Here is a 72089-nt window from a genome sequence, read left to right on the forward strand (position 1 = left end):
TAATCAAGAGAGCCTGAGAGTAAAGCCAGTATTTAGAGGTAAAAATTGAATCCTTAATTTCAGGAAAACTGAGTTCCTTCTGGCTTATACATTAGGCCTCGGAGGCAGCAAAGTCTTACAGAAATGGCAAAATCCTACTAAAGATAACTTAGAGTGGAACATTCCAGTTGAACAACAATGCATTGAAGTACATTTAAAAATTAGGGCTCTCAGTAAAGTCTTTTTTGTCTAAAAACAGGTTTGGCACTACGGGATGTCAACTGCTATTCTCTTTCGAATAATCTGCCTTGCATTCTTTGTTGATGGCTGTGGGTGACAGGATTAGGCATGTAAAGAATCATGATACATAGGGAGCTTTTTTCTTCCCCTTAAAAGAGGGGAAACTTGATAGCTGATGGGACTACTGGGAAAAAAGAAAAATACAGAAAAATAGCATTTATTCTGTTTTCATAATTCTCATCTTTATGGTTCTAGTGCCTTCCATGTTTTTTTCAATCTTGCATAAAAATAAAAACATGTCAATGGTACAAAAGAAAATTCTGAAATAAGAAGGAAATCACACATAATTTTGCCACCCAAAAACAACTTTCATGTTTACTTATTCCCTTAAAGACCTTGTCCACATGCATACATACTTTGGGTAGACATGGACAAGTTATATGTTTTGCTTTTTTACACATTATTTGTTATAATTGCTTTTCTATAGTCTTCCCAGTGACCACTGACTGTGTGCTACTGATATTTACTAACTGTCATTCACAAATTTATTATTTCTCTTCAGTGGACTTTAAACTTATTTCCCATATATAATGGAAAATTATTTTAGTTATGAAATGTAATTCTGACACATGATACAACATAGGCAAACCTCAAAAACATTATGCTAAGTGAAATAAGCCAGGCCTAAATGGACAAATATCATAGAATTCCATTTATATGAAGTACCTAGTATTGGCAAACTCCTAAAGACATAAAGTAAAATAAAAGTTATTTTGTGTATATATCCCTAGCCACGGGCTAGGGACAGAGGGAATGAGTAATTGTGGTTTAATAGATATAGTTTCTGTTTAGTATGACAAAAACATTCTGGAAATGGGTAGTGGTGATGCTTATACAGCATTGTGAATGATCACAAACCACTGCGTTGTACGCTTAAATATGGTTAAACAGTAAGTTTTGTGTTATGAGTAATTTACAACAATTTTTTAAAAGAGTATGAGGAGGGGTCTACCCAGGATTTTACCACCTAATTGATTCAGAAAAGAAATGTTGGGGGGCAGTTCCAAGATGGGCGAATAGGAACAGCTCCATTCTATAGCTCACAGCGTGAGTGACGCAGAAGATGGGTGATTTCTGAATTTTCTAACTGAGATACGGGCTTCATCTCACTGGGGCTTGTCAGACAGTGGGTGCAGGACAGTGGGTGCAGCCCACCGAGCATGAGCCAAAGCAGGGCGAGATATCACCTCACCCAGGAAGTGCAATGGGTCGGGGAATTCCCTTTCCTAGCCAAGGGAAGCTGTTAGAGACAGCACCTGGAAAATTGGGTCACTCCCACCCTAATACTGCACTTTTCCAATGGTCTTAGCAAATGGCACACCAGGAAATTATATCCTGTGCCTGGCTCAGAGGGACCCACACCCAGGGAGACTCACTCATTGCTAGCACAGCAGTCTGAGATTGCACTGCAAGGCAGCAGCGAGGCTGGGGGAAGGGCATCTGCCATTGCTGAGGCTTGAGTAGGTAAACAAAGCACCCTGGAGCCCACCACAGCTCAAGGAGGCCTGCCTGCCTCTGTAGACTCCACCTCTGGGGGCATGGCATAGCCAAGAAAAAGGCAGCAGAAACATCAGCAGACTGAAATGTCCCTGTCTGACAGCTTTGAAGAGAGTGGTGGTTCTCCCAGCACAGAGTATGAAATCTGAGAACGGACAGACTACCTCCTCAAGTGGGTCCCTGATCCCCAAGTAGCCTAACTGGGAGGAATCTCCCAGTAGGGGTAGACTGACACCCCACATGGCCAGGTACCCCTCTGAGACAAAGCTTCCAGAGGAACGATCAGGCAGCACATTTGCTGTTCAGCAATATTTGCTGTTCTGCAGCCTCCACTGCTAATACCCAGGCAAACAGGGTCTGGAGTGGACCTCCAGCAAACTCCAACAGACCTGCAGCTGAGAGTCTTGACTGTTAGAAAGAAAACTAACAAAGAGAAAGAACATCCACACCAAAACCCTATCTGTACGTCACCATTATCAAAGACCAAAGGTAGATAAAACCACAAAGATGGGGAAAAATCAGAGCAGAAAAGCTGAAAATTCTAAAAATCAGAGTGCCTCTCCCACTCCAAAGGAATGCAGCTCCTCAACAGCAACAGAAGAAAGCTGGACATAGAATGACTTTGCCTAGTTGAGAGAAGAAGGCTTCAGATGATCAAACTTATCCGAGCTAAAGGAGGAAGTTCCAACCCATGGCAAAGAAGCTAAAAACCCTGAAAGAAGATTAGATGAATGGCTAACTAGAATAACCAATGTAGAGAAGTCCTTAAATGACCTGATGGAGCAGAAAAACATGGCAAGAGAACTACGTGACGAATGCAAAAGCTTCAGTAGCTGATTCGATCAACTGGAAGAAAGGGTATCAGTGATTGAAGATCAAATGAATGAAATGAAGTGAGAAGAGAAGTTTAGAGAAAAAACAGTAAAAAGCAATGAACAAAGCCTCCAAGAAATATGGTACTAGGTGAAAAGACCAAATCTCCGTCTGATGGGTGTACCTGAAAGTGACAGGGAGAATGGAACCAAGTTGGAAAACACTCTGCAGGATATTATCCAGGAGAACTTCCCCAACCTAGCAAGGCAGGCCAACATTCAAATTCAGGAAATACAGAGAATGTCACAAAGATACTCCTCGAGAAGGGCAAGTCCAGGACACATAATTATCAGATTCACCAAAGTTGAAATGAAGGAAAAAATGTTAAGGGCAGCCAGAGAGAAAGGTCAGGTTCCCCACAAAGGGAAGCATATGAGACTAACAGTGGATATCTCAACAGAAACTCTATAAGCCATAAGAGAGTGGGGGCTAATATTGAACATTCTTAAAGAAAAGAATTTTCAACCCACAATTTCATATCCAGCCAAACTAAGCTTCATAAGTGAAAGAGAACTAAAATCCTTTATAGAAAGGCAAATGCTGAGATATTTTGTCACCACCAAGCCTGCCCTACAACAGCTCCTGAAGGAAGCACTAAACATGGAAAGGAACAACCAGTACCAGCTACTGCAAAAACATGGCAAATTGTAAAGACCATCGATGCTAGGAAGAAACGAATCAACTAATGAGCAAAATACCCAGCTAACATCATAATGACAGGATCAAATTCACACATAACAATCTTAGCCGTAAATGTAAATGGGCTAAATGCTCCAATTAAAAGACACAGACTGGCAAATTGGATAAAGAATCAAGATCCATCAGTGTCCTGTATTCAGGAGACCCATCTCACATAGACAGACACATATAGGCTCAAAATAACTCATTTTATGAGATCAGCATCATCCTGATACCAAAGCCTTCCAGAGGCACAACAAAAAAAGAGAATTTTAGACCAATATCCCTGATGAACATCGATGCAAATATCCTTAATAAACTACTGGCAAACTGAATCCAGCAGCACGTCAAAACACTAACTCATCACAATCAAGTGGGCTTCATCCCTGGGATGCAAGGCTGGTTCAACATACACAAATCAATAAACATAATCCAGCATATAAACAGAAACAAAGACAAAAACCACATGATTATCTCAATAGATGGAGAAAAGTCCTTCGACAAAATTCAACGCCCTTCAAGCTAAAAACTCTCAATAAATTAGGTATTGATGGGAAGTATCTCAAAATAATAAGAGCTATTTATGACAAACCCACAGCCAATATCATACTGAATGGGCAAAAACTGGAAGCATTCCCTTTGAAAACTGGCACAAGACAGGGATGCCCTCTCTCACCACTCCTATTCAACATAGTGTTGGAAGTTCTGGCCAGGGCAATCAGGCAGGAGAAGGAAATACAGGGTATTCAATTAGGAAAAGAGGAAGTCAAATTGTCCCTGTTTGCATATTACATGATTGTATATTTAGAAAACCCCATCGTCTCAGCCCCAAATCTCCTTAATCTGATAAGCAACTTCAGCAAAGTCTCAGGATAGAAAATCAATGTGCAAAAATCACAAGCATTCTTATGCACCAATAACAGACAAACGGAGAGCCAAATCATGAGTGAAATCACATTCACAATTGCTTCAAAGAGAATAAAATACCTAGGAATCCAACTTACAAGGGATGTGAAGGACCTCTTCAAGGAGAACTATGAACCACTGCTCAACAAAATAAAAGAGGACACCAACAAATGGAAGAACATTCTATGCTCATGGATAGGAAGAATTAATATCATGAAAATGCCCATACGGCCCATGGTAATTTATAGATTCAATGCCATCCCCATCAAGCTACCAATGATTTTCTTCACAGAATTGGAAAAAACTACTTTAAAGTTCATATGGAACAAAAAAAAAGCCCACATTGCCAAGTCAATCCTAAGCCAAAAGTACAAAGCTGGAGCCATCATGCTACCTGACTTCAAACTATACTACAAGGCTACAGTAACCAAACAGCATGGTACTGGTACCAAAACAGAGATATAGACCAATGGAACAGAACAGAGCCCTCAGAGATAATACCACACTTCTACAACCATTGGATCTTTGACAAACCTGACAAAAACAAGAAATGGGGAAAGGATTCCCTTTTTAATAAATGATGCTGGGAAAACTGGCTAATCATATGTAGAAAGCTGAAACTGTATCCCTTCCTTACACCTTATACAAAAATTAATTCAAGATGGATCAAACACTTAAATGTTAGACCTAAAACCATAAAAACCCTAGAAGAAAACCTAGCAATACCATTCAGGACACAGGCACGGGCAAGGACTTCATGTCTAAAACACCAAAAGCAATGGCAACAAAAGCCAAAATTGACAAATGGGATCTAATTAAACTAAAGAGCTTCTGCACAGCAGAAGAAACTATCATCAGAGTGAACAGACAACCTAGAGAATGGGAGAAAATTTTTGCAACCTATTCATCTGACAAAGGGCTACTATCCAGAATCTACAAAGAACTCAAACAAATTTACAAGAAAAAAACAAACAACCCCATCAAAATGTGGGCAAAGGATGTGAACAGACCTTTCTCAAAAGAAGACATTTATGCAGCCAACAGACACATGAAAAAATGCTCATCATCATGGGCCATCAGAGAAATGCAAATCAAAACCACAATGAGATACCATCTCACACCAGTTAGAATGGTGATCATTAAAAATTCAAGAAACATCAGGTGCTGGAGAGGATGTGGAGAAATAGGAACACTTTTACACCGTTGGTGGGACTGTAAACTAGTTGAACCATTGTGGAAGACAGTGTGGCGATTCCTTAAGGATCTAGAACTAGAAATACCATTTGATCCAGTCATCCCATTACTGGGTATATACCCAAAGGATTATAAATCATGCTGCTATAAAGACACATGCACACGTATGTTTATTGAGGCACTATTCACAATAGCAAAGACTTGGAACCAACCCAAATGTCCATCAATGATAGACTGGATTAAGAAAATGTGGCACATATACACCATGGTATACTATGTAGCCATAAAAAATGATGAGTTCATGTCCTTTGTAGGGACATGGATGAAGCTGGAAACCATCATTCTCAGCAAACTATCACAAGGACAAAAAACCAAACACCACATGTTCTCACTCATAGGTGGAAATTGAACAATGAGAACACTTGGACACAGGAAGGGGAACATCACACACCGGGGCCTGTCATGGGGTGGGGGTAGGGGAGAGGGATAGCATTAGGAGATATACCTAATGTAAATGACAAGTTAATAGGTGCAGCACACCAACATGGCACGTGTATACATATGTAACAAACCTGCACGTTGTGCACATGTACCCTAGAACTTAAAGTATAATAGTAATAAATGAAATGTTGATGGTAAGAATATGGGTAGAGAAAATTTTTATTTGGGTAGATGTTAGAAGCTGCGGCCTGGGTGCGGTTATAAAAGCAATATTAAGTATGAGGAGAAGGAGGCCCTGAACTAAGGTCATTGCAAGTGAATGGAGTAGGGAATAGATAGGAGAGGTATTTTGGACAAAGATGTGGCAGCTGATAGGCGTGGGAGTTGTTCTCATGTATCAGCCCAGTCTACAAAGTTCTCAGGGCAAATGGAACACAAGCTTTTTCTGCAGGAAGTGATACAGCATGGTAGATCTTGAATTGAGACTTCTAAAATCTTTACTAAAACTTTAAAGGAGAATACAATAGTAAAACACAAGGGTATGGGCAATTTTAGTTGACAGGTGATAAACAGAAAAGACAGATCTTGGAGGTGGGGGAAAAAAAAGACCAGTTTTTTTTGACAACTGCAAGAACAGCAGAGTTAAACAGGGGATAGGCTCATGTCAGAGATCCAGTTCTATTTACTAAAATTTCCTTGAGTATTCAAGCATTCTGAAATTCTGAGATCTTGCAAAAGGATGCCTTTGTTTAAACTTTCCTTCATCTAGCTACAGAACATAGTTGAACTTTGAAGCCTTTGACCCCAGACAAGACTGGGGCATTTACCTCTGTAAGAACTTGAGGAATTTACTTGGTCTCTCTGAGCTTTGGTATGTTTAGAATGAGGATGATACTAACAGATTCTACATCATGATTGTTACTTGAATGAAGAAATATAAAGTGCATTTTAAATTCATTTGGTCCCTTAACATTGTCCCTTCCCTTGTTATCTTTTCAGAGTTTCTTCTTGAATGGCTCAAGGACTGAAGCATCCCACAAAATGATTCTACTGAATAACTCCCAGAAGCTGCTGGTTCTATACAAACCCTTGGCCTGGAGCATACCTGAGTCCCTGAAGGTGAGGGAACAGTGAGAGAGTCAGAGGCTTTGTGCATGTTTCTTTACCTTTCTGTGCCTTTACCTTTGTTCTTTTCATCAAGGAAATAGGAATAATATTAGCGCCTACCTCTTAAAGTTTTTGTGGACACTAAATAAATCCATACAATGTAAGTGCTAAGAGCATTGCCAAGTGCCCAGCTAGTGCACAGTAGCTCTTTGGTATCAGAAGGACACCTACCTGTGAGTTCTGCCTACTTGATGGTGACTTCATGTCAATCAGAAGGGTCCTAGAGATGCTGCTGATCTCACCATCACTGACTTGGTCACAGTACTGTCTGTTGACTTCTGTTTTTCTCTTTCTCTTCACATCCAGATCTCCATCTCTGAGGATCCCAGGCTCTCCTAGTCTTTCCATCCTTCCTTCAGGTGTACGGCTCTGTGTACCACATAAATCACAGGAACCCCTTCAATATGGAGGTGCTAGTGGACTCCTGGCCTGAGTATCAGATGGTTATTATCCAGCCTCAAAAGCAGGTAGGCACACAGATAGGGATGGGTGGAGCCAGGTTGGTCCAAAGGGCCTAAGGAACTGACCAGTTGAGACACTAGGGCTGCTTTTATAGAGTGAAAGAAAATGTGAGTATTTTAAAAGACTCCTTAAGTACTTCGCACCTTGCAAGAGCGCCATGTGTTCCCACCCTTCCTGTAAAGCATAAGACTCATCTAGGAAAAGGGGTGGAGGGGGTAGAGGAAGAAAATGATAAGGCTGACACTCACAGACTAAGGGCCTTTTGAGGTGGCAGGGGTCACCTGCAGGGGCTGAGAGGAGGCAAATTTACAGGGAAAGTTGGGTGTCTGAGATATCAGAACAGTGACTTAGAAACAAAAACCAAAGCAGAAGTCTACCAGTAAAAATTTCCTCTCAGGGCCAGGCATGATGTCTTCTTCCTGTAATCCCAGCACTTCAGGAGGCCAAGGCAGGAGGATCACTTGAGCCCAGGAATTTGAGACCCGCCTCTGCAACATAGTGAGACCTCATCTCCACACACACACAAAAATAAATAAAAAATAAACAAAATTAGCAGGGCATGGTAGTGCATGTTTATTCTCCTAGCTGCTCAGGAGGCTGAGGTGGGAGGATGACTTGAGCCCCAGAAAGTCAAGGCTGCAGTGAGCCAACATCACACCACTGTACTCCAGCCTGGGCAACAGAGTGAGACTCTGTCTTAAACAAACAAACAAAAAAACAAGAACCAGGAGGTTACTTTGCAGGAACCAGAGAAGGGAATCATAATTACTGTGTGTCAACTATTTGGAAGCAATTGTCTTGTTAGTGACTTATCATTAGAACAATCTAACGAAGTGACCATTAATGTCTCCAATTTAGAGATAAGGAAATGACACTGAGAAATATTAAGTCATGTAGCTGCTGGATACCAGACGTTAAAGCATTGCCCAATCTGAATTAAAGTTCAATGGACTGACGGTAACCATAGGCTCTTTTCTGAGTTTCATCATGTGTTAAAATGGGAAAAATAACAGGACCTTCTTCAGAGGATTACAAGAGGTTTAAATGAGATATTGTACTTCAAAGACTTAGTACATAGCACATGATTTTAAACAGTATTTACTGTAATTAGCCATTATGGTAATTGGAATAAACTATTAAGCTGAAATAAGGAATAAACTATTAAGCTGAAATAGTAATACAAACCTGGGTCTATTTTTTTGCCCTAAAGACTTCCCCTTTTTGTATGTATTTTATGCACATCTGGTTAGTGAACTGAAGCCTCATTGCCAGCCCAACTTCATGCGAGTATAGGCGCTGAGCCTCCAAATAGTAATAAGCCACCTGAATTCAAGACTAGTGTGCAAACTGGGTCAGGATTGGAATGCAGAAAGTGACAAAGTGACCCTAGATTGAGGAACAAAGGGGTAAAGGGGGTGAGAGCCAGGCTGAGCCTAACACCTTCCCTAAGGATGTTCTTTTGATTTCCTGGCTTCCTGACAATTTCGGATTGAAGATGAATGCTTAGTTTATTTAATCCATGGTCCAAGTTCTTCAAAGTGTGATATGCTAAATAATTGTAGGAAGCCAAATTGTTCTTTTTACTTCACTGACTTTGTATTTATTATGTGTATTTTAGCATCGTAACTATAGCATCAAACCATAACTTCATATATGCATTGCTTTGAACAAGGCTAGTTTTTATAAAGTGAGTCAATATACAAAAATATTGAAATATAAAAGTTCCACAGGACACATATATGACCAAAAAAAAAAGGAAAGATTGAAATATGCTGCAATTTACTTTGAATTACATTCACCTTGTCTGATTCCATAGTATACCATGTTTCGTGCAGTGTTGAAAGTCAATTTGATCTTGAATAATAACTTTTTAGGGTGGGAAACAGAATTTATCTAGAAAAAATATTTTTTTGTTGGTTTTTAATCACAATGATAATATATGCTGATTATACAAGGGAAAAGTTTAACATGATTTTAAGAAGTTAATAACCTCTCACTTCCCCTCCCCTCCTCTCCTCATTTCCTACCCTTTGGGGTAATCAATGTCCTTGTGCATATTAACATACACTGATGATCTCTCCTGTCATCACTTTATTTATTTATTTATTTATTATACTTTAAGTTTTAGGGTACATGTGCACAATGTGCAGGTTAGTTACATAGGTATACGTGTGCCATGTTGGTGTGCTGCACTCATTAACTTCTCATTTAACATTAGGTATATCTCCTAATGCTATCCCTACACCCACCCCCACCCCACAACAGGCCCCGGTGTGTGATGTTCCCCTTCCTGTGTCCATGTGTTCTCATTGTTCAATTCCCACCTATAAGTGACAACACGCGGTGTTTGGTTTCTTGTGCCTGTGATAGTTTGCTGAGAATGATGGTTTCCAGCTTCATCCATGTCCCAACAAAGGACATGAACTAGTTCAACCATTGTGGAAGTCAGTGTGGTGATTCCTCAGGGCTCTAGAACTAGAAATACCATTTGACCCAGCCATGCCATTACTGGGAATATATCCTGTCATCACTTTTTAATTTGCCTTTGACATATGGGCATCCCTTTGGGAAAATGAGTACAGAACTAATATATTCGTTTTAATAACTGTGGCATTCCACAGAGCTAATGCAATGCTATTTAGTCACTCTTTCTTCTGCTGTTGGGTTCAAATTGTTCACACTTTGTTGCAAGTACAAACAATGCTTCAAAAAATGTCCTCTTATATATGTCTTTACATCCTGGAAACTTTTCTCAATACAATTGATTTCCAAAAGGGATGTCTCCAAGTCAGAATTTATTTTATCATAAGTAAGCACTGCCAGATTACCTTCCCAAAGGATTCCAGTTTTATTTCCATTAGCAATGTGTGGAAGAATTGTTTCCCCACATTCTCACCGGCACTGAATGTTTTCCCTCTTTTAACTTATGCCAAACTGGTGAGTGAAAGTTGGCATCTTATTGTAGATTTAACTTGCATTTCCATGACTAGTGATAGTCAACATATTGTATTTTCATATGTTTATCAGTAATTTGGGGTTTACTTCTGAACTGTTTGTATTGTTTGACCATGTTTACACTGGGGTTTTATGTCATTCTTAAAATTCTGTAAGTGTTTTGGATACTAGGGATACTAACACAAGGTGTATGCTACAAATTTATTGCCCAATTTAGAATTATTTTCTATTTTATTGATGGAGATTTTGACATGAAGAAATTTTTAACTTTCCTGTAATCAAATATGTTATATTTTTCACTATGACTTCAGAGGTTTTGTTTTCTTTAGTTAATAATTAGGAAGATTTTTCCTACTCCAAGATCATGCAAGTGTTTTCTTATTTTGTCTTACAGTGAGTTAATTTTTACTTTTGACATTTCAATCTTCATTCTATTTAAAATATGTTTTTGAATAGCATGAAATAACATTCTTTTATATTTTTCTTCCTTATGGCTGGCTAATTATGTTATTACTATTTATTAAATAAGTCATTCCACTACTGAAACATAAATGTCTATTTTGTCATATCACCTTTACATATTTTTGTATCTATTTCTGTATTTGTTTCTAGTCTTTTCTTATGCTATTTCATTGTTTTGTGGTAAATTTTAATATCTAATAAAGCAAATCACCCTTCACCAATACTTTTCTTACTTTCCTATTTCTTATACACTTAAGAGCTATATGAATATCAACTAATCTTTCCAGTTCCCCACCAACTACCCCAACTAACTATTGCAATTGTGGTTAGTATTGTCTGAAAGACGATTGTGGAAAGATTACTATTTTTGCGGTACTACATCTTGTCATCTAGAAATATGGTCTTTTTCTCACTTTTTTCAGTTTCTGTTCTATGCCATCTTGTAAAATTTAAGTGTTTTCCTGTAGTAAACTACGTGATTTTCCATTAAGTTTACTTTTTGGTATTTTATATTATTTGTTAAGATTATTAAATTATTTTTTCCTTTTCTATTTCTGAGAATTATTATTTTGTTATTGCTTTTCATTTGTATTTTTGATTTCCAAATATGTGACACTATTCTTTAAAATCCTGTTTGTGTAGGGTGTTATTTGGTTTTGTTTTTTGTCAAAGTCTCTTGGATTTTCTCAATGCATAATACTGTAATGTACAAACAAAGTTATTTGCTGCTTCTTTGCCAATATTTGTAAGGGTTTTTAGTTTCTTGACTTATTGCATAATGTACAACCTAAGGAAACAATACCAACTAACAATAATAATATTTTTATACTTGTCTCATTCCTGATTTTAATAAAATAGCTATAACAACATATATGTAGAATTGCATTTGATTCTGTCTTTACATGTTTAGAGCATTTTCCTCTTGTTCCTACTTTCATAGAACTTATATTTATAATGGAGAGTAAATTTTATATTGTTTCATTTTTGTCTTTTCTATTTGGCAACTTATATACTCATGTAATTTTTCCTCCTTTAATTTATCACACTAAAAGATCTTCCAATCAAAGCCATTCAAGCCTTTCTAAAACAAACTGTTCCTGTTCACATTTTTTTACCTTTTTTTAAATTATACTTTAAGTTCTACGGTACATGTGCACAACGTGCAGGTTTGTTACATAGGTATACATGTGCCATGTTGGCTTGCCGCACCCATCAACTTGTCATTTACTTTAGGTATTTCTCCTAATGCTACTCCTCCCCCAGACCCCCAGCCACCCACCCCCTGAAAGGCCCTGATGTTCCCCATCCTGTGTCCAAGTGTTCTCATTGTTCAATTCCCACCTAGGAGTGAGAACATGCAGTGTTTTCTTTCTGTCCTTGTGATTGTTTGCTGAGAATGATGGTTTCCAGCTTCATCCATGTCCCTGCAAAGGCCATGAACTCATTCTTTTTTATGGCTGCATAGTATTCCATGGTGTATATATGCTACATTTTCTTAATCCAGTCTATCATTGATGGACATTTGAGTTGGTTCCAAGTCTTTGCTATTGTGAATATTGCCGCAATAAACATACATGTGCATGTGTCTTTATAGTAGCATGATTTATAATCCTTTGAGTATATACCCAGTTATGGCATCGCTGGGTCAAATGGTATTTCTAGTTCTCGATCTTTGAGAAATCACCAAACTGTCTTTCATAATGGTTGAACTAATTTACACTCCCACCCACAGTGTAAAAGCATCTGTATCTTTCCACAGCCTGTTCAGCATCTGTTGTTTCCTGACTTTTTAATGATTGCCATTCTAAATGGCGTAAGATGGTGTCGCATCGTGGTTTTGATTTACATTTCTCTAATGACCAGTGATAATGAGCATTTTTTCATGTGTCTGTTGGCTGCATAAATACCTTCTTTGGAGAAGTGTCTGTTCAAATCTTTTGCCCAATTTTGATGGGGTTGTTTTTTTCTTTTAAATTGGTTTAAGTTCCTCATAGATTCTGGATATTAGCCCTTTATCGGATGGGTAGATTGCAAAAATTTTCTCCCAGTCCGTAGGTTGCTTGTTCACTCTGATGATAGTTTCTTTTGCTGTGCAGAAGCTCTTTAGTTTAATTAGATCCCATTTGTCTGTTTTGGCTTTTGTTGCCATTGTTTTTGTGTTTTAGTCATGAAGTCTTTGCCCATGCCTATGTCCTGAATGGTATTGGCTATGTTTTCTTCTAAGGTTTGTATGCTATTAGGTCTTACATTTAAGTCTTTAAACCATCTTGAGTTAATTTTTGTATAAGGTGTAAGGAAGGGATCCACATTCAGCTTCCTATATATGGCTAGCCAGTTTTCCCACCACCATTTATGAAATAGGGAATAGTTTCCCCATTTGTTGTCTTTGTAAGGTTTGTCAAAGATCAGATGGTTGAGATGTGTGGTGTTATTCCTGAGGCTAGGGTTTTGTTCCATTGGTCTGTATATCTGTTTTGGTACCATGCTGCTTTGATTACTGTAGCCTTGTAGTATTGTTTGAAATTAGGCAGCATGATGCCTCCAGCTTTGTTCTTTTTGCTTAGGATTGTCTTGGCTATTCTTGCTCCTTTTTGGTTCCATATGAACTTCAGAGTAGTTTTTTCCAATTCAGTGAAGAAAGTCTTTGGTTCCTTGATGTGGATGGCACTGACTCTATAAATCACCTTAGGCAGTATGGCCATTTTCACAATATTGATTCTTTCTATCCATGGTCATGGAATGTTCTTCCATTTGTTTGTGTTATCTTTTATTTCATGGAGCAGTGATTTATAGTTCTTGAGGAGGTCCTTCACATCCCTTGTAAGTTGGATTTCAAGGTATTTTATTCTCTTTGTAGCAATTGTGATTGGGAGTTCACCCATGATTTGGCTCTCTGTTTGTCTCTTATTGGTGTAGAGGAATACTTGTGAGTTTTGCACATTGATTTTGTACCCTGAGACTTTGCTGAAGTTGCTTATCAGCTTAAGGAGATTTTGGGCTGAGACGATGGGGTTTTCTAAATATACAATCATGTCATCTGCAAACAGGGACAATTTGACTTTCTTTTTTCCTAATCGAATACCTTTCATTTCTTTCTCTTGCCTGATTGCCCTGGCCAGAACTTCCAACACTATGTTAAATAGGAGTGGTGAGAAAGAGCACCCTTGTCTTGTGTTGGTTTCCAAATGGAATGCTTCTAATTTTTACCCGTTCAGTAAGATATTGGCTCTGGGTTTGTCATAAATAGCTCTTATTATTTAGAGATACATTCGATCAATACCTAGTATATTGAGAGTTTTTATCATGAAAGGCTGTTGAATTTTGTTGAAGGCCATTTCTGCATCTATTGAGATAATCATGAGATTTTTGTCTTTGGTTCTGTTTATGTGATGGATTATGTATATTGATTTGCATATGTTCAAGCAGCCTTACATCCAAAGTATGAAGCCGACTTGATCGTGGTGGATTAGCTTTTTAGTGTGCTGCTGGATTCGGTTCGCCAGTATTTTATTGAGGATATTTGCATCGATGTTCATCAGGGATATTGGTCTAAAATTCTCTTTATTTGTTGTGTCTCTGCCAGGCTTTGGTGTCAGGATGATGCTGGCCTCATAAAATGAGTTAGGGAGGATTCCCTCTTTTTCTATTGATTGGAATAGTTTCAGAAAGAATAGTACCAGATCCTCTTTGTACTTCCTGTAGCATTCGGCTGTGAATCCCTCTGGTCCTGGACTTTTTTTGGTTGGTAGGCTATTAATTATTGCCGCAATTTGAGAACCTGTTATTGGTCAATTCAGAGATACAACTTCTTCCTGGTTTAGTCTTGGGAGGGTGTATGGTTCCAGCAATACATGGATTTCTTCTAGATTTTGTATTTTATTTGCATAGAGGTGTTTATAGTATTCTCTGATGGTAGTTTCTATTTGTAGGATCGGTGGTGATATCCCCTTTTTCATTTTTTATCGCATCTGTTTGATTCTTCTCTCTTTTCTTGCTGGCGTTCTATCAATTTTGTTGATCATTTCAAAAAACCAGCTCCTAGATTCATTGATTTTTTTGAACGGTTTTTTGGGTCACTGTCTCCTTCAGTTCTGCACTGATCTTAGTTATTTCTTCCCTTCTGCTAGCTTTTGAATTTGTTTCCTCTTGCTTCTCTAGTTCTTTTAGTTGTGATGTTAGGGTGTTGACTTTAGATCTTTCCTACTTTCTCTTGTGGACGTTTGGTGCTATAAATTTCCCTCTACACACTACTTTAAATGTGTCCCAGAGCTTCTGGTACATTGTTTCCTTGTTCTCATTGATTTCAAAGAACATCTTTATTTCTGCCTTCATTTCGTTATTTACCCAGTAGTCATTCAGGAAAAGGTTTTTCAGTTTCCATGTAGTTGTGCAGTTTTGAGTGATTTCTTAATCCTGAGTTCTAATTTGATTGCACTGTGGTCTGAGAGACAGTTTGTTGTGATTTCTATTCTTTTACATTTGCTGAGGAGTGTTTTATTTCCAATTATGTGGTCAATTTTAGAATGAGTGCGATGTGATGAGAAGAATGTATATTCTGTTGATTTGGGGTAGAGAGTTCTGTAGATGTCTATTAGGTCCACTTGGTGCAGAGCTGAGTTCAAATCCTGGATATCCTTGTTAACTTTCTGTCTCATTGATCTGTCTAATGTTGACAGTGGGGTGTTAAAGTCTCCCATTATTATTGTGTGGGAGTCTAAGTCTCTTTTTAGGACTCTAAGGACTTGCTTTATCAATCTGGGAGTTCCTGTGTTGGGTGCATATATATTTAGGAGAGTTAGCTCTCCTCGTTGAGTTGATCCCTTTACCATTATGTAATAGCCTTCTTTGTCTCTTTTGATCTTTGTTCGTTTAAAGTCTGTTTTATCAGAGACTAGGATTGCAAGCCCCGCTTTTTGTTGTTTTCCATTTGCTTGGTAGATCTTCCTCCATCCATTTATTTTGAGGCTATGTGTGTCTCTGCATGTGAGATGGGTCTCCTGAATACAGCAGATTGATGAGTCTTGATTCTTTATCCAATTTGCCAGTCTGTGTCTTTTAATTGGGACATTTAGCCCATTTACATTTAAGGGTAATATTGTTATGTGTGAAATTGATCCTGCCATTATAATGTTAGCTGGTTAATTTGCCCACTACTTGATGCAGTTTCTTTATAGCATCAATGGTCTTTATAATTGGGCACATTTTTTTCTGTGGCTGGTACCTGTTTTTCCTTTCCATGTTTAGCGCTTCCCTCAGGAACTCTTAGGCCTTGTGGTAACAAAATCTCTTAGCATTTGCTTGTCTGTAAATGATTTTATTTCTCTTTCACTTTTGAAGCTTAGTTTGGCTGGATATGAAATTCCAAGTTGAAAATTCTTTTCTTTAAGAATGTTGAATATTGGCCCCTAGTCTCTTCTGGTTTGTAGGTTTTCTGCTGAGAGATCCGCTGTTAGTCTGATGGGCTTCCCTTTGTGGGTAATCCAACCTTTCTCTCTGGCTTCCCTTAACATTTTTTCTCATTTCAATCTTGGTGAATCTGACAATCATGTGTCTTGAGGTTGCTCTTCTCGAGGTTGCTCTTCTCAAGGAGTATCTTTGTAGTGTTCTCTGTATTTCCTGAATTTGGATGTTGGCTTGCCTTTCTAGGTTGGGGAAGTTCTCCTAGATAATATCGTGAAGAGTGTTTTCTAACTTGGCTCCATTCCCCCCGTCACTTTCAGGTACACCAATCAAACGTAGATTTGGTCTTTTCACATAGTCTCATATTTATTGGAGGCTTGTTTGTTTCTTTTTACTCTCTTCTCTCACTTTGTCTTCTCACTTTATTTCATTAATTTGATCTTCAATCACTGATATCCTTTCTTCCACTTGATTAAATTGGCTATTGAAGCTTGTGAATGCAACAAGAAATTCTCGTGCCAAGGTTTTCAGCTCCATCAGGTCATTTAATGTCTTCTCTACACTCTTTATTCTAGTTAGCCATTCGTCTAACCTTTTTTAAATGTTCTTAGCTTCATTTCAATGGGTTAGAAGATGCTCCTTTAGCTCAGAGAAGTTTATTATTACCGACCTTCTGAAGCCTACTTCTGTCAACTCGTCAAAGTCATTCTCCGTCCAGTTTTGTTCCATTGCTGGCAAGAAGCTGCAATCCTTTGGAGGTGAAGAGGTGCTCCAGATTTTGGAATTTTCAGCTTTTCTGTTCTGGTCTCTCCCCATCTTTGTGGTTTTATGTACCTTTGGTCTTTGATGTTGGTGATCTACAGATGGGGTTTTGCTGTGGATGTCCTTTTTGTTGATGTTGATGCTATTCCTTTCTGTTGTTAGTTTTCCTTCTAAAAGTCAGGCCCCTCAGCTGCATGTCTGTTGGAGTTTGCTGGTAGTCCCTCTATACCCTTTTTGCCTGGGTATCACCAGTGGAGCTGGCAGAACAGCAAATAGTGTAGAACAGCAAATATTGCTGCCTGATCCTTCCTCTGAAAGCTTCATCCCAGAGAGGCAACCTCCTGTATGAGGTGTCTGTCAGCCCCTACTGGGAGATGTCTCCCAGTCAGGCTACATGGAGGTCAGGGACCCACTTTATGAGGCAGTCTGTCTGTTTTCAGAGCTCAAACACCATGCTGGAAGAATCACTGCTCTCTTCAAAGCTGTCAGACAGAGACATTTAAGTCTGCAGAAGTTGTCTGCTGACTTTTGTTCAGCTACGCCCTGCCCACAGAGGTGGAGTCTATAGAGGACATAGGCCTTGTTGAGCTGCGGTGGGATCCGCCCAGTTGAAGCTACTTGGCCACTTTGTTTACCTACTCAAGCCTCAGCAATGGCGGATGCACCTCCTCCTGTCAGACTGCAGCCTTGCAGGTTGATCTCAGACTACTGCACTGGCAGCGAGAAAGGCTCCATTTGTGTGAGACCTGCTGAGGCAGGCACGGGAGGGAATCTCAAGGACTGCTGGTTGCTAAGACTGTCAAAAAGTGCAGCATTTGGGCAGAAGTGTACCATTTTCCCAGGTGGAGTCTGTCATGGCTTCCCTTGGCTAGGAAACAGAAATACCCCAACCCCTTCTGCTTCCTGGGTGAGGCAATGCCCCATGCTGATTTGGCTCTCCCTCAATGGGCTGTGCCCACTGTCCAACCTGTCCCTATGAGATAAACCAGGTATCTCATTTGGAAATGCAGAAATCACTCATCTTCTGCATCTAACTTGCTGAGAGCTGCAGACTGGAGGTGTTCCTATTTGGCCATCTTGGAAGTGCTCACGTTCTTCTGATATACTACTGAATATTTTATGCAGAATTTTTATATATGTATTCATAAGAGAATATGGTCAATAAGTCTCTTTTTGTTATTTTTTTTTAACAGATTTGGCATTAGGAAATTTTCTTCTGTTTCCAAAGCTTAATATTAAAATTATGTGTTTGTTTTGGCTTGTGTACAATTTAAATGAAAAATAATCTGATTGTGGCTACTTCTTATTTTTTAATTTTAATTTTTTTCTTTAGATACAAGTGGTCCATATGCAGATTTTTTACATGTGAATATTGCATGATGCTGAATTTTGGAGTACGGACCGATCCCATCTGCCTGGTAGTGAGCATCGTACCCAATAGTTTTCTAACCAGCCCCTCTGTCTCTACCCTCTAGTAGCCCACAGCATCTATTGTTCCCACATTTATATCCATGTATGATCAATGCTTAGCTGTCAGTTATGAGTGAGAACATGTGGTATTTGGTTTTCTGTTACAGCATTAATTTGCTTAGGATTACTGCACTGTGGAAAGTAGTCTGGAAATTTCTTAGAGAAATTAAAACAAAGTTACCATTCAACCATACAATGCCATTAGTAGGTAAATAGCCAAAAGAAAATGAATGATTCTACCCAAATGACACACGCATTTGTATATTCATTGCTGCACTGTTCACAATATGAAAGAAATGGAATCAACCCAGATGTCCATCAATTGTAGACTGGATTAAAAAAACATGGTATATATATTCCTGTGGAATACTACAGAACAACAGAAAAGAATAAAATATTGTCCTTTGTAGCAACATGGGTGGAGCTGGAGGCCATAATCCTTGTCCAATTTTTAAACGGTAGATTTTAAATTTAATTTCTCATATTTTATAATAGTTTGTTGAGGTTTTCTATGTTTTTGAAAGTCAATTTTGATAGTTTATTTTTGAGGGATAACATCCATTTCTTTTATCACTAAATATATTGCCTTTGAGTAGTATATAATCCTCTATTATAATTTTTTTGTTCTTTTCTGTTTGCATTCTCATCTCTCATACTCTACGCTTATTTTTTTATTTTTGCTTTTTCTCTGTCTCTCGTATTTCCTTAAAATACCTTACCAGAAGTTTATTCCTCTCTCTCTTCTCTTTCTGTTTTTGCCATTTAAAAATGAACTCTGGTTTTTATATATCCTTTACACTATGTCTTGTTTTCCATTTCATTATAGGTAGCTTTCATTTTTATAGATGGTTCCATTTGTTTTCTTCTAGTTTACTTTGATAATCTTTTTATAATTCCTTGAATATTTACTTGGCTATTTTCAGTTATTTTTAAAAATCTGGTCTTTTAAAACATCTACTATTTTAAATTCATGGAAGTTTTGGTTTCAGCCATATTCAGGAACTTCCATTCATAAAAACACTCGCAAATTCTTGAAGTTTTCTTTAAAATTAGTCACACTATTTTCTCTTTTTTCTAAAATAATATTCACTGCTAAAACTCTCATACTTATTGTTTATATTTCACCCAAGAAACAGAAATTCATCTTCCCATGAAGCTTGTGGCTTGCCAGAAGGTGATCACCAGTCTATTTTTTTCAAACCCATAAGTCTAACACCACATAAATTACCCAGAGTGCTGCCAAAATTTCAGCTATTTCATTCTATTTTGTGGGCTTCTGGCTTTAAAGACAGTGTCACTCTTTGAACAGGCTGATATCCTGTAGGCTTGGGAAAAGGCTGTGTCTCATTAATGTTTATATTCACTAAAGTATCTTGCCCAAGCCCTGGACACTAGATTCTAGGACACTATAGATTCTAGGTGTCTGGTGAAACAGTAGGCACTAAAATTTAGATAATTCACAGTTAAATTTATTTTGAGCCAAGTTTAAGGACTTAATCCTAGAGATACAGCCTCAGTACATCCCAGGATGTGTCACACAGGAGGTTACGTGGGGACACAGTATATATAACAGGGGGATACCTGTGGCCCAGGAGGTGAGAAAAGCAGGGAGAGAAGCAACTGTTGCAATCTGATTCTGCTGGGTTCTCGGTGATGCTATATATAAAATAAAGTAAGTGTGCAATTGAGTGAGTAGGGAGAAAGGTGAGGCATCTTAAGGCCTGGTGGAAGGTGGCTGATTTCATCCTGTCTTCTTTCTGGATCTGATAAGCAGTTTTATAACCAGTACCTGTCAGTGAAATATTTAACAAACTCCAGTTACGCAGGCAAGAGGTCAGCAGTAGCTTATACGCCTAGGTTTTATTATCTGTGTGCCCACCTGCAGCCATCATGGGCCACTGGTAAAATTTTCTTTTGAACTTTCATTTTTCTGATAATTGCAATCAGTGAGAGGTGAAGAAAAAGTTCAATTGAATGATCTGAACTTTCACCATCCTAAACAGGAGATGACTGATGACGTGGATTCATACACAAATGTACATTGTATGTTCTCCAAAGAGACTAAAAAATCACAAGAAGTTTTGAAATATGTGAGATCATAAACTGGAAACAGATACTCCAAATCCATGATAACGAGTCTGAAGAAATGGGCAAGCAGCTGTTCTTCTCAAATTGAGTCATCAACTAATATTATTAGCATCACCTGAGAGCTCAATAGAAATGTAAATTTACAAAAACTCTGGGGACTGGGAGAAGTAGAGCAATCTGTGGTGTGACAAAGACTCCAGCAGATTGTGGTGTAAACTCAAGTTTGATAACGACTAAGCATTGATGTATTAATCAGGTGGGAACAGTGTAAGTAGAGAACTCCATGTCTGACAATATTGCTTTCTTGGCTTTCTTCCCAGGTCTTCAAGAAAGTTTAGGTGAGGGGATAAGAGTGGCTGCATTTTCAAAGTCACTGAAGGTAGAGCAATCAAGAGCAGTCCTCTTTATTATGGAGAATATCCTGAAGTTCCATGACTCCAATAAAAGCAAGCTGGAAGCTGAGCTGAGTCAGGCCACCCAGATGATGAATTTGAGAGACAAAAACATGTGCTGATCATTTATAATTGCTATTCCTTGTACATTTTTGTTATTCACATAAGTGAGTTTTGGAATGAAAAGAGGATGAATTCATTCTTTGGGATGAATAAAAGTTGTCAATGGTCAAAATACACAGCTTGCAATGGTGGGTCATTAGACAAGAAGAGTCCCTGGGATCTCTAGAATGTGACGGCACCCAGAAATTACAGGGGTGAGGATGAATGTTGTTGTCTTTCTTTTTGTTTTCTACTGTGAAACTCCCAACTTTAAGAATGCCCTGTTGGTTGTCTCTTATTCAGGGCTGGTAAATGATAACTGGAGGTGCGGGAAGAATGAGAGGAGCTGGCGTTACATCAAGCGCTGTATAGGAGCCCTGCCAGCAGCCTGTATGCTGGGTCCAGATGGGCCTCTGGTATCATGATTAACCTTGGACTCTTCTTGTGATGTAGGAATAGCCTACAGCATGGAAAAATACCAAAGGGCAGAAGACATGGCATGGGTGATCGTGGGATTCATGAAATATCTGCATCAGAATAATAGTCCATTTTACTTCTCTTTTCTAGAAGTAAATGATGACTCCCACAGAATTGTGGGGCAGTTCTGTTCCTTTGAGGCCACCTGTAAGTACCACCAATGGACCTGATACCCAGAGAATCTAGTTCCATTTTAGACAATGAAGCTACTTAGCTATCTTGTGCAAGCCATCTTCTCTTAATATATCCGTAGAAGAAACCATAGAATAGGTTTCTTCACTTATAAATGTTTATTTGGCATTTATGACATGCCAGGAGCTTTTCTAACATAGAGACTTGATGTTAGAAGACACAGCCATGCTCTTGTGGAACTTACAATCCAGGCTGGAGGCAGGGAAGGGTATAGTCTTTAAATATGCATAAGTGTAGTAGGGAAAGACGGGGTTAGCAGTAAACATGTAACTAGAAAGCCAGGCTCAGTTCTTACCTCTTAGAATCAGAACTCTTTATGAAATGTGGTTGACAGAATCTGCTATCTGGAAGATAAATGAAGGACTTTAATTAAATTGTCATTAGAATATACCTAATCTATATGGATACTTTATTGAAAATAAATAACCCTGATATATATGAATTGATGAGGCAATGGCTACACTAAAGAATGGAATCAGTCTCTTTGTTTAGTGACTAGCAAGGTATCAAAGTAAAGTCTCAGACAAATGGCTTTCCTAGGCTACCTTTCATCATTGTTACGCAGAAAAGGAAATCTAGAGAATCAAGTGGACTGGCCTTGGGGCCTCTGCTATGGAAATAACATTTGTTGTGCCTCCTTTCTCTTACTCTTTCTCACTTCCTCATCATTATTGAAGCATGGCACAGGGCAAGGTGTTGCATGTGAATCTGGTTATAAGTTCAGCATTTGGTGTTTGCCACTGCTATCTTAAAGGGTCACGGGCATTCCAGGGAAAGTGACCACTAAGGTGAGGACTGGAGAGTGAGTAGGAGTGAGCCAGACAAAAAAAGCGGAAAATCTAGATGATGGAAAGGACACATGCCATGCACTATCATTAGAACTTTCTATTTGAGCGCTTATATTACAATTCTGAATCGCTGATCTTAAAAACAATTACACTTCATGATCAAAAGGTGGCCTCCTTTGGCTCTGGTCTTCCACTCTGCCATTCATATTTGCCATTGGAACTCTGCTAACATGGTGAAACCCCGTCTCTACTAAAAATACAAAAATTCGCTGGGAATGGTGGTACATGCCTGCAATCCCAGCTACTTGGGAGGCTGAGGCAGGAGAATTGCTTGAACTGGGACCTGGGAAGCAGAGGTTGCAGTAAGCCAAGTTCACATCACTGTATTCCACCCTGGGCTACAGAGTGAGACTCTGTCTCCAAAAAAAAAAAAAGAAAGAAAGAAAGAAAGAAAGAAAAAAATTGGAAGGCAGAAGGAAATGTGAGTGCAGAAGAGAAGAATGTGATGTGATGATGATGAAAGCAGAGAGATAAAACATGATGTGATTCAGAGACCCAAGCTAAGGAGTGAGGACAGCCTCTATGATCTGGAAAAGGCAAGGGAGCTGATTTACCCACATTGCCTCCAGAAAGAGCTGGCCCTGCCCACATGTCGGTTTTAGCCCCATAAATCCTATTCTGAACTTCTGACTGCCATAAATATAACACATTGTGTTGCTTTAAGTAATCATATTTATCATAATTTGTTATAATGACAAAAGAAAACTAATACATCATAGACATAAGAATCATCTTGAAAATTTAAAGTTAAGCTTTAAATTTGCAACTCAACCTAGCAACCCCTTGTGATAAAAAGCAAGTAAGAAAACCAAATTTTCACTCCTAGCCACAAAATTTAATTTAGCTGAGCATCTCAAAGCTCCTCAGAGGGTACTCAGAATAAAAAGCAATTTTTTTCATCAAAGAAGTCATCTTCATTTAAGAAAGTGTTGCTATAAAGGGTTATCTTGACACTAATGATTGGCATTGGGTGATTTTAATTCTGAGATGTCTGTCACCATAAATGAAATTATGAGACCATAGGATTGAGCTTCTAATTTTCTGTAAGAATACAGAGGAAGAGGAGGGTAAAACTGTTAAGGGTGAGCTTAAATAATACCCAGATCCTGGATAATCAGGTGTCTTTTGTGCTAATGTACATCATCATATTTGTGTTTGAATTAATGATTTTCTACTGATAAGATTTGAAATGGACAGTGGAACTAATCAACAATATTTCTTGGGGATGCATTTCCACTGATGCCAGCCACAAGGTCAAATCTTAAACCCAACATTTTTCAGTGCCTGTAGGATTTTCTCACTATTATCTGCCGCATGAGCATAAAATGGGATTTCTTTCTGAGAAAGATAACTTTCAAGATGATAACCAATTTGCGACATGTTGCCTTGGTTTCTGTATTTGGGGACAGTATAACCCATTCTCAACTCACTGGACTGTCCCATCACAAGCCAAGAGACAAGCTGTGCCTCTGGACCCAGCACACCAAATCCTAGAAAATCCTGGATGCAGCGTTCAATATATTTAAAGCTCCTCTCATTTTTCCCAAAGGCCCAGTGTTCATTTACAAGACCTGCATGTGAAACACCTAAGAACATGTTTGAAAAGTTTCCTTCCCTATGAAGAAAAAAAAATTACCTTTATTCAGCCAATATTATCAAACACTGAAATTCCAATAACACCTTTCCTTTCCTTAAGGATCCTACAGCCTAGAGGAGGCAATAGCTGTATAACAACTACCTTTTCTATTCCTGCTTCAAAATGTTTCCAAATAATTGGTGGGGGAACACTGTGTTTTATGGTGTATTTAATAGCAGACAGATAACATGATATGTTATAGGACATCTCAAAATGTCCCGTTAAGTATCCTAAGGAAGAAAATGAACACGTCTTTAAAAGAGTGAGGATATAGACCAGAGAAGCCCTCCACATGGCTGAATTTACTTGAAAGATGCGTGTATGAAAGCATGTGCATTTTGAGTTCTACTCCACAAAATATCTAAATATACAAGATAGTAATTCATTGAACAGATATTCCAATCAAACATATTTTACAGGAAGATGAGAACAATGCTGATCTTACATCTTCATGTGTCCCAAAGCCTGTCATCACATACCCAGAAACGCAGTTTAAGAAGCTGCAATATAGGAAAAAGAATACTAAATTTTTGGTACTAACCTTTGGGATTCTAATCCTGATTACTTTCTTTTGGAAAAGTTATGTAAGACTCAGTTTTCTTGTTTGTAAAATTATAGTAATATCCTCTGTAAATATGGAAATAGTGAAAGAGAGAAGATCTCCAGGAATTTTTGTCCCTCTCCAGGGAGGAAGACTTTTGAGAAGTTTGTCAGTTTCAGAGTCACTTCATGTTTGCCAGTGGGTGGGTAACAGAACGCTAAGTTTTGTATGGGTGATGCTTTGTTTTTGCTCACTTCCATGCCTAACCTGATCCTGGGCTTGCTTCCTGAAAGATCTCAAGTACGCTTTCCTGCAACCCTCTCCTGTGGATAGCCAAACCTAGAATGGCAAGATATAAAGATATCCATGTGTAGGCTTAGAGGAATCACCTTAGGGCAGGTACTTCATGCCAGACTTCCAGAGTTATACTACTAAATATAATTTAATCCCCATTTATCATTGTTCCCTGTGTATATGTTCCCCTTAACAATCTCATGGGAACACTGGTGGGGCAAAGCAGAATTTGAAGACTGTTAACTTTTCTGGCTAAATCAAACATATCTGTGAACGTGTGTTTAAATTCTATTTATTTTTTCAATTAGTAACAAAATTATAAAGCATAAATGGATTACTAGAGGAAAGCAAATCTCTCTTCTTTCTCTGATCTCCTATTACCCAATTACTTTCTCTAGAAGCAACCACTAATACCAATATATTTTGTACAAGTTTCCCATAAATCTATGCAATTTTAGATATGTACATACATCTGTTTATTTTCACAAATGGTAGCATACTATATACATTGTTCTATCCACCTCATGTTTTTTTACATAGCAAACTATTTTGGAAATATTTTCTAATCTGTCATGTAGAGCTGCTTCATTCTTTGTAATGGCTTCATAGTATTCTAATGTTTTAATGTACCATAATGATTTTTTCTATTTCCCCATTACTGGATGTTTAGGTTGTTTCATAAGTTATGATATCACACATTAAATTTATGAAAATCTTACCATCCAGTTTAGAAATATCATTCATTTATTATGCATAGTCTTTGACTCAACAGTTTTAATTCTGGTAATTCATCTTTCAGAAATATTTATACAACTGTTCAATAATCTATTTATGATGATATTCATTTCAGAAGGTGCCGTAAATTATGTGTACATATTGCAAAAATAAATACATAACTCATATGGAGTACTAAAAGCATACATATCAGTGTCAAAATTATTTACACCTAGCAGGGGAACCCAAGAGGACAGATTTTATTTTTCACTTTGTATGCTTATATACTTTCTATAAGCATGTAGCATTCTGTAAGATATAAATAGTTTCAGTAAACATTTTTTGATGCCACCATGATGTCCATTCCCCTCTCCGAAGGACTCTTGTGAGCCCTAAGTGAAATAATATGCATAAAGACCTTGTCTAATGAAGGCTCTGTTCATGCTCAGCACACAGTTCCTAACGTGACGCCCTTTCTTTACCCATGCAATTTTGTAGCCCATCATAATTTAGTCTCAAATTCTACACTTCCAAGTACAGCCTTTGTGGCAACTCAATAATTCTATCAAGGAATTTGGGAAGTAAAACGTAAAATCTCACTTCTTATCTACACCCATTTTAAATAACCCCATATTGTCATCACTTGCAGTCTTGTGTTTCTTTGGTAATTCCAGTATAAAGAGCATGGTTTTCATGTAATCTACCTGCACTGATTTTGAAGTTGCAACCTCTCTTATTGCTTCATCCAAGCCCTCCTGTCAACCTGGAGAGAGGAGAAAGACAGGTACTGCTTTATACCTTCCATATCAGCTAGGAATAAACCATGCATCTTTTCTTTTAACTCAGACTAGTTAGATTGTATCTGGAAAGTTTGCTCCCAGTTGATAACCTCGGAGCATGACCTCCTCTAAGTTGTCAGGAGCTTTGGTGAAGATGTGGTAAGAGTTGGTGTAATGATCCCAGTCATTTTTTATCTCCAGATACAACAAATATCATACATAGCCCTACAATTACAAAATGCTCTTGTATAGGCCTAGAGTACTAGAGATTCACTTGTTTGAAACATTCTGTTTTTCTAAGATAGGTGTAGAAAATGGCCTTGCAGTCGCTCCAAGAATAACTCACTATTTATACACTGAAGATAGTTTCTTTCTTTTAGGGCACTAAAGTGAGCTGCCCTTGAGAGGGTGAGTAAATAGCTCCATTGTCTCGAATGGGAAGTGTAACCAAAATGGTGTATGTTAAGGATTTAAAAGAGAAGATGCCTAAGGTGTGGAAAAAATATAAGAAACAGGTTTGGCAAGGCTCCGGGTTTTTGGCAAGGTGACACCTGAGCTAATCCTAACCCAGGACTCTGAGGCTGGCTCAGTGATTGGCTCTTGGAGTACATGTGAATAGATAAACTTTTGGAAAGAACTATCATTCCAGAGCCAGAGTAGTACCTAGAATAGACAGCTCAGTCTGGCTCTACATGCCTGCCTACCCTCTGCTGATGACACTTCCACTTGAGAGTCCTCGCAGGTGAAAACACTTCTTAATCACTTTCAGCCACAGAAGTCTAGGTTGGGATGTAGTCCTATGATCAGAATCTTGATGGAATAGACTGAGTGCTTGGAATCCTAATTTTATTTACACATCCAGGGTTATTGATCACTGGATCTAAGTTCAAGCCTTATCTCACTGCCCTACCCTCTCTCCCAAACAGCCCTTCCAAAACCTGCATACGTCAACAGTGTCAACATTCTTCTCACCACTCCTCAGTTTCAGTTCCCTCATTGCCACACAGAGAATGTCTGGAGAGTGACTGCCCTGGTATTCAGTAACTATTGCTCCTACCTGGTTCTGAGGCTGAGTAATGATGATCTGGTAATCTGTCCAGGCATCTACCATCACCTCCATTTTGAATGGGTTTTTATGTTTTATGTTGAAAATGGTGCTGTATGCCTATAATGCAACAGAACAAAACAGTAGGGGATGAAGTTTTTCTCCAATGTAAAGTCTTATATGAGGCATGGGAAATAAGGACAAGAAGTCTAGGAGGACTTAGGATGGGGCCAGTGCTTCCAAGGTGGCTCATTGGGCTACTCATTGAGAGTTATGTTGCAAAAGGGACCAATAAGCATCCACAAAAATCCATGTTAACACCTGAATCATTAGGAACTGGCTTCCCTTATATTCATTCATTTTTTAAAAATTCATGCCATTTCACACTGTAAATGTGAAATGTGTGAAAAGTTCACATTGTAAATGTGTAGCAGATCTTTAATGGCTCGGTCAACACAAAATATTGGCTACAATCAATTACAGGTGGTAATATATCCTGAAAGAGTAAAATTAGAAAAAAAAGGTCCAGAACCATCAGGGCCATTTGGGGCTAAAATAGGATGGCCACCTCCTCCTCAGCCGAGTGAGTGCTGGAGGAGGGAGCCTGAAACTAGGCTCACTGTGACTCATTTGTGGCACCCATTATTGCCCAACCTGCAGTTCACTATGGTGAAGGAGCAATTCAGACTCACCCTGCAGCATCCCGTCTGGGTCAAACAGTGGCTGCTCCCTAAGGAATAGTTGGGGGCGCTACATAAAGTAGTTTAAAAACTATTGTCAAAAGGACATGTTTCACCAATGTTCTTTCCTTAGATTCTCCAGTGTTTGTAATTCATAAAAATTCCAGCCGATGGGGCATGCTGACCAACTTAAGAGCTGTCAATGCAGTAATTCAACCCCTGGGGGGCTCTCCCAACTGGGTTGCCCTCTCTGGCCATAATCCCCAAAGATTTGCCTTGAATTATAATTCATCTGAAGGATTGCTTTTTTACCGCTCCTCTGGCAAAACAGGATTTTGAAAAATTTGCTTTTACTATACCAGCCATAAATAATAAAGAACCAGCCACCAGGTTTCAGTGGAAAGTGTTGCCTCAGGGAAGGCTTAATAGTCCAACTATTTGTCAGACTTTTGTAGCTCAAGCTCTTCAACCAGTTAGAGACAAATTTTCAGACTATTATATCATTCATTATGTTGATGATATTTTGTGTGCTGCAAAAACCAGAGACAAATTAATTGGCTGTTACACATTTCTGCAAACAGAGGTTTAAAACACAGGGCTGACAATAGCATCTGATAAGATTGAGACCTCCACTCCTTTTCATTATTTCAGAGTGCAGGTAGAGGATAGGAAAATTAAACCACAAAAAATAGAAATAAGAAAAGACACATTTAAAACATTAAATGACTTTCAAAAATTGCTAGGAGATATTAATTGGATTTGGCCAACTCTAGGCATCCCTACTTATGCCATGTCAAATTTGTTCTCTGTCTTGAGAGGGGATCCAGAATTGAATAGTAAAAGAACATTAACTCCAGAGACAACTAAAGAAATTGAATTAGTTGAAGAAAAAATTCAGTGAGCACAAGTAAATAGAATACATCCCTTGGCCCAACTCCACCTTGATTTTTGCTACTGCGCATTCTCCAACAGCCGTTATCGTTCAAAACGCAGGTCTTGTGGAGTGGTCCTTCCTTCCTCACAGTACAATTCATACTTTTACATTGTACTGGGATCAAATAGCTACATTAATTGGTCAGGCGAGATTACGAATACTAAAATTGTGTGGAAGTGACCCAGAAAAAATCATTCTTTCTTTAATCAAGAAACAGGTTAGAAAAGCCTTTATCAATTCTGCTTCATGGTAGATTGGTCTTGCTAATTTTGTGGAAATTATTGACAATCATTACCCAAAAACAAAAATCTTCCAGTTTTTAAAATTGGCTACTTGGATTTTACCTAAAATTACCATACATAAACATTTACAGAATGCTCTGACGGTGTTTACTGATGGTTCCAGCCATGGAAAAGCAGCTTACATCAGGCCAAAAGAATGAGTCATTGAAACTCAATATTACTTAGCTCAAAGAGCAGAGTTGGTTGCTGTCATTTCAGTGTTACAAGGTTTTAATCAGCCTATTAACATTGTATCAGATTCTGCATATGTAGTACAGGCTACAAAGGATGGTGAGACAGCCCTAATCAAATTTAGTATTGATGATCCGTTAAACCAGCTGTTTAATTTGTTACAAAAAAACTGTAAAAAAAAGAAATTTCCCATTTTATATTACTTATATTTGAGCACATACTAATTTACCAGGGCCTTTAACTGAAGCAAATGAACAAGCTGACTTGCTAGTATCATCTGCATTCATAGAAGCACAAGAACTTCATGCCTTGACTCATGTAAATGCAACAGGATTAAAAAGTAAAATTGATATCCATAAAAACAGCCAAAAAATATTGTACAACACTGGACCCATGTCAAGTCCTAAACCTGCACACTCAGGAGGTAGGAGTTAATCCCAGAGTTCTATGTCCTAATGCATTATGGCAAATGGATGTCATACATGTACTGTCGTTTGGAAAATTGTCATTTGTCCATGTGACAGTTGATACTTATTCACATTTTGTATGGGCAACCTGCCAGACAGGAAAAAGTACTTCCCATGTTAAAAGACGTTTATTATCTTGTTTTGCTGTCATGGGAGTTCCAGGAAAAATTAAAACAGATAATGGGCCAGGATACTGTAGTAAAACATTTCAAAAATTCTTAAATCAGTGAAAAATTACACATACAACAGGAATCCCTTATAATTCCCAAGGACAGACCCTAGTTGAAAGAACTAATAGAACACTCAAAGCTCATTTGGTGAAACAAAAAAAGGAAAAAGACAGTAAGAGTATAACACTTGGTGAAACAAAAAAAGGTGAAACAAAAAAAGAAAAAGACAGTAAGAGTATAACACTCCCCAGATGCAACTTAATCTAGCACTCTATACTTTAATTTTTTTAAACATTTAGAGAAATCCGACAAGTACTTCTACAGAACAACATTTTACTGATAAAAAGGACAGTTCACATAAAGGAAAACTGATTTGGTGAAAAAATAATAAAAATAAAACATGAACAACAGGAAAGGTGATAACATGGGGGAGAGGTATTGCTTGTATTTCCCTAGGAAAAAAACAGCTTCTAGTTTAGATACCTACAACTTACAGAAGAAGTTGCCATCCAGCAAGGAAGTGGAGCCACTGACCTGGGCCCAGTTCAAAAAGCTGACACAGTATACTGAAAAAGCCTGAAGAAAACAAGGGTAATGTGAACTCCAGAGAATATACTGCTTGCAGCTGTGATGACTGTATCAACGGTGGTCAGTCTCCCCATGTCTGCAGGAGCAGCTGCAACTTATTATACTTACTGGGACCATGTGCCTTTCCTGCCCTTAATTCGGGCAGTCACATGAATAGATAGTCCTACTAAAGTATATGTTAATAATAGTGCATGGGTACCAGGCCCCACAGATGATCGTTGCCCTGCCAAACCCACAAAAAGAAGGAATGATGATAAATATTTCCACTGGATATCATTATCCTCCTATTTGCCTAGGGAAGGCACCCAGATGCTTAATGCCTACAACCCAAAATTGGTTGGTAGAAGTACCTACTGTCAGTGCCACCAGTAGATATACTTATCACATGGTAAGTTGAATGTCACTCGGGCAACAAATAAATAATTTACAGTATTCTTCTCATCAAAGATCATTAAAATTTAGGCCTAAGGGGAAGGTTTGCCCCCCAAAAATTCCCAAAGAATCAAAAGACCTAAAAGTCTTAGTTTGGAAAGAATATGTGGCTGATACTGCGGTGATATTACAAAACAATGAATTTGGAACTATTACAGACTGGGACCCTCGAGGCCAATTATATTATAATTGTATGGGCCAGACTCACTCATGTTCACAAGCCCCATCCATCTGGCCCATTGATCTGGCCTATGATAGTAATTTAAAAAGCTGGACCAGGTTTATAAAAGGTGAAAATCACCCTATCCATTAAAATGGAGTAAAAAGAGAATTTCCTCACCTCGACCAAAGTTAATTAGTCCTGTTACTGGTCCTGAACATCCAGAATGATGAAAGCTTACTGTGGCCTCGCACCACATTAGAATTTGGTCTGCAAATCAAACTATAGGAACAAAAAATTGTAAGCCATATTACACTATTAACCTAAATTCCAATCTGACAATTCCTTTGCAAAGTTGTGTAAAACTCCTTTATATGCTAGTTGTAGGAAACATACTTACTAAACCAGATTCCCAAATTGTAACCTGTAAAAACTGTAGATTGCTTACTTGCATTGATTCGACTTTTGATTGGCAGCACAGTATTCTGCTGGTGAGGGCAAGAGAGGGCGTGTAGATCCCTGTGTCCATGGACTGACTGCAGGAGGCTTCCCCATCTGTCCATCTTTTAGCGGAAGTATTAAAACGATTTCTAACTAGATCCAAAAGATTCATTTTTACTTTGATTGCAGTGATTATGGGTCCCATTGCAGTCACAGCTACTGCTGCAGCTGCTGGAATTTCTTTACACTCCTCTGTTCAAACTGCAGAATATGTAAATAATTGGCAAAAGAATTCCTCAAAATTGTGAAATTCTGAGACCCAAATAGATAAAAAATTGGCAAACCAAATTAATGATCTTAGACAAACCGTCATTTGAAAGGAAGATAGGCTCATGAGCTTGGAATATCTTTTTCAGTTACAGTGTGACTAAAATACATCAGATTTTTGCATTATACCCCAAGCCTATAATGAGTCTGAGCATCACTGAGACATAGTTAGATGCCATCTACAAGGAAGAGAAGATAATCTTACTTTAAATATTTCAAAATTTCAAAAACAAATTTTTAAGACAACAAAAGCCCATTTAAATTTGGTGCCAAAATCTGAGGCAATTGTAAAAGCTGCTGATGGCCTCACAAAGCTTAACCCCGTCACTTAGGTTAAAACCATCAGAAGTTCCACTATTGTAAATTTCATATTAATCCTTGTATGTCTGTTCTGTCTCTTGTTAGTCTACAGGTGTATCCAACAGCTCCAAAGAGGCAGCAACCAGCGAGAACGGGCCATAATGACGATGGCAGTTTTGTCAAAAAGAAAAGGGGGATATGTAGGGAAAAGAAAGAGATATCAGACTGTTACTGTATCTATGTAGAAAAGGAAGACATAAGAAACTCCATTTTGACCTGTACCGTGAACAATTGTTTTGCCTTGAGATGCTGTTAGTCTGTAACTTTAGCCCCAACCTTGAGCTCACAGAAACATGTGTTGTATGGAATCAAGGTTTAAGGGATCCAGGGCTGTACAAGATGTGCCTTGTTAACAATATGTTTACAGGCAGTATGCTGGGTAAAAGTCATCACCATTCTCCATTCTCTAGGAAGCAGGGGCACAGTGCACTGCTGAAAGCCGCAGGGACCTCTGCCCAGGAAAGCCGGGTATTGTCCAAGGTTCTCCCCACGTGATAGCCTGAGATATGGCCTCGTGGAATGGGAAAGACCGGACCATCCCCCAGCCCGACATATGTGAAGGATCTGTGCAGAAGAAGGATTCATAGAGGAAGGCCTCTTGCAGTTGAGATAAGAGGAAGGCCTCTGTCCCCTGCCTGCCCCTGGGAACTGAATGTCTCGGTATAAAACCCGATTGTACATTTGTTCTATTCTGAGATAGGAGAAAAACTGCCCTGTGTCGGGAGGTGAGACATGCTGGCAGCAATGCTGCTCTATTACTCTTTACTCCACTGAGATGTCTGGGTGGAGAGAAGCATACATTTGGCCCACGTGCACATCCAGGCATAGTACCTTCCCTTGAACTTATTTGTGACACAGATTCCTTTGCTAACATGTTTTCTTGCTGACCTTCTCCCCACTATCACCCTGTTCTCCTGCCACATTCCCCTTGCTGAGATAGTGAAAATAGTAATCAATAAATACTGAGGGAACTCAGAGACCGGTGCTGGTTCGAGTCCTCAGTATGCTGAGCGCCAGCCCCCCGGGCCCACTTTTCTTTCTCTGTACTTTGTCTCTGTGTCTTATTTCTTTTCTCAGTCTCTTATCCTACCTGATGAGAAATACCCACAGGTGTGGAGGGGTTGGCCTCCTTCATAAGTATATAGCCAAAATCAATACAAATGGAAGCAAAGTGGTTAACAACATGGGCTTTGGAATCAAACAAACCAAAATTCCACCCCTGGCTCCTCTTCTGGCTATCTGGGTCACCTTAGGCAAGTCAAATTATTTGAGCCTCTCTGCCTCAGTTGCATTATCTATAAAATGGGGATAATAATATCTACATTGTAGGTTGTCATGAGGATTTCCTTGCCAGAAAAGGTGTGTGAAGTGTTTAGCATGGTGGTAATTTGTGTATATACAAGGTTCTGAAGGAAATTTTAAAAACCTTTAAATCCAGTGAAGGTGACCATTCCACTGGACAGAAACATAAATGAAGAAAACTGCAGCTTCAAAGATGGACTATATGTAACTTGCTTGAATAAACCTATTGGCACAAAATAGACATTTTGAGGCAAACCACAGATCTAGAACAAGCTCATCTGTTTCTGTCACTGTCTAAGATCATGGGTGCAGTAACCAAATGGCACAGAAATCTGCGCATTCTGCAGACTTTGGTAGCATATTTCCCCAGAGGAGAGTAATCTCCTTGGTAAGTGATATTATGTCTTGCTCTTTATTGTGACTCAAGCATCAAGCTCAGCACTTAGCATAGTGGAAAAATTAATAAGCTTTTGTTCAGTGAATGAACAAATAGAGTCAGTGAAGGTTAGAAATGGGGTTTTTAGAATGCTTTTCCTCAAAGACTGAGCATTAAGTCTCTTTGCTCCTGGCATAGCCAAGTTTCTGAGAAAACACGTGGCTGCTAACAGAAACTTTCAAAGCAGAAGAAAATGCTTTATAGTAGGTTTTTTTGCAATGAATATTGGATATGTAACCTATAGGGGGTGCACAAAAATGTGGATTAATAAAAGGTTGTAAATGGCCTGTTGCCTCTACCAATAGCACATGCTCTCCCACCCGCTTCCATTTCACTGTTAGCTTCCCTCCATGGCTGGACCCTGGTTCTGCTCTCACCAATGAGAGACACCTAGTTTCAATTCACTCCATGGTGCCAAGGCAGTAGAAGGTTTATGGGTCAACATGATGCAATAGTCTAATATAATATAATATATTCTTCAATATATTATAATGGAGGATTATAAGAGAGTGACTATTGGATCAGGTGTTTTTTAACAAAATCGAGAGGAAAAGGAGCCAGTAGAAGAGATCGGAAACATGGCAAAAAAAAAAGAATGTGAAAAATAAGAGAATGACCTTGGAAGTCAAAATAAGAGAAATCTTCAAGGAAAGAGTGACCAAAGCAGTCAAAGGTTGCTGAGAAGCTAAAAGAGATGAGTACTAAAGGCGGCAGTGCATTTTGAAGTTAGGAGTTGATTGCCGACTTTGTAAGAGACATGGACAGGAGAAGAAATCAGATTATGGGGATTGGAGACTAAATGAAATGTGAGGAAGTGAAGGTAACTTTTTGAAAGAGCTTGACCAGAAAAGAAAGAAGAACACGAGAGTATCAAGGGGAAGAAGAGAGGTACAAGAGCTCAAAGAAAGGCATTTCTCTTATTAGATGAGAGTTAAGCATACCTATACTAACTACAAGAGGTAAGATGTAAGTCATTGATAGGCCAATGTGTCTAACAGGACATAGAAAGGTGACAGAAATTCAATGACCTTATGTACAAAATGCCAGCCACTATTTCAGCTTATTTATGTTGACTAATTCATGTAATCATCAACCATAATTATCAGCATACTTGTTAAATTAAGTTATGAACAGGAAGAATACTTTTTCTAGTGAGAAGTCAAAAAAATTTAGGATGGATGCAGATGCAAATGTATGCATGTAGGCATACAGCAGGTCATCAAATAATGTCATTTTGTTCAATATCTTTTCATTACAATGGTGAAGAGAAAAAAATCAGTTCCTGGCTGGACCACTGTCTATGTGCAGTTTGCCTGTCCTCCTCATGTCTGTGTGGACTTTCTCTGGATAATCCCATTTCCTCTCACATCTCAAAAATGTGTACATTAGTATATTGACATGTCTAAATTTTCACAGGATGAGTGTGTTTGTGTGTGTGAGAGAGACAGAGTATGTGTGTGTGTGCACGTGTGTCCCCAGGATGGAAGGGTTTCCAGTCCAGGGTGGGTTCCTGCCTTGTGCTCTGAGCTACCAGGATAGGCTTCAGTCACTTGCTCCCCTGAACTGGAATAAGGCAGTTGAAAAATGAATGAATGAAACATTCATAATAAAACAAAAATTCATAAAGTCTATGATAATGATACAAATGCATGACAATAAACAATGCTGTGCAAAGGGACACAGTGAGCCCATCATATTTGTGATTGATTTTTAAATTCATAGATACAAGAGTTGCTTCTTACACCTTTTGCTTTGCAAACATTTATTTCTCAATTTAACTCACCACCACTGTGATCACCATCACACATCAACGCAACAAAAATTAGGTAAATAATTATCTTACTTGTTTGTATCAATATTTCTTAAATGTATATACAGCTTACATTTATTGCATTGTTTTATATTAGAAGTGTTTCAGTTCTTTATAAGTTTGGTGATGTTTTTGTCACCAGAAATATGCTGTAGGAACTTAACTCTTCTTTATATTAATTAGCTTATGGTAAAAATAATTTTGATATGTGTTGTTTCATTTGATGTTGCAGTTTCCAAGAACCTATTGACAATGTTAAGTAAGGACTAATTGTATATAGGAGTACACAGGGTTAGAAAAAAGGAGCAGAGAGTTGGCAAGTTATTTTTGAATGTCTATTTCCTGGAAGAGGTAAAATTTCTTCCTATTCCCAAAATCACTTTTTAGAAGTGAGTGGGTGAGGGAGTATGCCAAGAAAGTGTTCAGAAAAAGAAGTAGGATGTTAGGGGAAATGGTTAGGGTATAAATGGCTTTTGATGTAAATGGGAGAAAGAGTGGACTAGAATTAGCAAGGACTGGCAAGCATGCTTAGGATCATGTAAAGAGGGACACCATCATTGGAAGTGTTACTCAACAGTTTATTAAGCTCAGCACCCTAAAAGTAGAAGCACAGAAGACAAATTAAAACAAACCAAGATTGGCTTTTTCAGGGCTGGATAACAAAAAAGATAAGGGACAAAGCATTTGAGAACATAGTAATGAGGGATTGAAACTCACATCTAAGATAGAGAAGAAAAAAGTAAAGTAGGTTGGAGACCAATAACGTGAGAAAATATAGAAAAAGCAAGGGACGAAAGTACTTGATGAAGTCAAAGAATAGCAATGTTAATAGACAGGGGAAAATGTACTTACAAATAGGAGATTGGGGTCAGATATTAGGCTATTAGAGGTTGAGATTTCAGAGGTATTCAGAAGTAGATCAGTTTGGCATGTATGACTGTTGGCATCAACTCCAAGTCAATAGAGTAGGAGCCAAGAAGGGAATGGGAGTTTCAGGTATCACAGACATGAACAGAATGTAGCAGAAGTTTGATGAAGAGAAAAATTAGGATGTCAGGTGCCAAATATTTCAACGAATGCAGAGAAATTTGGCAGAGGGCAACAGAAAAACATTGTTTTATTCCAGCCACATGACACAGAAGGAAGAAGGAAGATTTTTCTATGCAAATAAGTAATACTCTAGAAGCAGGATTGGAGGCAAGGAGAATACTGATTTTTTTTCTTTTGGGTAACTATATTACCCTGGAGATCTAGAGGTTGTCAGAGAAATGTTTAAGCATATTGATAATTTATAATTCAAGGAAAGCATTTGGACATTTTACAAATTCAAAAGGCTACACACTGGCTTTTTCTAAGTATTTTCCAGCTTCAGGCACCTAAAAGGTTTTGAAGAATTTGTTCTCAACATTGAGACCCTGGTGAGTGCTCATTCCAAGGGTTTGCAGGGGAAAAGAAATAAATTAACAAATACAAATGATTGAGAACAAGAATCCTAATTAATTGAAATGCCAAGAAAAAAAGGCTGTTCTAAACAATTCTGCTTGCCTGAAGTTTCTTTGCAGAGCTGTAAGCACACTGCCTGCTGCACTTGCTCAGAATGGCAATGGAAAGGTTTCTGTAGCTAACACTCTATGGACTCAGACACACTAAAATTCAATTGACTCATGCTGTCGCTGTTTAGCATAAAGCTTCAGGAAGTTATGGGTTCCTGTAGATTAAACCAGATGTTCTGTCCGTAGACAGGAAGTCAGAGGCTTTGTGGACCAGAGGAGGACTGAGACCATGTTCTGTATTGAGCAGCCTCTACAATTATAAGAAGTTTTACACAAGAAGCTTTTGATTTATACATAACTTGTTATAGCTGAAAGACTATTCTAGAACAATATTAAGTCAATTTTCTAGAGTTGGCAAAAATAGCACAGCTGCAGTCTTATTTAAAACAAGTTAGCAGAGCAAACAAAGAGTTGGAAAGTTTGGTTTCAAGGCAAAATACCTGGCCTAATACTTTCAACCATTTGTGGGTTGGAAACAGACAAGAATGCCTCAAGAAAGTTACTGTAATAATGAGAACTGGGTTTCATATACCTTGTCCTCTGGTTGTCTAAAGTGGAGCAAGAGGGCGGGGTATTGTAAGTATAAGAAGAAAAAGCAATTAGTGGAGAAAAGTTTCAGGGGGACTGGAATTAGCTTTGTAGAGGAATAGAGACAAACATTGTTTTCAATGTGTGTTCCTCACACCATCTACTTCAAGATCAATTGGGCTTGCTTGTTAACAATACAAGAACTTTTCCAGATCAGGTAAATCAGAGGCTCCCAAAGTGCCTGGCAATCTGTATCTTATAAAAAGCTATCTAAAAGAGTCTGATCTATATTATATTTTGAAAACATTGAGATTAAAAAATGGGAAAATGTGTTATAAAATTTTTATCCTGGGTGCAGTGGCTTACACCGGTAATACCAGCTACTTGGGAGTCTGAGGCAGAAGGATTGCTTGAGGGCAGAAATTTGATATGATCCTGGGCAACCTAATAAAACCCATCTTTAAATTTTTGGTTTTTAATTAGCCACATATAGGGGCATGTGTCTATAGTACCCACTACTCAGGAGACTGAGATGAAAAGATTGCTTGAGCCCAGAAATTTGAGATCGCAGTGAGGTATTTCACCACTGCACTTCAGCCTGGGCAACAGGGTGAGATACTCTCTCTAATTAAAAAGAAAAAAAAGTCTTTACCCACTTTCTGGAAGTGAAAGCAACTTCAAATTGTAATCATTTATGACATGAGAAAAACAAGAGTTATTTTTACACAAATAAGGAAGCTGTTGCTGACAAAAAAGTAAATGTCTTCCCTCAGGTCACAAAACTAACCATTGGCAATGTCTGGAATATGAGGCCGAATATCGAATTCTTTTAATGACACCATGATTCCGTAGACAGTGATTCCCTACCCTTAGGCAGTTTATAACTTCTTACAAACCTAAACCATCTACTCCAGATGACATATGAAAAATTATCAATTAGGATTTTCTACTATCTGCACATGCTTGCTGTGTAAGGCATTGAATTTTATACTTTTAGTTACTCTACTTTTTGAACCAAAAGTTGTTCACATAATCTATCAAAGAATTTTTACATATTTATAATTGTAAATGATTAATTTGTTAAATCTATATCAAAGTTTATAGAGTTTACAGTAAACTAATTAATCATCCTTTTTTAAAAATGATCCATTCAAACTACTCAATACATATTTTTTATTCCATAATTGACAGCACACTGTGGATAGTTGAGAGAACACATATTTTATTTCTATACTGAGTATTACTTAAGTAATTTCTTGAGCTATTAAATATTTTTTAAATAGTTTATAATGGGGCAGAGAAGCAAAGCAAATGGCAGAATAGAAGGCTCCACTAATCATTTCCCCATACCCCACAAGGCCCCAAGTTAACAACTACACAGAATAAATACCTTCATGAGAACCAAAAATCAAGTGAGCACTCATAGTACCCGGTTTGGACTTCATATCCCTAAAAGAGGCACTGAAGAGATGGAAAAAAACAGTCCTGAATCACCAACCCCCCTCCCTCCCAACCTCAGTACCAGTCGTGTGGTGCACAGTGTATCTCTGGGCACGGGGGGAGGAAGAACACAGCAATTATGAGGCATTGAACTCATTGCTGTTATGTTAGACACAAAGGAAAACTAGATCAAACTCAGCTGACACCTGCCCATGGAGGCAGAGGGAGCATTTAAGCCAGTCCTAACCTGAGAGGAAACAGCATTCCCAGCAGTAAGAACTTCAGTGCCTGAAAACCTCACCACAGGGGCCCTACAGTTCTCTGTGTTTCCAAGTAAACTTGAAAGGCAGTCTAAGCCATAAGGACTGCAACTCTTAGGTGAGTCCAGTGCTGAATAAGTCCCAGAAATTGTGGACTAGGGGGATATTTGACATACTGAGACACCAGCTGGGTCAGCCAAAGGAGTGCTGTTATCACCCCTCCCCCAACTCCAGGTTGCATATCTCGCAGCTCCCAAAGAGACTCCTTCCTTCTGCTGGAGGAGTGGAAAGAAACATTAAGGAAGACTTTGTCTTTGCATATCAGCTGAGCCACAAGAGGATAAGCCACCAAACAGAGTTGTGAGGACCCCATTCCGGGCCACTGCTCCTAGACAACATTTCTAGACATAGGCTGGGCCAGAAGGGAAACCTCTGCATTGAAGGAAAGAATTCATTCCTCAGAGCATTCATCACCTGTTAATTGAAGATACCTTGAGCCCTGAATAACCTAAGCAATACCCAGGTACTATTAATACATTGAGGGCTTTGGATGAGCATCTGAGACTAGCAGGTTTCAGGTGAGACTCAGCACATTTCAGCTGAGGCAGCTATGAGGCAAGATTCTTTCTTCTTCAGAAAAATGGAAGGAGAGTAAAGAGACTTTGTTTTGCACCTTAGGTGCCAGCACAGCCACAGCATGGTAGAGCAGCAAGTGGGCTCTTGGCATACCCAATTGCAGGACTTAGCTCTTGAACAGCATTTCTGGACCTACCATGGGCCACAAGGGAGCCCACTGCCCTGAAGGGTGAGTCCCAGGCAAGGCAGCCTTTACTACAAGCTGATTTAAGAGCGCTTCGTCTTTAAGAGAACACTGGTTGGTAGTCTAGCAACCAGTGGGTAGTGGTCACTATGGGGTGTGGCTCCTCTGCCTTTGGAAAGAGAAGAGAAAAGTGGGAAGGACTTCATCTTGTGGTTTGAACGTCAGCTCGACTGCAATATAATAGAACACCAGGTACTCATCTAATGTTTTTGACTCTAGTCCCTGACTTCTGGACAGCACCTCTGTATCCACCCAGGGCCTGGGGGATCTCACTGCCCTGATGGGAAGGACACAGGCCTGGCCGGCTTTGCTACCTGCTGATTGCAGATCTCCAGGGCCTTGAGCAAACATAGGCAGTAGCCAAGAAGTGATGACAGCAGGCATTGGGCAAGATGCAGTGCTCTGTGGGCCTCAGGCCTGATCTAGTGCAGTCATAATGGTGGTGGCCACAGGAGTGCTTATGTCACTCCACCCCCAGTTTTAGGTGGCACAGACAAGAGAGAGAATTTTTTTTTTTTCAAGAAATTAAGGGAAGAAAACAGAGCAGTCTCTGCCTGGCAATCCAGAGAATTCTCCTGTATCATGCCCAAGACCATTGAGGCAGTACTTTTATGAGTCTTCAAAAACCACAGTATTACTGGGCTTGGGATGCTCCCTAAAGTAGAGACAGTTTAAATCACGATACCTATGTCCTTTCAAATATCTGCAGAGCCTTCCCAAAAAGGATGGCTACAAATAAGCCCAGACAGTGAAGACTACAACAAACACCTAACTCTTCAGTGCTCAGACACCGAAGAACATCTACTAGCATCAACACCATTGAGAAAAACATGACCTCAGCGAATGAACTAAATAAGTCACCAGGGACCAATCCTGAAGAAATGGGGATATGTGACCTTTCAGAAAGAGAGTTCAAAATAGCTGCATTGAGGAAACTTAAAGAAACTTTGATAACACAGAGATAACACAGAGAAGGAATTCAGAATTATATCAGATAAATTTAACAAAGAGATTGAAATAGTTAAAAAGAATCAGAAATTCTGCAGCTGAAAAATGCAATTGTCATAATGAAGAATGCATCAGAGTCCTTTAATAGCAGAATTGACCAAGTAGAAAAAAGAATTAGTCAGCTTGAAGACAGGCTATTTAAAAAGACACTGTCAAAAGATACAAAAGAAAAATAATAAAAACAACAAAGCGCATCTATCGAATATAGAAAATAGCCTTGAAAGGGCAAATCTAAGAATTGTTGGCCTTAAAGAGAAGGTAGGGAAAGAGACAGGGGTAGAAAATTTATTTAAAGGAATAGTAAGAGAGAACTTCCCCATACCAGAGAATGATGTCAGTATCTGAGTACAGGAAAGTTGTAGAACACCGAGCAGATTTAACCCAAAGAGTATCTCAAGGCATTTAAAATCAAACCAGCAAAGGTCAAGGAGAAAGAAATGTAAAAGCAGCAAGAGAAAAGAAATAAATAACATACAATGAAGATCCAATACATCTGACAGCAGATTTTTTCAGTGAAAACCTAGGAGACAGTGGCATGACATATTTAAAGTACTGAAGGAGAAAAACCTTTTACCGTAGAATATTATATCTGGCAAAAATATTCTTCAAACACGAAGGAAGGAAACTTTCCCTGACAAGAGCTGAGGGATTTCATTAATATTACACCTGTCTCACAAGAAATTGTATATAAAGAGAAGAACATTAGAAAGAACAGAACATTCAGTAAGAAAAGAACATTAGTGAGCAATAAATAATCATCAGATGTTTTAAAACACACTGATAATAATCAGTACGCAGAAAAAGACAGAATATTATAACACTGTAGCTCTGGTGTATAAACTACTTTTACCCTAAGTAGTAACACCAAATGATGAACCAATCAAAAATAATAACTACAACAACTTTTCAAGAAATAGTCAGTACAGTAAGATATAAATAGAAATAACAAAAAGTTTAAAAGTGGGAAGACAAAATTAAAGCATTGGGTTTTTATCAGTATACTTTGTGCTTGTTTGTTTATGCAAATAGTTTTCTTATCAGATTTAAATAATGGGTTATAAGATGGTATTTGCAAACGTCATGGTAACCTCAAACCCAAAAACATACAATGGACACACAAAAAATTAAAAGAAAGAAACAAATTTTATCACCAGAGAAAATCACTTTCGTTAAAGGAAGGCAGGAAGGAGAAAAACAAGGTAGAGGAGTTCACAACCAGCAAACAAATACCAAAATGGCAGGACTAAGTCCTTACTTATTAATAATAACATTGAAGGTAAATGGACTAAACTCTCCAATCAAAAGATATAGAGTGGCTGAATGGATTTAAAAACAAGACCCATTGCTCTATTGCCTATAAGAAACACACTTCACCTATACAGATCCACATAGACTGAAAATAAAGGGAAGGAGAAAGTTATTTTGTGACAATAGAAACTAAGAAGAGTAGGAGTCACTATACTTTTGTAAGAAAAATTGATTTCACGGGTCTGGCAGCCAAGATGGCCAAATAGGAACAGCTCCAGTCTACAGCTTCCAGTGTGAGCGATGCAGAAGACAGGTGATTTCTGCATTTCCATCTGAGGTACAGTGTTCATCTCACTGGGGAGTGCCAGACGGTGGGTGCAGGACAGTGGTTGCAGCGCACCACGCATGAGCCGAAGCAGGGCGAAGCATTGCCTCACTCAGGAAGAGCAAGGGATCAGGGAGTTCCCTTTCCCAGTCAAAGAAAGGGGTGACAGATAGCACCTGGAAAATTGGGTCACTCCCACCCTAATACGGCACTTTTCCGACAGGCTAAAAAAACAGTGCACCAGGAGATTATATCCCGCACCTGGCTCACAGGGTCCTACGCCCATGGAGTCTCACTGATTGCTAGCACAGCAGTCTGAGATCAAACTGCAAGGCGGCAGCAAGGCTGGGGGAGGGGCACCCACCATTGCCCAGGCTCGCTTAGGTAAACAAAGCAGCTGGGAATCTCGAACTGGGTGGAGCCCACCACAGCTCAAGGAGGCTTGCCTGCCTCTGTAGGCTCCACCTCTGGGGGCAGGGCACAGACAAACAAAAAGACAGCAGTAACCTCTGCAGACTTAAATGTCCCTGTCTGACAGCTTTGAAGAGAGCAGTGGTTCTCCCAGCATGCAGCTGGAGATCTGAGAATAGGCAGACTGCCTCCTCAAGTGGGTCCCTGACCCCTGACCCCTGAGCAGCCTAACTGGAAGGCACCCCCCAGTAAGGGCAGCCTGACATCTCACACGGCTGGGTACTCCTCTGAGACAAAACTTCCAGAGGAACGATCAGACAGCAGCATTCACGGTTCACGAAAATCCACTGTTCTGCAGCCACCGCTGCTGATACCCAGGCAAACAGGGTCTGGAGTGGACCTCTAGCAAACTCCAACAGACCTGCAGCTGAGGGTCCTGTCTGTTAGAAGGAAAACTAACAAACAGAAAGGACATCCACACCAAAAACCCATCTGTACATCACCATCATCAAAGACCAAAAGTCGATAAAACCACAAAGATGAGGATAAAACAGAGCAGAAAAACTGGAAACTCGAAAAAGCAGAGCACCTCTCCTCCTCCAAAGGAACACAGTTCCTCAAAGCAAGAGAACAAAGCTGGATGGAGAATGACTTTGACAAGTTGAGAGAAGAAGGCTTCAGATGATCAAACTACTCCAAGATACAGTAGGAAATTCAAACCAAAGGCAAAGAAGTTAAAAACTTTGAAAAAAATTTAGACGAATGTATAACTAGAATAACCAATACAGAGAAGTGCTTAAAGGAGCTGATGGAGATGAAAGGCAAGGCTTGAGAACTACGTGAAGAATGCAGAAGACTCAGGAGCTGATGTGATCAACTGGAAGAAAGGGTATCAGTGATGGAAGATGAAATGAATGAAATGAAGTGAGAAGGGAAGTTTAGAGAAAAAAGAATAAAAAGAAATGAACAAAGCCTCCAATAAATATGGGACTTTGTAAAAAGACCAAATCTATATCTGACTGGTGTACCTGAAAGTGACGGGAAGAATGGAACCAAGTTGGAAAACACTCTGCAGGATATTATCCAGGAGAACTTCCCCAATCTAGAAAGGCAAGCCAACATTCAGATACAGGAAATGCAGAGAATTCCACAAAGATACTGCTCGAGAAGAGCAATTCCAAGGCACATAATTGTCAGATTCACCAAAGTTGAAATGAAGGAAAAAATGTTAAGTGCAGCCAGAGAGAAAGGTCGGGTTACCCACAAAAGGAAGTCCATCAGACTAACAGCGTATCTCTCGGCAGAAACTCTACAACCAGAAGAGAGTGGGGGTCAATATTCAACATTGTTAAAGGAAAGAATATTCAACCCAGAATTTCATATCCAGCCGAACTAAGCTTCATAAGTGAAGGAGAAATAAAATACTTTACAGACAAGCAAATGCTGAGAGATTTTCTCACCACCAGGCCTGCCCTTAAAAAGCTTCCGAAGGAAGCACTAAACATGGAAAGTAACAACCAGTACCAGTCACTGCAGAATCATACAAAATTGTAAAGACCATTGAGGCTAGGAAGAAACTGCATCAAGTAACGAGTAAAATAACCAGCTAACATCATAATGACAGAACCAAATTCACACATAACAATATTAATTTTAAATGTAAATGGACTAAATGCTCCAATTAAAAGACACAGACTGGCAAATTGGATAAAGAGTCAAGACCCATCAGTGTGCTGTATTCAGGAAACCCATATCACGTGCAGAGACACACATAGGCTCAAAATAAAAGGATGGAGGAACATCTACCAAGCAAACGGAATACAAAAAAGGCAGGGGTTGCAATCCTAGTCTCTGATAAAACAGACTTTAAATCAACAAAGATCAAAAGAGACAAAGAGGCCATTACATAATTGTAAAGGGATCAATTCAACAAGAAGAGCTAACTATACTAAATATATATGCACCCAATGCAGGAGCACCCAGATTCATAAAGCAAGTCCTGAGTGGCCTATAAAGAGACTTAGACTCCCACACAATAATAATGGGAGACTTTAACACCCCACTGTCAACATTAGACAGATCAGTGAGACAGAAAGTTAACAACGATACCCAGGAATTGAACTCAGCTCTGCACCAAGTGGACCTAATAGACATCTACAGAAATGTCCACCTCAAATCAACAGAATATACATTTTTTTCAGCACCACACTACACTTATTCCAAAATTGACCACATACTTGGAAGTAAAGCTCTCCTCAGCAAATGTAAAAGAACAGAAATTAAAACAAACTGTCTCTCAGACCACAGTGCAGTCAAACTAGAACTCAGGATTAAGAAACTCACTCAAAACCGCTCAACAACATGGAAACTGAACAACCTGTTCCTGAATGACTACTGGGTACATAACAAAATGAAGGCAGAAATAAAGATGTTCTTTGAAACCAACGAGAACAAAGACACAACATACCAGAATCTCTGGGACACATTCAAAGCAGTGTGTAGAGAGAAATTTATAGCACTAAGTGCCCACAAGAGAAAGCAGGAAAGATCCAAAATTGACACCCTAACATCACAATTAAAAGAACTAGAAAAGCAAGATCAAACACATTCAAAAGCTAGCAGAAGGCAAGAAATAACTAAAATCAGAGCAGAACTGAAGGAATTAGAGACACAAAAAACCCTTCAAAAAATTAATGAATCCAGGAGCTGGTTTTTTGAAAGGATCAACAGAATTGATAGATCACTAGCAAGACTAATAAAGAAGAAAAGAGAGAAGAATCAAATAGATGCAATAAAAAATGATAAAGGGGATATCACCACCGATCCCACAGAAATACAAACTACCATCAGAGAATACTACAAACACCTCTACGCAAATAAACTAGAAAATCTAGAAGAAATGGATAAATTCCTTGACACATACACCCTCCCAAGACTAAACCAGGAGGAAGTTGAATCTCTGAATAGACCAATAACAGGCTCTGAAATTGTGGCAATAATCAATAGCTTACCAACCAAAAAGAGTCCAGGTCCAGATGGATTCACAGCCGAATTCTACCAGAGGGACAAGGAGGAACTGGTTCCATTCCTTCTGAAACTATTCCAATCAATAGAAAAAGAGGGAATCCTCCCTAACTCATTTTATGAGGCCAGCATCATCCTGATACCAAAGCCTGGCAGAGACACAACAAAAAAACAGAATTTTAGACCAATATCCTTGATGAACATTGATGCAAAAATCCTCAATAAAATACTGGCAAACCAAATCCAGCAACACATCAAAAAGCTTATCCACCATGATCAAGTGGGCTTCGTCCCTGGGATGCAAGGCTGGTTCAATATAAGCAAATCAATAAATGTAATCCAGCATATAAACAGAATCAAAGAAAAAAACCAGATGATTATCTCAATACATGCAGAAAAGGCCTTTGACAAAATTCAACAACGCTGCATGCTAAAAACTCTCGATAAATTAGGTTTTGATGGGACGTATCTCAAAATAATAAGGGCTATCTATGACAAACCCACAGCCAATATCATACTGAATGGGCAAAACCTGGAAGCATTCCCTTTGAAAACTGGCACAAGACAGGGATTCCCTCTCTCACCACTCCTATTCAACATAGTGTTGGAAGTTGTGGCCAGGGCAATTAGGCAGGAGAAGGGTATTCAATTAGGAAAAAAAGAAGTCAAATTGTCCCTGTTTGCAGACGACATGATTGTATATCTAGAAAACCCCATTGTCTCAGCCCAAAATCTCCTTAAGCTGATAAGCAACTTCTGCAAAGTCTCAGGATACAAAATCTATGTACAAAAATCACAAGCATTCTTATACACCAATAACAGACAAACAGAGAGCCAAATCATGAGTGAACTCCCATTCACAATTGCTTCAAAGAGAATAAAATACCTAGGAATCCAACTTACAAGGGACGTGAAGGACCTCTTCAAGGAGAACTACAAACCACTGCTCAAGAAAATAAAAGAGGATACAAAGAAATGGAAGAACATTCCATGCTCATGGGTAGGAAGAATCAATATTGTGAAAATGGCCATACTGCCCAAGGTAATTTATAGATTCAATGCTATCCCCATCAATCTACTAATGTCTTTCTTCACAGAATAGGAAAAAACTACTTGAAAGTTCATATGGAACCAAAAAAGAGCCCGCAACGCCAAGTCAATCCTAAGCCACAAGAACAAAACTGGAGGCATCACACTAGCTGACTTCAAACTATACTACAAGGCTACAGTAACCAAAAGAGCATGGTACTGGTACCAAAACAGATATATAGAGCAATGGAACAGAACAGAGCCCTCAGAAATAACTCCACATATCTACAACTATCTGATCTTTGACAAACCTGAGAAAAACAAGCAATGGGGAAAGGATTCCCTATTTAATAAATGGTGCTGGGAAAACTGGCTAGCCATATGTAGAAAGCTGAAACTGGATCTCTTCCTTACACCTTATACAAAAATTAATTCAAGATGAATTAAAGATTTAAACATTAGACCTAAAACCATAAAAACCCTAGAAGAAAACCTAAGCATTACCATTCAGGACATAGGCATGGGCAAGGACTTCATGTCTAAAACACCAAAAGCAATGGCAACTAAAGCCAAAATTGACAAATGGGATCTAATTAAACTGAAGAGCTTCTGCACAGCAAAAGAAACTACCATCAGAGTGAACAGGCAACCTACAAAATGGGAGAAAATTTTCGCAACCTACTCATCTGACAAAGGGCTAATATCCAGAATCTACAATGAACTCAAACAAATTTACAAGAAAAAAACAAACAACCCCATCAAAAAGTGGGCGAAGGATATGAACAGACACTTCTCAAAAGAAGACATTTATGCAGCCAAAAGACACATGAAAAAATGCTCAACATCACTGGCCATCGGAGAAATGCAAATTAAAACCACAATGAGATAGCATCTCACACCAGTTAGAATGGCAATCATTAAAAAGTCAGGAAACAACAGGTGCAGGAGAGGATGTGGAGAAATAGGAACACTTTTACACTGTTGGTGGGACTGTAAACTAGTTCAACCATTGTGGAAGTCAGTGTGGCAATTCCTGAGGGATCTAGAACTAGAAATACCATTTGACCCAGCCATCCCATTACTGGGTATATACCCAAAGGACTGTAAATCATGCTGCTATAAAGACACATACAAACGTATGTTTATTGTGGCACTATTCACAATAGCAAAGACTTGGAACCAACGCAAATGTCCAACAATGATAGACTGGATTAAGAAAATGTGGCACATATACACCACGGAATACTATGCAGCCACAAAAAATGATGAGCTAATGTCCTTTGTAGGGACATGGATGAAATTGGAAATCATCATTCTCAGTAAACTATTTCAAGGACAAAAAACCAAACAGTGCATGTTCTCACTCATAGGTGGGAATTGAATAGTGAGAACACATGGACACTGGAAGGGGAACATCACACTCTGGGGACTGTTGTGGGGTGGGGTAGGGGGGAGGGATAGCATTAGGAGATATACTTAATGCTAAATGACGAGTTAATGGGTGCAGCACAACAGCATGGCACATGTATACATATGTAACTAACCTTCACATTGTGCACATGTACCCTAAAACTTAAAGTATAATAATAAAAAAAAGAAAAATAGATTTCATGAGAAAAACTGTAAAAAGACACAAATAAGCTTACTATATAATGGTAATGGGGTCAATTCAGCAAGAGAATATAACAATTTTAAATGTATATGCACCCCCAACTGGAGCACCCAGATATATAAAGGAAATATTGTTAAAGAGAAAGAGAAAGATAGACCCAAATACAATAATAGCTGGAGATTTCAAGACCCCACTTTCAGCATCGGACAGACCTTCCAGACAGAAAATCAATGAAGAAACATCAGACTTAATCTGCGCTATAGACCAAATAAATCTAATAGATATCTACAGAACATTTTATCCAAGAGCTTCAGAATACACATTTGTATCATCAGAACATGGATCATTCTCAATGATAGACTATATGTTAGGTCACAGAACAAGTCTTAAGATATTCAAGAAATTGAAATAATATTGAGAATCTTCTCTGATCACAATGGAAACATACTAGAAATTAATAAGGGTTGGGCACTGTCCTCACACCTGTATTCCCAGCACTTTGGGAGGCTGAGGTAGGCAGACCACTTGAGGTCAGGAGTTAGAGAGCAGCCTTGCCAACATGGTGAGACCCTGTCTCTACTAAAAATACGAAAAAAAAAATAGCCACGCTGGTGTCACGCACCTGTAATCGCAGCTACTTGGGAAGCTGAGGCATGAGAATCGCTTGAATCTGGGAGGCGGAGGTTGCAGTAAAGATGAGATCATACCGCTGCACTCTAGCCTGAGTAACACAACAAGACTCCATCTCAAAAAAGTAAATAAATAAACAAATAAAAGAAATTAATAATGAGAAATTTTGTAAACTATATACTGTATGAATAAATAAAAATTAAACAATATGTTCCTGAAGGACCAGTGGGTTAATGCAGGAATTAAGAAGTAAATTGAAAAATTTCTTGAAACAAATGATAATTGAAATACAACATATGAAAACCTATGAGACACAGCAAAAGTAGTACAAAGAGGAAAGTTTATAGCTATAAGTGCCTACATCGAGAAAGAAGAAAAACTTCAAATAAACAATCTAACAGTGCATCATAAAGAATTAGAAAAGGAAGACCAAACCAAACCGAAAATTTGTAGAGCAAAAGACATAATAAAGATCAGAGCAGAAATAAGTGAAATTGAAATGGAAAAAAAGTATAAAAGACTAATGAAATAAAAACAGGGTCTTTTGAAAAATTAAATAAAACTGACAAACTTTGAGCCAGACTAAGAAAAAGAGAGAAGATCCAAAAAAAAAAAATTAGAAATAAAAAAGGAGACATTACAACTGATACTGCAGAAATTCAAAGGATCATTATTGGCTACCATGAGCAATTATATACCAATAAAGTGGATTTTTTTTTTGAGACAGAGTCTCACTCTGTCACCCAAGTTGGAGTGCAGTGACATGATCTCGGATCACTGCAACCTCCACCTCTCGGGGTACAGGAATTCTCCTGCCTCAGCCTCCCATGTAGCTGGGACTACCGGCACACGCTGCCACATCTGGATAATTTTTTTTTCTTTCCGTATTTTAGTAAAGACGAGGTTTCACCGTGTTGCCCAGGCTGGTCTCGAATTCCTGAGCTCAGTCAATCCACCTGCCTTGGCCTCCCAAAGTGCTAAGATAACAGGCATGAGCCACCGTGCCCAGCCTACGTACCAATAAAATGGAAAATCTAAAACAAATGGACAAATTCCTAGACACATATAACCTACTAGGATTGAACCAGGAAGAAATCTAAAACCCTAACCGACCAAGAGCAAGTAACGAGATCGAAGCTATACCAAAGTCTCTCAGTAAACAAAAACCCAGGACCTGATAGCTTCACTGCTGAATTCTACCAAACATTTAAAAAAGAATATCAATCCTACTCAAACTCTTCTGAAAAATAGAGGAGAAGGCAGCAAGCTAACACAGGAACAGAAAACCAAACACCGCATGTTCTCACTCATAAATGGGAGTTGAATAATGAGAACACATGGATACAGTGAGGGGAAATTCATACACCGGGGCCTGTCAGCAGGTGAAGGCCTAGGGGAGGGACAGTATTAGGAGAAATACCTAATGTAGATGACAGGTTGATGGGTGCAGCAAACCACTATGGCTCATTTATACCTATGTAACAAACCTGCGCATTGAGCACATGTATCGCAGAACTTAAAGTATATAAAAAAAGATAAACAATTCCAATAGAAAAATGGGAAAATGTAAAAAAAAAAAATAGAGAAGGGAATACTTCCAAACTCATTCTATGAGGCAAGTGTTATCCTGGTACTAAAACCAAAGACACATCAAAACACAGAAAACTATAGTCCAATATCTCTGATGAATATTGATGCAAAAATCCTCATAAAAATATTAGCAAACCCTGGTGAAAGTGGACACCCTTGTTGTGTTCCAGATCTTGGAAAAAAGGCTTTCAGCTTTTCCCCATTCAGTGTGATAGTAGCTGTGGGTCTCTCATATATGTCTTTTATTCTGTTGAGGTATGTTTCTTTTATTCCCAGTTTGTTCAGAGGTTTTATTATGAAGGAAAGTTGAATCTTATCAAATGCTTTTTTGCCATCCATTGTGATGATTATACGGTTTTTCTCTTTCATTCTGTTGATATAGTGTATCACATTGATTGTTTTGCATATTTTGAACTATGCTTGCATCCCAGGGATACATCCCACTCAGTCATGATGAATAATCTTTCTAATGTATTGTTGAATTTGGTTTGCTAGTGTTTTGTTGAGGATTTTTGCATCAATATATACACCTACTCGGCACCCACAAAAATTATTTAAAAGAATTTTTAAAGGACCAAAAAAAGATAGACAATTGAGTTGGCCATCTTCCAAAGAATTGTATGACATAATATTTGGACACTGCCACAAAGTCCATACATGTGAAGGACACAATTACTATTGTATGGTGCCTGGACGTACCATCTTCACTTCTGTAGAACTATAGAAATAAGTGGGTGACAGGTGGGAAAAGATTTGTAAGTTATGTTAAAGAGTTTGTAAATCATCACAGGGGAGATATCAAGCCACTGGAAAGTTAGAACTGGAAAAACATGGTCGAGAGGAGGATGTCTGTTATTGGGATGCACAAAAGGGATGATGGACACCTGAGCTAGCATAATAGCCTATTGAGATGAGAAGAGATCCATAGATTTGAGATAATTCAAAGGTAGAGTTGACAGAATTTGATCATTGATTGAGAAAGAGTGAGAAGGTTGACATCTAAGTCTCTGGATTGATCCTCTAGAAGCAACAATAATCTTAATTCTTTCAAAGGAAGTCATATGCAAATTGGTAGTTGACATTTTGCTTGAAGTCTTTAATATAATATTTTCATGACTGTAAAACCAAATGACTCTCTATATTTATGAATGTGCTTACTTTTGACAGAATTTTCATAGGCTCACTCCTTCTAAACTCAGTTCCCTTAACTCTCTTCGCATGAGATCATATGTTTCTCAATAACAAATTCTGCAGTAGGGGCTATTAGGTGCCCAACCCCATCTCCACTTTTCACTCATGCTTCAGGAAGAACAGTTTGCTATTTACCAGGGAAGTCTTTTAAAGCTGCTATGGACATTCAGCTAAAGGACACTGAGAATGTAACTAAGAAATTCAGTGAAGTCTTCAAGTTGCCTGACTATAGGTTTTGAATAACAATGACCTACACTTATTGAGAGATTAACAATACGCCAGGTACCTTCTAACTTCTAAGTATACTGTTACATTTGGTCCTCACAACAATTCTATGCGGTAATCATTACTATTATCCACATTTTATAGAGCAGGAAATTGACATAGAGATAGCACAAATAGATTGCTCAAAATTACACAAGATGAAAATAGCCGACTCAGGTTTAAGGCCACAGAACTTGTGCCAAGAGCTCTCACGTGAGATATACAAACAAAGATTCTTTTTCTAATTGCCATCAGCTATTTGAGACCATATTATCTGCCAGTTTCCTTGTTGATCTAGAACCCTCTTTAATCATTAACTACTTCCCCAAAGGCTCTGTCTCCAAATACGGTCACATTGAGGGTTAAGCCTTCAACCTGTGAGTTCTGAGGGAACACAGTATAGTCCTTAAAAGTTGCTCTCTGTTCCCAAGCTGAGTGCTAAGATCTTTCCTCAATAATGAATTCTTTTTTTGCCTAAGTCAGCCAGAGAAGTGCTTTTAACCAATAATGCTAATGAGTAAAGTATCTATATATGATAGCAATATATTTGGTATCATATATTTGATGAAATCATTTATTTGATGTTCCTTTCATTTGTACATGTAATCAAGAATCATTTAGTCATTTATTCAAACATAGTTTTACCGCTGCCATTTAACCACCTGTGTGACTTTAGAGGAATTCATCTAAGTAACAGTTCCCTTAACTATAAAGTATAGACAATTATACTGACCCCAAGATTGTTTGAAGGATTTGGGGTTATATGAATCTATATAATTATTAAATATCCTGACAAATACAGTTGACCCCTGAACAACACAGGTGTGAACTTCATGGGTCCACTTGTGGTTGGATTTTTTGCAATAAATACAGTCAATAGTCCATATTGGTAGGTTCCACATCTGCACCCCCATGCAGATTGAAAATACAGTATTTGCAGCATTCAAACCCTGTGTACACAGAAAGCTGATTTTCCTAATGGCAGGTTCCACAGAGCCAACTGCAGGACCTCAGTATGAGTGGATTTTAGTATCATTGGGGATCCTGGAACCAATTCCTCCAGGATACGGTGGGATGATTGTAGTATTAACTGGCAGTATCATATGTTTGGGTGGGCTCTGACACCTTTTTAAAAAAAGATGGCCAGGAGAAAAAAAAATGAATATTTAATTTTTGGTTTTCAAAACTGGGACTGTGAAACAAAGCTAATTCCTTCTTTTTTTCATAGTGAATATGTTTTTTAATCATTAACTATTTGTTTACAAATGAAAATTGTATATATTTATTGAGTACAACATGATGTTTTAAAATATGTGTACATTGTTAAATGACACAGTAGAGCTAATTAATATATGCAATATCTTATAAACTTTTAATGTTTGGGTGAGAACACTTAAAATGTATTCTCATAACAATTTTCATAAAAGTATTTTTAAACATAGTCACCATGTGATACAATAGATTTATTGGACTGCTCCTACCATCTAACTGAAATTTTGTATCCTGTGACCATCTCCCCAATCCCTAACACCTCCTGCAGCCTCTGTTAACCACTATTATACTCTCTGCTTCCATGAATTTAACTTTTTCCAATTTCACATGTAAGTTACATAGTGTGGTATTCCTCTTTCTGTGCCTGGTTTATTTTACTTAACACAATGTACTCCAAGTTCATCTATGTGGTTTCATATGACCAAATTTCCTTCTTTTTAAAAGCTGAATCGTATTCTATTATGTGTATACACCACATTTTTAATGTTCATAAATCTGTTGATAGAAACTTAGGTTGATTATATGACTTGGATATTGTGAATAATTCTACAATGTACATAGAAGTGCAGATATCTGTTTAACATACAGGCCTATCTCAGTGATTTTGAGGATTCAGTTCCAGACGACTGCAATAAAGTGAATATTTCATTAAAGCAAGTCACACAAAGTTTATGGTTTCCCCGTGCATATAAAAGTCATGTTCACACTGTACTGTAGTCTATTAGGTTTCCAATTGCATTATGTCTTTAAAAAGTACCTATCTTAATTTCAAATACTTTATTGTTAAATAATGCCTAGGATAATCTGAGCTTTCAAAGAGTTGTAATCTTTTTGCTGGTGCAAGGTCTTGTTTCAATGTTGATGGCTGCTGACCAGTGTGGGACTTGCTGAAGGTTAAGGTAGCTAAGGTAATTTCTTAAAATAAGACAACAAACAAGTTTGCTGCATTGATTAACACTTCTTTTCACAAAAGATTTGTCTGTAGTATGTAATGCTGTTTGGTAGCATTTTACCCACAATAAAATTTCACTGAAAGTTGGAATCAATCATTTCAACCCCTGCTACTGCTTTATCAACTAGGTTGATGTAACATTAGAAATCCTTTGTTACCATTTCAGCAATGTTCACAGAATCTTCACCAGGAGTAGCTTCTATCTCAAGAGGTCACTTTCTTTGCTCATCCATAAGAAGCAATTCCTTATCCATTCAGGTTTTATCTTGAGATTGAAGCAATTCAGTCAGATCTTCACACTCTACCTCTAATTTTAGTTCTCTTGTTATTTCCACTACATCTGCAGTTACTTCCTCCATTTAAATCTTGAGTGCTTCAAAGTTATCTGCAAGGATTGGAATCACCTTCTTCCAAATTCCTGTTGATGTTGATAGCTTGATCTCCTCCCATGAATCATGAATGTTTTTAATGGCATATGGAATCGAAAATCCTTCCAAGAGGTTTCCAATTTACTTTGCCCTAATCCATCAGAAAAATCACAATGTATTGCAGCTATAGCCTTACAGAATGTATTTCTTAAATAATAAGAATTGGAAAGTTGAAATTACTCCTTGATCTATGAGCTGCAGAATGAATGTATGTTAGCAGGCATGAAAAAAATATCCTTTTACATCTCCATCAGAGCTCTTGAATGAATAGGTGCATTGTCAATGAGCAGTAATATTTTCATAAGAATATTCTTTTCCTGAGTAGAGGTCTCAATAGCAGCCTTAAAATATTCAGTAAACCGTGCTGTAAATAGATGGTGCTGTAATCTAGGCTTCATTCTTCCATTTATAGAGCATAGGTGAAGTCTATTTACCATAATCCTTAAGGGCCCCAGGATTTTCGGAATGGTAAGAGAGCATTGGCATCAACTTAAAGTCAGCAGCTGCATAAACTGCTAATAAGAAAGCCAGCCTGTCCTTTGCAGCTTTAACGGTTGGAATTGACTTCCCCTTTCTAGCTGTGACAGTCCTTGATGGCATCTCCTTCCGATAGAAACCTGTGTCATCTAAATGGGAAATTTGTTGTTTGGTGTAGCCACCTTCATCAATTATCTTAGCTAGATATTCCGGATAACCTGCTACTGTTTCTACATCAGCACTTGCTGCTTCCCTTTTGCACTTTTATGTTACGAAAATGGGCCAGGCACGGTGGCTCATGCCTGCAATCCCAGCATCTTAGGAGACTGAGGTTGGTGGATCACCTGAGGTCATGAGCTTGAAACCAGCCTGAACAATGTGGTGAAACCCTGTCTCTACTATAAATACAAAAAAAAGTCAGCCAGCTGTGGTAGTGGGAGCCTGTAATTCCAGCTACTTTGGAGGCTGAGGGAGGAGAATCACTTGAGCCCAGGAGCAGAGGTTGCAGTGAGCCCTGATCGCCTCACCACTGCATTCCAGCCTGAGCAACAGAGTGAAACTCTGTCAAAAAGAAAAGAAAAGAAAGAAAGAAAGAAAGAAAGAAAGAAAGAAAGAAAGAAAGAAAGAAAGAAAGAAAGAAAAGAAAAGAAAGAAAGAGAAAATGACTTCTTTCCTTAAACCTCATGAACTAACCTCTGCTAGCTTCCAACTTTTTTTCTGCAGCTTCCTCACATCTCTTAGCCATCAAATAACTGAAAAGAGTTAGAGTCTTGCTCGGGATTAAGCTTTGGTTTATGAATGTTGTGGCTAGTTTAATTTTCTATCCAGAGCACTAAAACTTGCTCCAAAACAGCAATAAGGCTATTTTGCTTTCTTATCATTTATGTGTACACTGGTTTAGCACTATTAATTTCCTTCAAAGATTTTTCCTTGCACTCACAACTTGGCTAACTGTTTGGTGCAAAAGATCTAGTTATTGGACTGTCTGAGATTTTGACCTGCCTTCCTCACTATGCTTAATCATTTTTAGCTGTTTGTTTAAAATAAAAGACTCGTGACTCTTCCATTCACTTGAATACTTATAGATCATTGTATGGTTAATAATTGATGTGATTTAAATGTTCTTGTGTCTCAGGGAATAGGGAGGCTGGAAGAGAGGGAGAGAGTCTGGGAACGGTCAGTCGGTGACGCAGTGAGAACACTCACAACAGTTATCAGTTAAGTTTGCTGTCTTATATGGGTGCAATTGGTGGTGCTCCAGAACCGCTAAAATAGCACCATCAAAACTCACTGATCACAGATCACCTTAACAGACACAATAACAAGGAAAAAGTGTGAATATTCTGGGAATGACCAAAATGTAACACAGACAGGAAGGGAGCACATTTGTTGGAAAAATGGTGCCAGTAGACTTGCTTCATGCAAGGTTGACACAAAACTTCTATTTGTAAATAGAACCTTTATAGTACCTCTGAAGTATGATAAAGTGAAGTGCAATAAAATGAGGTGTGCCTGTACTGATTTCATTTCCTTTAAACATATATGCAGTAGGGATTGCTGGATCATATGTTAGCTCTATTTTTAGCTTTTTAAGGAACCTCTGTACTGTTTTGCATAAGGCTGCAATAGCTTACGTTCCCACCAACAGTACACAAGGGTTCTCATTTCCTCACATTCTCCCCAACAGTTGTGATCTTTCATCTTCTTGATAATAGCAATTCTATCGAGTACGAGGTGGTATTTTGGTTTTAATTTGCCTTTTCTTGATAATGAGTACTGTTGAGCATTAGGGAAAAAAAAACCCTTAGTTATTTATATGTCTTCTTTTGCGAAATGTCTATTCAGGATGGCGGTGGGAAGCTAGCTGCAGCCGGCTGGGGAGGGGGTGTCTGCACACCAGAGAGTAGTGTGCTGGATGATTCTGGCACCTGGAATAGCCTCCTCCTCCTCCCACTGCCTAGACCTGGAGAAGCCCCTTCTCATCCTTCTCACCCATCCCCTTGTGGCAGGGCGAGTGGGCTGAGCTGCCCCATGCTTGCACAGCCCAGAGCCCGAACCTGCAGGACAAGTGCTGCAGAGTGAACTTCACCTCCTTTCCAGGGCTCACATGTGAGCCACTACCCTAGGTTGTGTTGATGTCTTATTGCTGTTTCTCCAAAACTGTAATAAGACCATTTTTCTACTTATCATTCCTGTTTACATTGGACTAGCACTTTTAATTTCCTTCAAAATTTTTTCATTGCACTGAAATCTGTTTTTGTATTGACATCCTGACTCCAGACTTGCCTTTCCAAATCTAGATAAGCATAGTGACCATTCCCCATAACCAAGATCCCTTTCTCACTATTGCCTCTCTCCTAACTTACCTGCTGCCGTATTCCCTACTCTTCCTCCTCCTCAAGAAAATAAATAAATAAAAAATAAAATAAAACAAGCAAAACAAAACTACAAACAAAAAATAGCTTACTCAAGGAATTAGGTAGGTAGGGAATGATGGATCACATTGGAGTCTGGGATTAAAAACACACACAAAAAGAAAAAAGTTAAAATGCACTTGTTTACACTGGCTAAGAATATTGCTCTACAGTATAAATTTTAATGTCATGTGTCTGAATGTAGTGTGCATTTGAGTAGCATTGTGTGTGAGTGGCTCCACAAGTACCTTCTAGTGCAGCCCCTCAGTTTGAAGAAGAAAGTGGGGGGAAAAAGAAACTCCAGAAAGCTTTAATGTTCTTGAGTGATTCCTTTACCTAATGAGCATGGTTTTAACAACTGGAGAAGAGCCTACTTTGGGAACAGCCCCTCTTACCCCATATTTATTCTTAGGGCACCCCTTTATCCACTCCATGCCCATTATGTCTCATTCTCAAGTGGCAATGAGTTAACTAGAAATTTAAAAATTTTCTGTAACTTTACACTTAGATTACGCTTTGTTATGAATTTTTACACCCTTCTTCTCTTAAAGATGCAGAATTGGGCTTTAAAAAAAATTATTGGATCAAATAAGCCCTTCCCCTTCCACCTGTCTCTCGGGAATGTGAGCTGATGGTTCTTAAGATGTTGAGTTTTGTTTACTATTCACTGCTCTTTAGCCAGGAATTCTCTAGTGATCAGAAGCAATGCGACTGAAGACCAGTTTTTAAATTATGTGTTGACATGTTACCTTATATTTAAAAAGGAAAAAAAATTAGCTGGCTTATATTATGCCAGATGTCAGTAACATGAAGTCCTAATTTATTGTTCTCAGTTGTTTTCCTGCCTAATGTGAACTTCTGTGTCCCTGAGCCCTCAGGAGTACCTACAGCTTATGGTGCAATGTCTTCTCCCAAAGTGTTGGCCACCATTTCACCCAAGGCCCTCTTCCAATTCTTGCTTATCTGAGTCAGATTTAGAGAGTACCACTGTCTCCCCTTATCCCTTACTTCATCTCCAAACCACATACTCGTGCTATACTTTTCTTCTCAGTACCTCTCCCTGAATGATGAGCTGCCATTTTAGGAAATTGGACCAGATACCAATTTGGGAGCTTTCAGTCAAACAGCCTCAAACCCATTTCTTCCTATGAAAGGGTGCAAGTCTCTGAAGCTCTCACTCACCCCTGTAGTCTGTGTAGAAAATGTACTTAATCCCCCTGGCCCCCTACTGTCATTGCCTTTGGTGTGAGATGTTCCCTATTTCCTAGTTTAGTTTGAGTCCCTCTCTCCTCTGCTAGCCAACACCCATCCAGCAATAAGGAACCAAGCGACAGCCTCCTATTCACACTCCCTGCCTCCTTTCCACACTACCCTAGGGAATACCTGGATTGCCCCACTCTGTCCACATACTGTAGCATTCATTCTCTATCATCCTCTCACCTGTGGTGGTTTATGGATGTGATAGAGTTTTTAAGATTACTACAAACTAGTAAAAAGGAAAAGCAACTCAAAGAGAGAGAAAGACAGAAAGAAAGAAAGATCTGTTCAGGGTCTTTGCCCATTTTTAATTTGGATTATTTGTTTTCTTGCTATTACGTTTCTTAATATTTTAAAAATTAACCGCTTATCAGATGTATGGTTTGCAAATATTTTCTTCCATTCCATAGGTTTCCTCTTCGTCCTGTTGATTGTTTCTTTGCTGTATAAAACTGTTTTAGTTTGATGTAATCCCATTTGTCTATTTTGCCCTTCGTTATCTGTGCTTTAGGGATTCTATCCAAAAATCATTGCCACAACTAATATCACAAAGCTTTTCTCCCATGTTTTGTCCTAGTGGTTTTGCAGTCTCAGGTCTTACATTTAGGTCTTTAAACCATCTGGGGTTGATTTTTGTATGTGGTGTGAGATAAAGTCTACTTTCAATTTTCTGCATGTGGATATGCAGTTTTTCTCAACAGCATTTATTAAAGAGACTGTCTATTCCCCATTCATGTGTTCTTGACAACTTTGTCAAAATCAATCATCTTAAATGCACGGATTTATTTCTGGACGTTCTATTCTGTTCCATTGTTTCATGTTTCTGTTTTGATGGTAGTACAATCCTGTTTTCATTATTATTGCTTCATAGTACATTTTGAAATTAGGTAGTGTGATATCTCCAGCTTTATTCTTGTTGCTCATGATCGATTTTGCTCTTAAGGATCTTTTGTGATAACATATACATTTTTTGGTGTGTTATATTTCTCTGAAGAATGTCATTGGTATTTACATAGGAATTGCATTGAGTCTGTAAATCACTTGGGGCATTGTTGTCATTTTGACAGTATTAATTTTTGCAATCTATAAATAATAAATAGCTTTCTATTTATTTGTGTTTTCTTCACTTTTTTCATATATGTTTCATAATTTTCACTATATAAGTCTTTTACCACGTTATTTACATTTACTCTTAAGTATTTATTTTTTGTAGCTTATGCAAACAGGATTTTTTTCTTTGTCAGGTCTTTCATTGCTAGTGTATGGAAACACTACTGATTTGTGTATGTTCATTTTGTATCTTGCCACATTACTGAATTTGTTTAGTAGTTTTAACCTAGTTTGCTGCAGTCTTTAGGATTTTTTACATATAAGACCATGCTATATGCAAACAGGGACATATTTAGCTACTTCCTTTCCAATTTGGATGCTTTTTATTTTTCTCTTGCCTAATTGCTCTGAGTAGAACTTCCATTAATGCACTGAATAGAAGTAGTGAGAGTGAGCATCCTTGTCTTGTTCTTAATCTTAGAAATATGTTTTTCACATTTCACCATTAAGTGTAATGTTAGCGGTGGATTTATCATAAATGGTCTTTATTGTATGAGCTACATTCCTTCTATACCTCATTTGTTGAGAGTTCATAATCAGGAAATCATGGTGAACTCTATCAAATGCTTTTTCTGCTTCTATCAAGTGTCATATGGATTTTGTTGTTTATTCTGTTGATGTGGTATTTCACATTTATAGATCTGTATGTTGAATTATCTTTGCAACCCTACGTTAAAGCCCACTGTATCATGATGAACGAACTTTTTGACATGCTGTTGGGATTAGTTTGTTACTATTAATATTTATTGATGCACCTATGTTCATTAGTGCTATTGCCTAATATTTTCATTTGTTGAAGTGTCCCTATCTTTGGTATCAGGATTATGCTTGCCTTGTAAAATAACTTTGGAAGTATTCCCTCTTCTTCAATTTTTTCGAAGGCTTTTAGATGGATTGACATGAGTTCTTCTTTAAATATTTGGTGAAATTCAGCAGTGAAGCCATAAGGTCCTGGGCTTTCCTTTAATGGAATATTTTTTATTACTAATTTAACCTCCTTACTCATTATTGGTCTGTTTAGATTTTCAATTTCTTCATCTTGGTGGGGTTTATGTATCTAGGAATTTACCCATTTATTGTAGATTATCCAATTTGTTGGCATATAATTGGTCATAATAGTCTCTTCTGATTTTTTTGTGATGTAAGTTGTGATGTCTCCTTTTTGTTTATGATTAACTTTTTCCCCCCCTTAGTCTGGATAAAGGTTTGTGAATTTTATTTAACTTTTGGAAAGATCAAATTTCAGGGTTTTTTTTTTTCATTGTTTTCATAGTTTCTATTTAATTTACCTGCCCCGATCTTTATTTATTCCTTCATTCTATTAACTTTGGACTTAGTTTATTCTTTTTATACCTCCTTGAAGTGTAACATTAAGTTGTTTAAGATCTTTCTTCTTTTTCACTGTAAAAGTTTTGAAGCATCTAACAAGTTTTGGTATTTTGAGTTTCCATTTTTGCTGTTCTCAACATATTTTTAAATTTCCATTTTAATTTCCTCTTTAATCCATCTGTTGTTCAGAAGCATGCTGTTTAATTTTCATGTATTTGTGAGTTTTCTAAAAAATTTTCCTGTTATTAATTTCTAGTTTCATGTCATTGTGATCTGGAATAAAAAATGATATGATTTCAGTCTTCTTAAATTTATTACGACATTCTTTGTGTCCTAATATTTGTTCTCTAGCATTTCCTGTAAGACAGCTCTGATGGTAATAAACTCCCTTAATTTTTGTTTTTCTGGCAAAGATTTTAATCTCTCCATTATTTGCAAAAAACAGATTTTCCCGAGAATCGTATTTTTGGTTGACACTTTTTTTTTCTATAGAACATTGAATATATCATTCCATGCTCTCAGCCTATAAGTTTCTCCTCAAAAATCTGCTATTAGCCTTCTTGGAACTCCCTTATATATTATTTGCTTGTTTTCTCATTTGTTTCCAGAATCTTCCTTTTCTTTGATTTTTGACAGTTTAATTAAAATATTTCTTGTACTCTTGATGGGACTGAATCTTATCAAACATCTTCAATATTCCTATACCTGTATATTTCTCTTTCCCCAGACTTGGAAAGTATTCTGTTATTATTTCATCATATAACATTTCTTTCCCTATGTGTTTCTCTTCTCTTTCTGGGACACACATGATGTGTGCATTGGTTCTCATACTGATGTTCTATAATTGCTGTAGGATGTCTTTATTTTTTCTCATTTTTTTCCTTTTGTGTCTCTGACTCAGTAAATTCAAATGATGTGTCTTTGAGTTTATTGATTCTTTATTCTACTTGATCAAATCTGCTTTCAAAGAACTCTATGAAATTTTCAGTTGAAACATTGTGTCCTTTATGTCCAGAATGTCTCTTTTTTTATGATTTCTTTCTGTTTGTTGAACTTTCCATTTTGTTCATGTATTGTTTCTCTGATTCTTTTTAGTCATCTATCTGTGTTCTCTTGAAGCTCACTGAGCATTTTAAAGACCATTATTTTAAATTCACTGTCAGAAAGTTCATAAATCTTTATTTTTGGGGGTCAGCTATTGGGTATTCTTTTTTTTTCCTCTGGTGGTATCATTTTTCTCTTATATTTCTTGATTTTTAGGCTGTGCATTTGTGTCTGCACATTTGAAAAACAAGAAAGTTATTCCAGTCTTTGCATACTGGCTTTGTCTGGAAAAACCTTTCCCCAGTCATCCAGCAATTCTTGGTAGGGTGTCTGTTGTGGTGTGCAGGTGAACTTGTTGCTGAAGTCTTCAGGCAGGCTGGCCTGGTGCCTGTGTCAGCAGGTGGTAGGCTTGGTTCCTGGGTCTGTAGAGTTGGGCCTGAATCCTATATCCACTGACTGGATATTTTCACTGGGTATGTGGGGATGAACATAAAGCCTATGTCTATAAGGGCAGGCATACAGCCTGTACCAGTAAGGGCTGGAATGAAGCCCATGTCTACAGGGGCTGACATGGCTCTGATGTGGGCATTGAACCTGTGTCTACAAGGGCTGGCTAGGTTGTGGAATGGGCCTAATTAAGGACATTAATATGAACGAAGCATCCCAGAGATCCTTGACACATTGTGAGAATACACAGAGGGAGCATCTCCACCAGCCTCCCACAGACACTCAGCCATGCAGTCCCCATTCCCTGCCATGAGCAACAGTTTTAAGGCTTCACAGGGGTTCAAAGATGGCCAGCTTATTGCCACTCTTTGTAGTATGAAGTATACCAAAAAATAAAGATAGATCAAAACATCGATAATATAATGGCTTTAAAATCTGTGTATTTTATAAATGTATACTTACAACCACAAAAATGCCATGCAATACTGTTGTTCTACTCACAAGATCAGTACAGGAATTATAAAGCATTGATTCAGGGTGGACCTCTGCCAGCATGTAACTGATGGTGAATGTGTTCTCTTCATTCTGTCTGAGTCTCAATGGGTGATATCATTGGTGATACAGCTGGAATCTCATATTTGGGACCCTTTTTGAAAGTGGGGCCATGCCTAAATTGTATCCTAGGTGTCTACTCCACCATGACCCCCTGAAGGACCTGAAGTTTCCCAAAGGTTGGAAGAAGATTCAGGGCTACGCAGTTGGAGAGACCTAGAATCAGAGATCTCTCACACAGACTGAAAACCCCAAAACTGATTAGCATAACCTCAGCACCAGTAAAACCAGAATTCATTGCTTCCATTCAGAGACCCCATGTTTGTGCCAGAATCCAAGCTGCCATGAGTGTTTCAGGAAGTCACTTATGACTAATACTGAGTATGATGGGACTGATATCAGAGCTGAGCTAGGCCCAGAGAGCCCAGAAGCAGTGACACAGAAGGCTAAACCTTTCAGTTTTGATCCATAGATTAGCTACATCAGAGAAGTGGACTTGGAGAATCCCCTGCTAGAGTCCTGCAGAGTAACCACTCTGTCAGATAGCATGTGTTTCTGGGAGGAAGTCATAGGGGTCTAGTTCCGCCTTATACCCCTGCACACCATAAGCATGGGCTGAGATCTAGAGAGAATCCAGAGCTGGTCTGAAAGGCTGATACAAAGGAGTCTGCTCTGGAACTGAGGTATTCTAAGAACTTGGCTATCTCAGCAGCCCTACAGATGGGAGAGGAGCCCACAGATGGGAGAGGAAGCTATTCTCCTGGCCAAGGTCCTGAGACAGTTTGACAGAAGCCTAGGCAGACTTGAGGCCGACTGCAGCTAGCACTGGCACTCGAAATGAAACCTCCTCTGTAGTCCCATGGATAGTTTTTTGTATAAACATAGAAATTGACCATTCTGGTCTTAAAGCTTGAAACTTTTATTTGTTTTCTATGAGTTTCATCCTTGGTAAAGGACCCCTAGGTCCCTCAAAAAGTATCAAAGAATTGAAACTCACCAGATGATCCCATCCAGACAATGGGACACCAGACCCCTCATAAATTATGATTGCTTCCTTAGGTCTCCTGAGTTCCTGTTTTTCTACACATTGTTACATTTCTTCACTGCTATGAAAACTCATAATTTTAGTTGATCAGCAAGACGGATTTGAGACCGAGCTTGCATCTCCTCTGCTACAGCATCCAACTCAGCCTTCTTCCTTGGCAATTGGTTATATTGATTGGCTTTCTGTGTGGTGAGCTGCAGGACCTAGACCACACCCCTGGTGTTTCAGTAACAGCTTTTGGTTTCCCGACCAGGAACACTTTGGCTCGGCTGCCATGGGCCAGGAGTCTCACAGAACTACTAAGCAGCTGCTTACCCAATTTTGGCTGGAGAGATAAGTACCCTCTGTCTGGGGCCACCACAGCTGGCCCCAACCATGGTCCTGATTGCCTTGGAAGAACTGCCTTTGGGATTTGACATCGGCATCCAGATAGGTGACTGTCCTTTGTGGGCCCAGACAGAAAGATCTGCTCCTCTCAGTTTGGGAAATTTTTAAAGGAATTTCCACTTGCGGGTTGAATAAGCCCAACTGATGAAGAGAGGAAAATACCCTGACTGTTTCAGTATGGACATTCTTGGGGGCTTGTTTGTCATTGTGTGTGTGTCCAGGCAAGTGAGTGTCTTTTGTGGGTACCAGATAGTGGGATCAGCTCCTCTCCATTTGAGAAATTCTGAAGGAATTTTGATTTGCAGGTTGATTGAGCCCAACCAATGGAGAGAGGAAGCACCACAACTCTTTCACATTGTAGACTTTTGGGGCTTGTTTGATGCTGCAGCAGTTGGATTGTTTTTAGTAATTGTTTGCATGTGTCTGATACAGTCATGGGAAATTAGAATTTGATAAACTGGTACTCTTTTGTGACACTGTTTGGCTCCAGTATAGTTTGGAATCTGGAGTTTGCTGTTGAATGGGAAAGTTGGCTTTTGTGCTGCTGTTTTAAGCAGGGCCGGGCCAGGTTAATATGTGATGATCTCATGTGGTGCCGTTTTTGACCCCAGTGTTTTGGGAGTATAGGGAGTTTTGGCCTTTAAAAATCAAACTGCCACAGAAACTCCTTTTATTTAAAATTTGTTTCACAGCCTTCCCTGGATTACCTATCAAGGCTAACAAAGTTCAGCCATGTGGACATGTTTGCAGACAGTTGAGACTGTATTACTATCTCATGGCTAGAGTTCCAAGGTAAAAGCTTTTGGATCTTCGTGTGTATATACATCTAGATGTGTTTATGTGTATGCACATGTATTACATTATATGTTGTGACTACCAAATTGGCTTATACATAAAAGAACACTCCTAGATTAAGTAAATAAGTCCAAAGTATTTTTTACATTCACGTTACTTAAGTAAATTTTTAAGAAGCTAGCATTAAAATTATTGTAAGATAAAAATAGAAATGTCTTCAGAATTGTCAGCATACATTTTTTCTGGGTTTTATGTTTGCCTCTGCTAGATATTTTGGGGTATCAGAGTGTGGCACAGAAAGTTATAAAACTATAACCAGTAGTTTGAGACCAGCCTGCAAAACGAAGACACCCCCCCCACACACAAAATCTCTATAACATAAAAATAAGACAATTAGCCAGGCACATTGATTCATGCCTGTAGCTAGTCAGGAGACTGAGGTGAGAGGATGCTTGAGCCTGAAAGGTCAAGGTTACAGTGACTCATGATCCAGCCACTGCACTCCAGCCTGGGTGACAGAGTGAGACCCTGTCAAAAAAGAAAAAGATAAGAGGCAGAGAATGACAATGGGGCACAGGAGCATTGCAGAGAAACTAGGGGAACAGTTGTAATTGTTAATAGGATGGTCAGAGGAGGCCTCATTGAGTAAGTGGCTTTAAGGTGAAGATTTAAAGAGGGTAATAAGGTTTTCTATAGGTATAATGAGAAAACAGAATGCAAGCAGAAGAAAAAGGACAGCAAAGTGCCTGAAGCAGAGAAGGCAAAGAGATTGAAGTCAGGGACATGACTGGAGGGATGTCAGGGAGGTGACTGGATTCTAAGTCATGGAGAACTTAGAGGGCTGTTATAAGACTTTTATATATCTTTCTCTGAATGAGATTGGGAGTGACAGCAGGACTTGCACAACGAATAACAAAATGTGGCTTTTGTTTTAAAAGGAGCGTTCTGGTTTTACATAGAGAAAAGACTAAAGACATTCTCCATCCAGAAAAGACTGCCAAGAACTCTGAAGCATCTAAAAGTTTACAGGGGCACAGATTCAGAAATGCTGGCAGATGACACAAGCTTCCAGGTAAAGGCAGGATTTTATACGCCTTCAACAGGCAGAATGATTTATATGTTTGTGTCAGTCATCTTTGCTCCACAAGTCCTACAGAGGAAATACAGGAGGGCAGATTAATGTCGCAAATCCAATAGATGTGTGTTGCAGCAAAACTGCCTTCTGCTTCAGAAGAAAGCAGTATCTCCAGCTTCCAAGCTGTACTCTTTACAAACATCCTTGAAAGGATAGGAGCAAAGACTGTCAATGTCTCTGCTCCTAAGACATGCAGAAATGTGAGAGGCCATGAAGACTTTTCTCCCAACCAGAATGAGCAGAATGTCATAATGGATTGGATGTAAAGTGGGAGGGGAAAAGATACTTAAGAATAATTCCAAGAGTTTTTATTTGAATAGGTGAAAAGGTGGAGTTGCCATCAACTTAATTGAGAAAGACTACAGGTGAAGTAGGCTGGGTGGAGAGGATGGATAAGGAGTTTGATCTGAGACATAATGAGTTTGAGATGGCTATTGGGTGGAATCCAAGAGATATCAAACAGGCTATTGGATACATATGTCTTGAGTTTGGAAAAGAGTTTTAATAGTAATATAAATGTATTAGTCATTGGCAAGCAGATTGATTTTAAAGCCATGGGAACAGATGTGATTACTAGGGAGTAGGTGTGGATACAAATGAAGGCCAATGATTGAACTCTAAAGTGATGCAAAATTAAGAAGTTGGGGAGAAAAGAAGGGTCCACAGAGGAGACTGAGAAATAACCAGTGAAGTTAAAGGAAAAGGAAGAGAGTGTGTTTTCTCGGAAACCAAGTGAAGAAACTCTTAAATAGATCATTCGATCTATTAAGAACAGAAGCAATAATTGACCACTGGATTTAATAACATAGAGATCACTGATGGCTTTAAAAAATGTTTCAGTAAAATGGTAGCAGCAAAAACCCAGTTAGATAAGATTAGGGGGAGGATTGGAAATAGCATTTGTAGACAATCCTTTCAATGAATTTTGCTACAAAGTGTTAAAGCAAATTAAATATGGTCTGAGAAGGACTCTGTGCTTCATTTGAGCCCTTGTGGGTGAAGAGTAACCTAGCTTAATAGACAAAATTGAAAACCTAATTTAGGAGTCTGCACCTGTAACAATATTTGAATGCTGGCCAGTCCCAGCAGCCTTACATCACCACTCATAGACTGCTGAATGTTCAAACCGTGTTTAAATAAGGCAAACGCCCAGGTGACAGAAATCTCACTGTTTCTGTAACTCATTTCCGGTTCCTGGACGTCACTTTAACTTTTTTTCCATATAAATTTGTTTTGACCACAAGGCACCCCGGAGCCTCTGTGAATCTGCTGTGATTCTGAAGGCTGCTGGATCGATGAATTGTTCATTGCTCAACTAAACTCCTTTAAATTTAAGTCAGCTGAAGTTTTTATTTTATCAGATTGTGTCAGAAGCAGAATCTGAAGTGGAGCTTCTAGTATCCCCAGGAGCACAGAGTAAACACAGAAGGTACCTGCAGGATCCACTCGTGTCCATTGATCTTTCAGAGCAGCTGAGGATCAAAGGTAAGCTCCCTCTTGCATTTTGGAGCTTCACACATTTGTGTTTTGAGCTCTCTGAGTTTCCTTGTGCAAATTTGTGATCCAAACTGGTTTTGGAGTTGCAACAGAAAATGGACTGGGTTTAGAAATGAATTTGATCTGGGAATTAACTGGCTTGGATCCACTTAGAGGCCACTAACAGTAGAGGCCACTAACAGCTGACTGGGTCAGAAAGGAAGTGGTAGTAAGCAGTAATGTCGCAGCAGTCATAAAATTCGGCTTTGGGAAATTCACAGGGATTTTTGTGTTCTACCCATTTGTTTCATTTTTCTTGTGCACCTAAGTAGCAAAATTCATTGGTTAAGTTAATCAAAAGAACCTGAGAGTAAAGCCAGTATTTTACATAAAACTGGAATCCTTAATTTCTGAAAAACTGAGTTCTTTCTGGCTTATACATTAGGACTGGGAGGCAGAGAAGTCTTACACGAATGGCAAAATCTTACTAAAGCTAACTTAGAATGGAACATTTCAAATGAAAAACAATGCATTGAACTACATTTAAAAATGAAGGCTCTCAGTAAAGTCCCTTTTGGCTAAGAACCGGTTTGGCACTATAGAATGTCAACTGTTATACTCTTTGGCACATTTGTAAGAATTCCAAGTGTTATTTCAAAGGAAATTTACAGATATGTTTCCAAATTTTCTATTTTTTTTCTTATTTTTGTAATGAAACTGGGAAAAATTTCTAAATGGTTATAGATCTGAAATATTTGGCCCTAAGAAACTAAAGAAAATCTTTGCCAACTCCTGCTCTGAGGTTTCCAGTCAGAAATGTTCTTAGATATTTCCTATTCCAGAAGAAAGAAGACTCTTCAGGCATCTGATGACCCAAATAAAAGAAACGTTATGATGGTGGTGGTGGAGTGTTCTGCTACAGGCGTGTGGGAAGCTCACAGAACTCTTAATATTCCCTTTTAATTCATTCCACCAGAGAGGAAATGCATGGGTTTTGGATAGGACTCTGTCATTTATCCCTGTAAGAACTTGAGAAATTTATTTAGTCTTTCTAAGCTTTGGTGTATTCAAAATGAAGACGATACTAACAGTACCTACATCATGAGTGTTACTTGAATGGAGATGTGTAAAATGCATTTTAATTTCATCTGGTCCTTTAACATTTTCCCTTCACTTCTCTTCAGAGTTTTTTCTTGAAGGGCTCGAGGACTGAAGCATCCCACAAAATGATTCTATTGAATAATTCTGAGCAGCTGCTGGCCCTACTCAAATCTTTAGCAAGGAGCATTCCTGAGTCCCTGAAGGTGAAGGAACAGTGGGAGGTTGGGGTATGGGAGTAGGGGTGTTGAGGATGAGAAAATAACAGGCTCAAGAATCTCGTTCTTCCTGACTTTGTGCAGAGGGTTGGAGCTGGGAAACAGGATGGGGTTGGGGACAAAGGAGGCATGTTAAGAGATGCTGCTTCTCCTCGGCAACAGGCAGCTAGGCTGACTCTGCAGATTTTATCACTCATTTGGAGAGGTGGTGAAGAATGGTGGCTACAAACATCGGTTTGGGGCCAGATTCAATAAATATGCATTGCAAGGCTGCCATTTTTTAGTCAGGTATCATTGTGCCTGTGTCTTTAGCTTTCTATGCCTTTACCTTTGGTCTTTTTATTAATAAAATGGGAATAATATTAGTACCCACCTATTAAAGTTGTTGTGGACACTGAATGAATCCATACAATATAAGTGCTAAGTGCATTGTCAAGTGCCCAGCTAGTGCACAGTAGCTCTGTGGTATCACAAGGACACCTCCCTGGGAGTTCTGCCTGTTTGCTGGTGACTTCACGTCCATCAGTATGGTCCTGGAGATGCTGTTCATCACACTATCACCAACTTGGTCCCAGTGCTGTCTCCTGACTTCCATTTTTCTCTTCCTCTTCACATACAGACCCCCGTCTCTGGGGATCTCAGCCTCTCCTATTCCCTTTCATCCCTCTTTCAGGTGTATGGCTCTCTGTTTCACATCAATCACGGGAACCCCTTCAACATGGAGGTGTTGGTGGACTCCTGGCCCAAGTATCAGATGGTTATTACCCGACCTCAAAAACAGGTAGGCACACAGACAGGGACTGGTGGAGCCAGGCAGGTCCAAAGGGCCTGAGGAAATGTCCAATTCAGACACCATGGCTGCTTTCATAGGGTGAAAGGAAATGTGAGTATTTTAAAACACTCCTTCGTTAATGAGCAGCTTGCATGAATGCCACGTGTTACCACTCTTCCTGTAAAGCATAAGATTCATTTGGGAAAGGGGTTCAAGGGGGAAGGGGAGGAAAAGGACAAGGCTGACACTCACAGATTAAGGGCCCTTTGAGGTGGCAGGGGTCACCTGCAGGGGCTGAATGGAGGCCAATTTACAGGGAAAGTTGTGTGTCTGAGATATCAGAACAGTGATTTAGAAACAAAAACCAAGGCAGTAGTCTACCAGCAAAATTACCTCTCATGGCCAGGCATGGTGTCTTTTACCTGTAATCCCAGCATTTTGGGAGGCCAAGGCAGGAGGATCGCTTGAGGCCAGGAGTTTGGGACCAGCCTGTGCAACATAGTGAGACCTCATCTCTACAAAAAAATAAACAAAATTAGCAGGGCATGGTGGTACATGCCTATACTCCTAGATGCTCAGGAGATGGAGATGGGAGGATGGCTTGAGCCCCAGAAGGTTGAGGCTGCAGTGAGCCAAGATCACACCACTCTACTCTAGCCTGGCCAACAGAGTGAGACCCTCTCATAAAAAAATAAAAGTTGCTTCTCAGGAACC

General features: G+C 38.7%; 1 protein-coding gene and 2 pseudogenes across 2 annotated transcripts in view; 2 read left to right on the forward strand and 1 right to left on the reverse strand.

Moving 5' to 3' along the window:
• Nucleotides 1-6909: 6909 nt before the first annotated feature.
• Nucleotides 6910-21802, forward strand: LOC103782924 (glycine N-acyltransferase-like protein 1; annotated as a pseudogene).
• A 2049-nt stretch (nucleotides 21803-23851) lies between these two features.
• LOC103782971 (glycine N-acyltransferase-like protein 2) lies at nucleotides 23852-32087 on the reverse strand (annotated as a pseudogene).
• Nucleotides 32088-68928: 36841 nt separating this feature from the next.
• LOC100994103 (putative glycine N-acyltransferase-like protein 1B) overlaps nucleotides 68929-72089 on the forward strand; it is a 10043-nt gene continuing 6882 nt past the window's right edge. Inside the window, exons 1-4 of one of the 2 annotated variants that reach the window (XM_055094365.1) lie at nucleotides 68929-68952; nucleotides 69173-69296; nucleotides 70472-70489; nucleotides 71272-71384. In XM_055094365.1, the coding sequence (XP_054950340.1) occupies nucleotides 68929-68952; nucleotides 69173-69296; nucleotides 70472-70489; nucleotides 71272-71384 (279 nt within the window). Of the gene's footprint in view, nucleotides 68953-69172; nucleotides 69297-70471; nucleotides 70490-70513; nucleotides 70592-71271; nucleotides 71385-72089 lie in introns of those variants that run through there. The other variant, XM_024930715.3, reaches the window with a different exon arrangement.

Source organism: Pan paniscus, chromosome 9, assembly GCF_029289425.2.
Source record: "Pan paniscus chromosome 9, NHGRI_mPanPan1-v2.0_pri, whole genome shotgun sequence".
NCBI lineage: Eukaryota > Metazoa > Chordata > Mammalia > Primates > Hominidae > Pan > Pan paniscus.